Source organism: Lampris incognitus, chromosome 15 (genome assembly GCF_029633865.1).
Source record: "Lampris incognitus isolate fLamInc1 chromosome 15, fLamInc1.hap2, whole genome shotgun sequence".
NCBI classification, from domain to species: domain Eukaryota; kingdom Metazoa; phylum Chordata; class Actinopteri; order Lampriformes; family Lampridae; genus Lampris; species Lampris incognitus.
In genome coordinates this window covers 1,748,788-1,820,876 of record NC_079225.1, presented here as the reverse complement: position 1 = coordinate 1,820,876, position 72,089 = coordinate 1,748,788, and the positions used below count along the sequence as shown (strand labels likewise).

Sequence of the window (72,089 nt, the reverse complement as noted above, 5' to 3'; positions counted from 1 at the left end):
GTGAACCTGTAGGTCTCTCTGTAGGACTGATGTGTGTGAACCTGCAGGTCTCTCTGTGGGACTGATGTGTGTGAACCTGCAGGTCTCTGTGGGACTGATGTGTGTGAACCTGCAGGTCTCTGTGGGACTGATGTGTGTGAACCTGCAGGTCTCTGTGGGACTGATGTGTGTGAACCTGCAGGTCTCTGTGGGACTGATGTGTGTGAACCTGCAGGTCTCTGTGGGACTGATGTGTGTGAACCTGTAGGTCTCTCTGTGAGACTGGTGTGTGTGAACCTGCAGGTCTCTGTGGGACTGATGTGTGTGAACCCGTAGGTCTCTGTGGGACTGATGTGTGTGAGCCTGTAGGTCTCTCTGTAGGACTGATGTGTGTGAACCTGCAGGTCTCTCTGTGGGACTGATGTGCGTGAACCTGCAGGTCTCTCTGTGGGACTGGTGTGTGTGAACCTGCAGGTCTCTGTGTGGGACTGATGTTTGTGAACCTGCAGGTCTCTCTGTAGGGCTGATGTGTGTGAACCTGCAGGTCTCTGTGGGACTGATGTGTGTGAACCTGCAGGTCTCTCTGTAGGAAAGATGTGTGTGAACCTGCAGGTGTCTGTGTGGGACTGATGTGTGTGAACCTGCAGGTCTCTCTGTAGGACTGATGTGTGCGAACCTGCAGGTCTCTCTGTAGGAAAGATGTGTGTGAACCTGTAGGTCTCTGTGTGGGACTGATGTGTATGAACCTGCAGGTCTCTGTGGGACTGATGTGTGTGAACCTGCAGGTCTCTGTGGGACTGATGTGTGTGAACCTGCAGGTCTCTGTGGGACTGATGTGTGTGAACCTGTAGGTCTCTCTGTAGGACTGATGTGTGTGAACCTGCAGGTCTCTCTGTGGGACTGATGTGTGTGAACCTGCAGGTCTCTGTGGGACTGATGTGTGTGAACCTGCAGGTCTCTGTGGGACTGATGTGTGTGAACCTGCAGGTCTCTGTGGGACTGATGTGTGTGAACCTGCAGGTCTCTGTGGGACTGATGTGTGTGAACCTGCAGGTCTCTGTGGGACTGATGTGTGTGAACCTGTAGGTCTCTCTGTGAGACTGGTGTGTGTGAACCTGCAGGTCTCTGTGGGACTGATGTGTGTGAACCCGTAGGTCTCTGTGGGACTGATGTGTGTGAGCCTGTAGGTCTCTCTGTAGGACTGATGTGTGTGAACCTGCAGGTCTCTCTGTGGGACTGATGTGCGTGAACCTGCAGGTCTCTCTGTGGGACTGGTGTGTGTGAACCTGCAGGTCTCTGTGTGGGACTGATGTGTGTGAACGTGCAGGTCTCTCTGTGGGACTGATGTGCGTGAACCTGCAGGTCTCTCTGTGGGACTGGTGTGTGTGAACCTGCAGGTCTCTCTGTGGGACTGATGTGCGTGAACCTGCAGGTCTCTCTGTGGGACTGGTGTGCGTGAACCTGCAGGTCTCTCTGTAGGAAAGATGTGTGTGAACCTGCAGGTGTCTGTGTGGGACTGATGTGTGTGAACGTGCAGGTCTCTGTAGGACTGATGTGTGTGAACCTGCAGGTCTCTGTAGGACTGATGTATGTGAACCTGCAGGTCTCTGTGGGACTGATGTATGTGAACGTGCAGGTCTCTGTAGGACTGATGTGTGTGAACCTGCAGGTCTCTGTGGGACTGATGTGTTTGAACCTGCAGGTCTCTCTGTGGGACTGATGTGTTTGAACCTGCAGGTCTCTGTGGTACTGATGTATGTGAACGTGCAGGTCTCTGTAGGACTGATGTGTGTGAACCTGCAGGTCTCTCTGTGGGACTGATGTGTGTGAACCTGCAGGTCTCTGTGGTACTGATGGGTGTGAAACTGCAGGTCTCTCTGTGAGACTGGTGTGTGTGAACCTGCAGGTCTCTGTGGGACGGATGTGTGTGAACCTACAGGTCTCTCTGTGGGACTGATGTGTGTGAACCTGCAGGTCTCTCTGTAGGTCTGATATGTGTGAACCTGCAGGTCTCTGTGTGACTGATGTGTTTGAACCTGCAGGTCTCTGTGTGGGACTGATGTGTGTGAACCTGCAGGTCTCTGTAGGGCTGATGTTTTTGAACCTGCAGGTCTCTCTGTGGGACTGATGTGTGTGACCCTGCAGGTCTCTCTGTGGGACTGATGTGTGTGAACCTGCAGGTCTCTCAGTAGGACTGATGTGTGTGAACCTGCAGGTCTCTGTGGGACTGATGTGTGTGAACCTGCAGGTCTCTCTGTGGGACTGATGTGTGTGAACCTGCAGGTCTCTTTGGGACTGAAGTGTGTGAACCTGCAGGTCTCTTTGGGACTGATGTGTGTGAACCTGCAGGTCTCTTTGGGACTGATGTGTGTGAACCTGCAGGTCTCTCTGTAGGACTGATTTGTGGGAACCTGCAGGTCTCTCTTGTGGGACTGATGTGTGTGAACCTACAGGTCTCTCTGTGGGACTGATGTGTGTGAACCTGCAGGTCTCTTGTGGGACTGAAGTGTGTGAACCTGCCGGTGTCTGTAGGACTGATGTGTGCGAACCTGCAGGTCTCTGTAGGACTGAAGTGTGTGAACCTCCAGTCTCTGTAGGACTGAAGCGTGTGAACCTGCAGGTCTCTCTGGGACTGAAGTGTGTGAACCTGCAGGTCTCTCTGTGGGACTGATGTGTGTGAACCTGCAGGTCTCCGTGGGACTGATGTCTCTGTGGGACTGATGTGTGTTAACCTGCAGGTCTCTGTGGGACTGATGTGTGTGAACCTGCAAGTCTCTTTGGGACTGATGTGTGTGAACCTGCAGGTCTCTGTAGGACTTATGTGTGTGAACCTGCAGGTGTCTCTGTAGAACTGATGTGTGTGAACCAGCAGATCTCTCTGTGGGACTGATGTGTGTGAAATTGCAGGTCTCTCTGTAGGACTGATGTGTGTGAACCTGCAGGTATCCCTGTGGGACTGATGTGTGTGGACCTGCAGGTCTCTGTGGGACTATGTTTGTGAACCTGTAGGTCTCTGTAGCGCTGATGTGTGTGAACCTGCAGGTCTCTGTGGGACTGATGTGTGTGAACCTGCAGGTCTCTGTGGGACTGATGTTTGTGAAACTGCAGGTCTCTGTGGGACTGATGTGTGTGAACCTGTAGGTCTCTGTAGCGCTGATGTGTGTGAACCTGCAGGTCTCTGTGGGACTGATGTTTGTGAAACTGCAGGTCTCTGTGGGACTGATGTGTGTGAACCTGCAGGTTTCTGTAGGACTGATGTGTGTGAACCTGCAGGTCTCTCTGTGGGACTGATGTGTGTGAACCTGCAGGTCTTTGTGGGACTGATGTGTGTGAACCTGCAGGTCTCTGTGGGACTGATATGTGTGAACCTGCCGGTCTCTGTGGGACTGATGTGTGTGAACCAGCAGATCTCTCTGTGGGACTGATGTGTGTGAAATTGCAGGTCTCTGTGGGACTGATGTGTGTGAACCCGCAGGTCTCTCTGTGGGACTGATGTGTGTGAACCGGCAAGTCTCTGTGGGACTGACGTGTGTGAACCTGCAGATCTCTCTGTGGGACTTAAGTGTGGGAACCTGTAGGTCTCTGTGGGACTGATGTTTGTGAACCTGCAGTTCTCTCTGTGGGACTGATGTGCGTGAAGCTGCAGGTCTCTCAGTGGGACTGATATATGTGAACCTGAGGGTCCCTCTGCGGGACTGATGTGTGACCCTGCAGGTCTCTGTGGGACTGATGTGTGTGAACCTGCAGGTCTCTCTGTGGGATTGATGTGTGTGACACTGCAGGTCTCTGTGGGACTGATGAGTGTGACCCTGCAGGTCTCTGTAGGACTGATCTGTGTGAACCTGCAGTCTCTCTGTAGGACTGATGTGTGTGAACCTGCAGGTCTCTGTTGGACTGATGTGTGTGAACCTGCAGGTCTCTCTGTGGGACTGATGTGTGTGAACCTGCAGGTCTCTGTGGGACTGAAGTGTGTGAAACTGCAGGTCTCTGTGGGAGTGATGTGTGTGAACCTGCAGGTCTCTCTGTAGGACTGATTTGTGTGAACCTGCAGGTCTCTGTGTGACTGATGTGTGTGAACCTGCAGGTCTCTCTGTGGGACTGGTGTGTGTGAACCTGCACGTCCCCCTGTGGGACTTATGTGTGTGAACCTACAGGTCTCTGTGGGACTGATGTGTGTGAACCTGCAGGTCTCTCTGTGGGACTGACATGTGTGAACCTGTAGGTCTCTCTGTGGGACTGATGTGTGTGACCCTGCAGGTCTCTCTGCGGGACTGATGTGTGTGACCCTGCAGGTCTCTGTAGGACTGATGTGTGTGAACCTGCAGGTCTCTGTAGGACTTATGTGTGTGAACCTGCAGGTCTCTCTGTAGAACTGATGTGTGTTAACCAGCAGATCTCTCTGTGGGACTGATGTGTGTGAAATTGCAGGTCTCTCTGTAGGACTGATGTGTGTGAACCTGCAGGTCTCTGTAGGACTGATGTGTGTGAACCTGCAGGTCTCTCTGTAGGACTGATGTGTGTGAACCTGCAGGTTTCTGTAGGACTGATGTGTGTGAACCTGCAGGTCTCTCTGTGGGACTGATGTGTGTGAACCTGCAGGTCTTTGTGGGACTGATGTGTGTGAACCTGCAGGTCTCTGTGGGACTGATATGTGTGAACCTGCCGGTCTCTGTGGGACTGATGTGTGTGAACCAGCAGATCTCTCTGTGGGACTGATGTGTGTGAAATTGCAGGTCTCTGTGGGACTGATGTGTGTGAACCCGCAGGTCTCTCTGTGGGACTGATGTGTGTGAACCTGAAGGTCTCTGCGGGACTGAAGTCTTGAACCTGTAGGTCTCTCTGTGGGACTGATGTGTGTGACCCTGCAGGTCTCTGTGGGATTGATGTGTGTGACCCTGCAGGTCTCTGTAGGCCTGATGTGTGTGAACCTGCAGGTCTCTCTGTAGAACTGATGTGTGTGAACCAGCAGATCTCTCTGTGGGACTGATGTGTGTGAAATTGCAGGTCTCTCTGTAGGACTGATGTGTGTGAACCTGCAGGTCTATCTGTGGGACTGATGTGTGTGAACCTGCAGGTCTCTGTGGGACTGATGTGTGTGAACCTGCAGGTCTCTCTGTGGGACTGATGTGTGTGAACCTGCAAGTTTCTGTGGGACTGAAGTGTGTGAACCTGCAGGTCTCTGTGGGAGTGATGTGTGTGAACCTGCAGGTCTTCGTGGGACTGATGTGTGTGAACCTGCAGGTCTCTGTGGGACTGATATGTGTGAACCTGCCGGTCTCTGTGGGACTGATGTGTGTGAACCTGCAGGTCTCTCTGTGGGACTGATGTGTGTGAACCATCAGATCTCTCTGTGGGACTGATGTGTGTGAAATTGCAGGTCTCTGTGGGACTGATGTGTGTGAAATTGCAGGTGTCTGTGGGACTGATGTGTGTGAACCCCCAGGTCTCTTTGTGGGACTGATGTGTGTGAACCTGCAGGTCTCTTTGTGGGACTGATGTGTGTGAACCGGCAGGTCTCTGTGGGACTGACGTGTGTGAACCTGCAGATCTCTCTGTGGGACTTAAGTGTGTGAACCTGTAGATCTCTGTGGGACTGATGTTTGTGAACCTGCAGTTCTCTCTGTGGGACTGATGTGTGTGAACCTGTACATCTCTGTAGCGCTGATGTGTGTGAACCTGCAGGTCTCTCAGTGGGACTGATATGTGTGAACCTGCAGGTCTCTGTAGGACTGATGTGTGTGAACATGCAGGTCTCTCAGTGGGACTGATATGTGTGAACCTGCAGGTCTCTCTGCGGGACTGATGTGTGACCCTGCAGGTCTCTGTAGGACTGATATGTGTGAACCTGCAGGTCTCTCTGTGGGACTGATGTGTGTGACACTGTAGGTCTCTGTGGGACTGATGAGTGTGACCCTGCAGGTCTCTGTAGGACTGATCTGTGTGAACCTGCAGTCTCTCTGTAGGACTGATGTGTGTGAACCTGCAGGTCTCTGTGGGACTGATGTGTGTGAACCTGCAGGTCTCTCTGTGGGACTGATGTGTGTGAACCTACAGGTCTCTCTGTGGGACTGATGTGTGTGAAACTGCAGGTCTCTGTGGGAGTGATGTGTGTGAACCTGCAGGTCTCTGTGTGACTGATGTGTGTGAACCTGCAGGTCTCTCTGTGGGACTGGTGTGTGTGAACCTGAAGGTCTCTCTGTGGGACTGGTGTGTGTGAACCTGCAGGTCTCTCTGTGGGACTTATGTGTGTGAACCTACAGGTCTCTGTGGGACTGATGTGTGTGAATCTGCAGGTCTCTCTGTGGGACTTATGTGTGTGAACCTACAGGTCTCTGTGGGACTGATGTGTGTGAACCTGCAGGTCTCTCTGTGGGACTGACATGTGTGAACATGCGGATCTCTGTAGGACTGATGTGTGTGAACCTGCAGTTCTCTCGGTGGGACTGATGTTTGTGAACCTGCAGGTATCTCTTTAGGACCAATGTGTGTGAACCTGCAGGTATCTCTGTCGGACTGATGTGCGTGAAGCTGCAGGTCTCTGTAGGACTGATGTGTTTGAACCTGCAGAACTCTCTGTGGGACTGATGTGTGTGACCCTGCAGGTCTCTGTGGGACTTAAGTCTGTGAACCTGCAGGTGTCTCTGCAGAACTGATGTGTGTGAACCTGCAGGTCTCTCTGTGGGAATGATTTGTGTGAACCTGCAGGTCTCTCTGTGGGACTGATGTGTGTGAACCTGCAGGTCTCTCTGTGGGACTGATGTGTGTGAACCTGCAGGTCTCTCTGTGGGACTGATGTGTGTGAACCTGCAGGTCTCTGTGGGACTGATGTGTGTGAACCTACAGGTCTCTCTGTGGGACTGATGTGTGTGAACCTGAAGGTCTCTGTGGGACTGAAGTCTTGAACCTGCAGGTCTCTCTGCGGGACTGAAGTGTGTGAACCTGCAGGTCTCTCTGTGGGACAGATGTGTGAGAACCTGCAGGTCTCTGTAGGACTGATGTGTGTGAACCTGCAGGTTTCTCTGTGGGACTTATGTGTGTGAACGTGCAGGACTCTGTACGACTGATGTGTGTGAACCTGCAGGTCTCTCTGTAGGACTAATGTGTGTGAACTTGCAGGTCTCTCAGGTGGGGCTGAAGTGTGTGAACCCGCAGGTCTCACTGTGGGACTGATGTTTGTGACCCTACAGGTCTCTGTGGGAATGATGTGTGTGAACCTGCAGGTCTTTTAGGGACTGATGTGTGTGAACCTGCAGGTCGCTCTGTGGGACTGATGTTTGTGACCCTACAGGTCTCTGTGAGACTGATGTGTGTGAACCTGCAGGTCTCTGTAGGACTGATGTGTGTGAACCTGCAGGTCTCTCTGTGGGACTGATGTGTGTGAACCTACAGTTCTCTGTGAGACTGATGTGTGTGAACCTGCAGGTCTCTGTAGGACTGATGTGTGTGAACCTGCAGGTCTCTCTGTGGGACTGATGTGTGTGAACCTGCAGGTCTCTCTGTGGGACTGAAGTGTGTGTAGCTGCAGGTCTCTGTAGGACTGAAGTGTGTGAACCTGCAGGTCTCTGTAGGACTGATGTGTGTGAACCTTCAGGTCTCTGTGGGACTGATGTGTGTGAACCTGCAGGTCTCTCTGTGGGACTGATGTGTGTGACCCTGCAGGTCTCTCTGTGGGACTGATGTGTGTGACCCTGCAGGTCTCTGTAGAACTGATGTGTGTGAACCTGCAGGTCTCTGTAGGACTTATGTGTGTGAACCTGCAGGTGTCTCTGTAGAACTGATGTGTGTGAACCAGCAGATCTCTCTGTGGGACTGATGTGTGTGAAATTGCAGGTCTCTCTGTAGGACTGATGTGTGTGAACCTGCAGGTATCCCTGTGGGACTGATGTGTGTGGACCTGCAGGTCTCTGTGGGACTATGTTTGTGAACCTGTAGGTCTCTGTAGCGCTGATGTGTGTGAACCTGCAGGTCTCTGTGGGACTGATGTGTGTGAACCTGAAGGTCTCCGTGGGACTGATGTGTGTGAACCTACAGTTTTCTGTGAGACTGATGTGTGTGAACCTGCAGGTCTCTGTAGGACTGATGTGTGTGAACCTGCAGGTCTCTCTGTGGGACTGATGTGTGTGAACCTACAGTTCTCTGTGAGACTGATGTGTGTGAACCTGCAGGTCTCTGTAGGACTGATGTGTGTGAACCTGCAGGTCTCTCTGTGGGACTGATGTGTGTGAACCTGCAGGTCTCTCTGTGGGACTGAAGTGTGTGTAGCTGCAGGTCTCTGTAGGACTGAAGTGTGTGAACCTGCAGGTCTCTGTAGGACTGATGTGTGTGAACCTTCAGGTCTCTGTGGGACTGATGTGTGTGAACCTGCAGGTCTCTCTGTGGGACTGATGTGTGTGAACCTGCAGGTCTTTGTGGGACTGATGTGTGTGAACCTGCAGGTCTCTGTGGGACTGATATGTGTGAACCTGCCGGTCTCTGTGGGACTGATGTGTTTGAACCTGCATGTCTCTCTGTGGGACTGATGTTTGTGAACCTGCAGGTCTCTGTGGGACTGATGTGTGTGAACCTGCAGGTCTCTCTGTGGGACTGATGTGTGTGAACCTGCATGTCTCTCTGTGGGACTGATGTGTGAGAACCTGCAGGTCTCTCTGTGGGACTGATGTGTGTGAACCTACAGGTCTCTCTGTAGGACTGATGTGTGTGAACCTGAAGGTCTCTGCGGGACTGAAGTCTTGAACCTGCAGGTCTCTCTGTGGGACAGATGTGTGAGAACCTGCAGCTCTCTGTAGGACTGATATGTGTGAACCTGCAGGTTTCTCTGTGGGACTGATGTGTGTGAACCTGTAGGTCTCTGTGTGACTGAAGTGTGTGAACCAGCAGGTCTCTGTGGGACTGATGTGTGTGAACCTGCAGGTCTCTGTGGGACTGATGTGTGTGAACCGGCAGGTCTCTGCGGGACTGATGTGTGTGAAACTGCAGGTCTCTGTGGGACTGATGTGTGTGAACCTGCAGGTTTCTGTAGGACTGATGTGTGTGAACCTGCAGGTCTCTGTGGGACTGATGTGTGTGAACCTGCAGGTCTCTCTGTGGGACTGATGTGTGTGAACCTGCAGGTCTTTGTGGGACTGATGTGTGTGAACCTGCAGGTCTCTGTGGGACTGATATGTGTGAACCTGCCGGTCTCTGTGGGACTGATGTGTGTGAACCTGCAGGTCTCTCTGTGGGACTGATGTGTGTGAACCAGCAGATCTCTCTGTGGGACTGATGTGTGTGAAATTGCAGGTCTCTGTGGGACTGATGTGTGTGAACCTGCAGGTCTCTGTAGGATTGATATGTGTGAACCTGCCGGTCTCTGTGGGACTGATGTGTGTGAACCTGCAGGTCTCTCTGTGGGACTGATGTGTGTGAACCTGCCGGTCTCTCTGTGGGACTGATGTGTGTGAACCGGCAGGTGTCTGTGGGACTGATGTGTGTGAACCTGCCGGTCTCTCTGTGGGACTGATGTGTGTGAACCTGCAGGTCTCTGTGGGCCTGATGTGTGTGAACCTGCAGGTCTCTCTGTGGGACTGATGTGTGTGAACCTGCCGGTCTCTGTGGGACTGATGTGTGTGAACCTGCAGGTCTCTCTGTGGGACTGATGTGTGTGAACCGGCAGGTGTCTGTGGGACTGACGTGTGTGAACCTGCAGATCTCTCTGTGGGACTTAAGTGTGTGAACCTGCAGGTCTCTGTGGGACTGATGTGCGTGAAGCTGCAGGTCTCTGTAGGACTGATGTGTGTGAACCTGCAGGTCTCTCAGTGGGACTGATATGTGTGAACCTGAGGGTCTCTCTGCGGGACGGATGTGTGACCCTGCAGGTCTCTGTAGGACTGATGTGTGTGAACCTGCAGGTCTCTCTGTGGGATTGATGTGTGTGACACTGCAGGTCTCTGTGGGACTGAAGTGTGTGAAACTGCAGGTCTCTGTGGGACTGAAGTGTGTGAACCTGCAGGTCTCTCTGTAGGACTGATTTGTGTGAACCTGCAGGTCTCTGTGTGACTGATGTGTGTGAACCTGCAGGTCTCTCAGTGGGACTGGTGTGTGTGAACCTGCACGTCTCTCTGTGGGACTTATGTGTGTGAACCTACAGGTCTCTGTGGGACTGATGTGTGTGAACATGCGGATCTCTGTAGGACTGATGTGTGTGAACATGCAGGTCTCTCTGTGGGACTGATGTGTGTGACCCTGCAGGTCTCTGTGGGACTTAAGTGTGTGAACCTGCAAATGTCTCTGTAGGACTGATGTGTGTGAACCTGCAGGTCTCTCTGTGGGAATGATTTGTGTGAACCTGCATGTCTCTCTGTGGGACTGATGTGTGAGAACCTGCAGGTCTCTCTGTCAGACTGATGTGTGTGAAACTGCAGGTCTCTGTAGGACTGAACTGTGTGAACCTGCAGGTCTCTCTGTGGGACTGATGTGTGTGAACCTGTAGGTCTCTCTGTGGGACTGATGTGTGTGACCCTGCAGGTCTCTCTGTGGGACTGATGTGTGTGACCCTGCAGGTCTCTGTAGAACTGATGTGTGTGAACCTGCAGGTCTCTGTAGGACTTATGTGTGTGAACCTGCAGGTGTCTCTGTAGAACTGATGTGTGTGAACCAGCAGATCTCTCTGTGGGACTGATGTGTGTGAAATTGCAGGTCTCTCTGTAGGACTGATGTGTGTGAACCTGCAGGTATCCCTGTGGGACTGATGTGTGTGGACCTGCAGGTCTCTGTGGGACTATGTTTGTGAACCTGTAGGTCTCTGTAGCGCTGATGTCTGTGAACCTGCAGGTCTCTGTGGGACTGATGTGTGTGAACCTGCAGGTCTCTGTGGGACTGATGTTTGTGAAACTGCAGGTCTCTGTGGGACTGATGTGTGTGAACCTGTAGGTCTCTGTAGCGCTGATGTGTGTGAACCTGCAGGTCTCTGTGGGACTGATGTTTGTGAAACTGCAGGTCTCTGTGGGACTGATGTGTGTGAACCTGCAGGTTTCTGTAGGACTGATGTGTGTGAACCTGCAGGTCTCTCTGTGGGACTGATGTGTGTGAACCTGCAGGTCTTTGTGGGACTGATGTGTGTGAACCTGCAGGTCTCTGTGGGACTGATATGTGTGAACCTGCCGGTCTCTGTGGGACTGATGTGTGTGAACCAGCATATCTCTCTGTGGGACTGATGTGTGTGAAATTGCAGGTCTCTGTGGGACTGATGTGTGTGAACCCGCAGGTCTCTCTGTGGGACTGATGTGTGTGAACCGGCAAGTCTCTGTGGGACTGACGTGTGTGAACCTGCAGATCTCTCTGTGGGACTTAAGTGTGGGAACCTGTAGGTCTCTGTGGGACTGATGTTTGTGAACCTGCAGTTCTCTCTGTGGGACTGATGTGCGTGAAGCTGCAGGTCTCTCAGTGGGACTGATATGTGTGAACCTGAGGGTCCCTCTGCGGGACTGATGTGTGACCCTGCAGGTCTCTGTGGGACTGATGTGTGTGAACCTGCAGGTCTCTCTGTGGGATTGATGTGTGTGACACTGCAGGTCTCTGTGGGACTGATGAGTGTGACCCTGCAGGTCTCTGTAGGACTGATCTGTGTGAACCTGCAGTCTCTCTGTAGGACTGATGTGTGTGAACCTGCAGGTCTCTGTTGGACTGATGTGTGTGAACCTGCAGGTCTCTCTGTGGGACTGATGTGTGTGAACCTGCAGGTCTCTGTGGGACTGAAGTGTGTGAAACTGCAGGTCTCTGTGGGAGTGATGTGTGTGAACCTGCAGGTCTCTCTGTAGGACTGATTTGTGTGAACCTGCAGGTCTCTGTGTGACTGATGTGTGTGAACCTGCAGGTCTCTCTGTGGGACTGGTGTGTGTGAACCTGCACGTCCCCCTGTGGGACTTATGTGTGTGAACCTACAGGTCTCTGTGGGACTGATGTGTGTGAACCTGCAGGTCTCTCTGTGGGACTGACATGTGTGAACCTGTAGGTCTCTCTGTGGGACTGATGTGTGTGACCCTGCAGGTCTCTCTGCGGGACTGATGTGTGTGACCCTGCAGGTCTCTGTAGGACTGATGTGTGTGAACCTGCAGGTCTCTGTAGGACTTATGTGTGTGAACCTGCAGGTCTCTCTGTAGAACTGATGTGTGTTAACCAGCAGATCTCTCTGTGGGACTGATGTGTGTGAAATTGCAGGTCTCTCTGTAGGACTGATGTGTGTGAACCTGCAGGTCTCTGTAGGACTGATGTGTGTGAACCTGCAGGTCTCTCTGTAGGACTGATGTGTGTGAACCTGCAGGTTTCTGTAGGACTGATGTGTGTGAACCTGCAGGTCTCTCTGTGGGACTGATGTGTGTAAACCTGCAGGTCTTTGTGGGACTGATGTGTGTAAACCTGCAGGTCTCTGTGGGACTGATATGTGTGAACCTGCCGGTCTCTGTGGGACTGATGTGTGTGAACCAGCAGATCTCTCTGTGGGACTGATGTGTGTGAAATTGCAGGTCTCTGTGGGACTGATGTGTGTGAACCCGCAGGTCTCTCTGTGGGACTGATGTGTGTGAACCTGAAGGTCTCTGCGGGACTGAAGTCTTGAACCTGTAGGTCTCTCTGTGGGACTGATGTGTGTGACCCTGCAGGTCTCTGTGGGATTGATGTGTGTGACCCTGCAGGTCTCTGTAGGCCTGATGTGTGTGAACCTGCAGGTCTCTCTGTAGAACTGATGTGTGTGAACCAGCAGATCTCTCTGTGGGACTGATGTGTGTGAAATTGCAGGTCTCTCTGTAGGACTGATGTGTGTGAACCTGCAGGTCTATCTGTGGGACTGATGTGTGTGAAACTGCAGGTCTCTGTGGGACTGATGTGTGTGAACCTGCAGGTCTCTCTGTGGGACTGATGTGTGTGAACCTGCAAGTTTCTGTGGGACTGAAGTGTGTGAACCTGCAGGTCTCTGTGGGAGTGATGTGTGTGAACCTGCAGGTCTTCGTGGGACTGATGTGTGTGAACCTGCAGGTCTCTGTGGGACTGATATGTGTGAACCTGCCGGTCTCTGTGGGACTGATGTGTGTGAACCTGCAGGTCTCTCTGTGGGACTGATGTGTGTGAACCATCAGATCTCTCTGTGGGACTGATGTGTGTGAAATTGCAGGTCTCTGTGGGACTGATGTGTGTGAAATTGCAGGTGTCTGTGGGACTGATGTGTGTGAACCCCCAGGTCTCTTTGTGGGACTGATGTGTGTGAACCGGCAGGTCTCTGTGGGACTGACGTGTGTGAACCTGCAGATCTCTCTGTGGGACTTAAGTGTGTGAACCTGTAGATCTCTGTGGGACTGATGTTTGTGAACCTGCAGTTCTCTCTGTGGGACTGATGTGTGTGAACCTGCAGGTCTCTGTAGGACTGATGTGTGTGAACCTGCAGGTCTCTCAGTGGGACTGATATGTGTGAACCTGCAGGTCTCTCTGCGGGACTGATGTGTGACCCTGCAGGTCTCTGTAGGACTGATATGTGTGAACCTGCAGGTCTCTCTGTGGGACTGATGTGTGTGACACTGTAGGTCTCTGTGGGACTGATGAGTGTGACCCTGCAGGTCTCTGTAGGACTGATCTGTGTGAACCTGCAGTCTCTCTGTAGGACTGATGTGTGTGAACCTGCAGGTCTCTGTGGGACTGATGTGTGTGAACCTGCAGGTCTCTCTGTGGGACTGATGTGTGTGAACCTACAGGTCTCTCTGTGGGACTGATGTGTGTGAAACTGCAGGTCTCTGTGGGAGTGATGTGTGTGAACCTGCAGGTCTCTGTGTGACTGATGTGTGTGAACCTGCAGGTCTCTCTGTGGGACTGGTGTGTGTGAACCTGAAGGTCTCTCTGTGGGACTGGTGTGTGTGAACCTGCAGGTCTCTCTGTGGGACTTATGTGTGTGAACCTACAGGTCTCTGTGGGACTGATGTGTGTGAATTTGCAGGTCTCTCTGTGGGACTTATGTGTGTGAACCTACAGGTCTCTGTGGGACTGATGTGTGTGAACCTGCAGGTCTCTCTGTGGGACTGACATGTGTGAACATGCGGATCTCTGTAGGACTGATGTGTGTGAACCTGCAGTTCTCTCGGTGGGACTGATGTTTGTGAACCTGCAGGTATCTCTTTAGGACCAATGTGTGTGAACCTGCAGGTATCTCTGTCGGACTGATGTGCGTGAAGCTGCAGGTCTCTCTGTGGGAATGATTTGTGTGAACCTGCAGGTCTCTCTGTGGGACTGAAGTGTGTGAACCTGCAGGTCTCTGTAGGACGGATGTGTGTGAATCTGCAGGTCTCTCTGTAGGACTTATGTGTGTGAACCTGCAGGTCGCTCTGTGGGACTGAAGTGCGTGAACCTGCAGGTCTCTCTGTGGGACTGATGTGTGTGAACCCACAGGTCTCTCTGTGGGACTGATGTGTGTGAACCTGCAGGTCTCTCTGTGGGACTGATGTGTGTGAACCTGCAGGTCTCTGTGGGACTGATGTGTGTGAACCTACAGGTCTCTCTGTGGGACTGATGTGTGTGAACCTGAAGGTCTCTGTGGGACTGAAGTCTTGAACCTGCAGGTCTCTCTGCGGGACTGAAGTGTGTGAACCTGCAGGTCTCTCTGTGGGACAGATGTGTGAGAACCTGCAGGTCTCTGTAGGACTGATGTGTGTGAACCTGCAGGTTTCTCTGTGGGACTTATGTGTGTGAACGTGCAGGACTCTGTACGACTGATGTGTGTGAACCTGCAGGTCTCTCTGTAGGACTAATGTGTGTGAACTTGCAGGTCTCTCAGGTGGGGCTGAAGTGTGTGAACCCGCAGGTCTCACTGTGGGACTGATGTTTGTGACCCTACAGGTCTCTGTGGGAATGATGTGTGTGAACCTGCAGGTCTTTTAGGGACTGATGTGTGTGAACCTGCAGGTCGCTCTGTGGGACTGATGTTTGTGACCCTACAGGTCTCTGTGGAACTGAAGTGTGTGAACCTGAAGGTCTCTGTGGGACTGATGTGTGTGAACCTACAGTTCTCTGTGAGACTGATGTGTGTGAACCTGCAGGTCTCTGTAGGACTGATGTGTGTGAACCTGCAGGTCTCTCTGTGGGACTGATGTGTGTGAACCTACAGTTCTCTGTGAGACTGATGTGTGTGAACCTGCAGGTCTCTGTAGGACTGATGTGTGTGAACCTGCAGGTCTCTCTGTGGGACTGATGTGTGTGAACCTGCAGGTCTCTCTGTGGGACTGATGTGTGTGAACCTGCAGGTCAATGTAGGACTAATGTGTGTGAATCTGCAGGTCTCTCTGTAGGACTTGTGTGGGAACCTGTAGGTCTCTCTGTGGGACTGATGTGTGTGAACCTGCAGGTCTCTCTGTGGGACTGATGTGTGTGAACCTGCAGGTCTCTGTGGGACTTATGTGTGTGAACCTGCAGGTCTCTCTGTGTGACTGAAGTGTGTGAACCTACAGGTCTCTCTGTGGGACTGATGTGTGTGAACCTGCAGGTCTCTCTGTGGGACTTATGTGTGTGAACCTGCAGGTCTCTCTGTGGGACTGATGTGTGTGAACCTGCAGGTCTCTGTAGAACTGAAGTGTGTGAACCTGCAGGTCTCTCTGTGGGACTGATGTGTGTGAACCTGTAGGTCTCTGTAGCGCTGATGTGTGTGAACCTGCAGGTCTCTGTGGGACTGATGTTTGTGAAACTGCAGGTCTCTGTGGGACTGATGTGTGTGAACCTGCAGGTTTCTGTAGGACTGATGTGTGTGAACCTGCAGGTCTCTCTGTGGGACTGATGTGTGTGAACCTGCAGGTCTTTGTGGGACTGATGTGTGTGAACCTGCAGGTCTCTGTGGGACTGATATGTGTGAACCTGCCGGTCTCTGTGGGACTGATGTGTGTGAACCAGCAGATCTCTCTGTGGGACTGATGTGTGTGAAATTGCAGGTCTCTGTGGGACTGATGTGTGTGAACCCGCAGGTCTCTCTGTGGTACTGATGTGTGTGAACCGGCAAGTCTCTGTGGGACTGACGTGTGTGAACCTGCAGATCTCTCTGTGGGACTTAAGTGTGGGAACCTGTAGGTCTCTGTGGGACTGATGTTTGTGAACCTGCAGTTCTCTCTGTGGGACTGATGTGCGTGAAGCTGCAGGTCTCTCAGTGGGACTGATATGTGTGAACCTGAGGGTCCCTCTGCGGGACTGATGTGTGACCCTGCAGGTCTCTGTGGGACTGATGTGTGTGAACCTGCAGGTCTCTCTGTGGGATTGATGTGTGTGACACTGCAGGTCTCTGTGGGACTGATGAGTGTGACCCTGCAGGTCTCTGTAGGACTGATCTGTGTGAACCTGCAGTCTCTCTGTAGGACTGATGTGTGTGAACCTGCAGGTCTCTGTTGGACTGATGTGTGTGAACCTGCAGGTCTCTGTGGGATTGATGTGTGTGACCCTGCAGGTCTCTGTAGGCCTGATGTGTGTGAACCTGCAGGTCTCTCTGTAGAACTGATGTGTGTGAACCAGCAGATCTCTCTGTGGGACTGATGTGTGTGAAATTGCAGGTCTCTCTGTAGGACTGATGTGTGTGAACCTGCAGGTCTATCTGTGGGACTGATGTGTGTGAACCTGCAGGTCTCTGTGGGACTGATGTGTGTGAACCTGCAGGTCTCTCTGTGGGACTGATGTGTGTGAACCTGCAGGTTTCTGTGGGAATGAAGTGTGTGAACCTGCAGGTCTCTGTGGGAGTGATGTGTGTGAACCTGCAGGTCTTCGTGGGACTGATGTGTGTGAACCTGCAGGTCTCTGTGGGACTGATATGTGTGAACCTGCCGGTCTCTGTGGGACTGATGTGTGTGAACCTGCAGGTCTCTCTGTGGGACTGATGTGTGTGAACCATCAGATCTCTCTGTGGGACTGATGTGTGTGAAATTGCAGGTCTCTGTGGGACTGATGTGTGTGAAATTGCAGGTCTCTGTGGGACTGATGTGTGTGAACCCGCAGGTCTCTTTGTGGGACTGATGTGTGTGAACCTGCAGTCTCTCTGTGGGACTGGTGTGTGTGAACCTACAGGTCTCTGTGGGACTGATGTGTGTGAACCTGCAGTTCTCTCGGTGGGACTGATGTTTGTGAACCTAAAGGTCTCTCTGTAGGACCAATGTGTGTGAACCTGCAGGTCTCTCTGTGGGACAGATGTGTGTTAACCTGCAGGTCTCTCTGTGGGACTGATGTGCGTGAAGCTGCAGGTCTCTGTAGGACTGATGTGTGTGAACCTGCAGGTCTCTCTGTGGGATTGATGTGTTTGACCCTGCAGGTCTCTGTAGGACTAATGTGTGTGAACCTGCAGGTCTCTCTGTGGGACTGATGTGTGTGAACCGGCAGATCTCTCTGTGGGACTTAAGTGTGTGAACCTGCAGGAGTCTCTGTAGGACTGATCTTTGTGAACCTGCAGGTCTCTCTGTGGGAATGATTTGTGTGAACCTGCATGTCTCTCTGTGAGACTGATATGTGTGAAACTGCAGGTCTCTGTAAGACTGAAGTGTGTGAAACTGCAGGTCTCTCTGTGGGACTGATGTGTGTGAACCTGTAGGTCTCTCTGTGGGACTGATGTGTGTGACCCTGCAGGTCTCTCTGTAGAACTGATGTGTGTAAACCAGCAGATCTCTCTGTGGGACTGATGTGTGTGAAATTGCAGGTCTCTCTGTAGGACTGATGTGTGTGACCCCGCAGGTCTCTGTAGGACTGACGTGTGTGAACCTTCAGGTCTCTCTGTAGGACTGATGGGTGTGAACCTGCAGGTCTCTCTGTAGGACTGATTTGTGGGAAGCTGCAGGAATCTATGGGACTGATGTGTGTGAACCTGCCGGTCTCTCTGTAGGACTGATTTGTGGGAACCTGATGTCTGTGTTGGACTGAAGTCTTGAACCTGCAGGTCTCTCTGTGGGACTGATGTGTGTGAACCTGCACGTCTCCCTGTGGGACTGAAGTGTGTGTAGCTGCAGGTCTCTGTAGGACTGAAGTGTGTGAACCTGCAGGTCTCTGTAGGACTGATGTGTGTGAACCTGCAGGTCTTTGTGGGACTGATGTGTGTGAACCTGCAGGTCTCTGTGGGACTGATATGTGTGAACCTGCCGGTCTCTGTGGGACTGATGTGTTTGAACCTGCATGTCTCTCTGTGGGACTGATGTTTGTGAACCTGCAGGTCTCTGTGGGACTGATGTGTGTGAACCTGCAGGTCTCTCTGTGGGACTGATGTGTGTGAACCTGCATGTCTCTCTGTGGGATTGATGTGTGAGAACCTGCAGGTCTCTCTGTGGGACTGATGTGTGTGAACCTACAGGTCTCTCTGTAGGACTGATGTGTGTGAACCTGAAGGTCTCTGCGGGACTGAAGTCTTGAACCTGCAGGTCTCTCTGTGGGACAGATGTGTGAGAACCTGCAGCTCTCTGTAGGACTGATATGTGTGAACCTGCAGGTTTCTCTGTGGGACTGATGTGTGTGAACCAGCAGGTCTCTGTGGGACTGATGTGTGTGAACCTGCAGGTCTCTGTGGGACTGATGTGTGTGAACCGGCAGGTCTCTGCGGGACTGATGTGTGTGAAACTGCAGGTCTCTGTGGGACTGATGTGTGTGAACCTGCAGGTTTCTGTAGGACTGATGTGTGTGAACCTGCAGGTCTCTGTGGGACTGATGTGTGTGAACCTGCAGGTCTCTCTGTGGGACTGATGTGTGTGAACCTGCAGGTCTTTGTGGGACTGATGTGTGTGAACCTGCAGGTCTCTGTGGGACTGATATGTGTGAACCTGCCGGTCTCTGTGGGACTGATGTGTGTGAACCTGCAGGTCTCTCTGTGGGACTGATGTGTGTGAACCTGCAGGTCTCTGTAGGACTGATGTGTGTGAGCCTGCAGGTCTCTGTAGGACTGATATGTGTGAACCTGCAGGTCTCTCTGTGGGACTGATGTGTGTGAACCTGCAGGTATCCCTGTGGGACTGATATGTGTGAACCTGCAGGTCTCTCTGCGGGACTGAAGTGTGTGAACCTGCAGGTCTCTGTAGGACTGATGTGTGTGAACCTGCAGGTCTCTCTATAGGACTGATGGGTGTGAACCTGCAGGTCTCTCTGTAGGACTGATTTGTGGGAAGCTGCAGGAATCTATGGGACTGATGTGTGTGAACCTGCCGGTCTCTCTGTAGGACTGATTTGTTGGAACCTGATGTCTGTGTTGGACTGAAGTCTTGAACCTGCAGGTCTCTCTGTGGGACTGATGTGTGTGAACCTGCAGGTCTCTCTGTGGGACTGAAGTGTGTGTAGCTGCAGGTCTCTGTAGGACTGAAGTGTGTGAACCTGCAGGTCTCTGTAGGACTGATGTGTGTGAACCTTCAGGTCTCTGTGGGACTGATGTGTGTGAACCTGCAGGTCTCTCTGTGGGACTGATGTGTGTGAACCTGCAGGTCTTTGTGGGACTGATGTGTGTGAACCTGCAGGTCTCTATGGGACTGATATGTGTGAACCTGCCGGTCTCTGTGGGACTGATGTGTTTGAACCTGCATGTCTCTCTGTGGGACTGATGTTTGTGAACCTGCAGGTCTCTGTGGGACTGATGTGTGTGAACCTGCAGGTCTCTCTGTGGGACTGATGTGTGTGATCCTGCATGTCTCTCTGTGGGACTGATGTGTGAGAACCTGCAGGTCTCTCTGTGGGACTGATGTGTGTGAACCTACAGGTCTCTCTGTAGGACTGATGTGTGTGAACCTGAAGGTCTCTGCGGGACTGAAGTCTTGAACCTGCAGGTCTCTCTGTGGGACAGATGTGTGAGAACCTGCAGCTCTCTGTAGGACTGATATGTGTGAACCTGCAGGTTTCTCTGTGGGACTGATGTGTGTGAACCTGCAGGTCTCTGTGTGACTGAAGTGTGTGAACCAGCAGGTCTCTGTGGGACTGATGTGTGTGAACCTGCAGGTCTCTGTGGGACTGATGTGTGTGAACCAGCAGGTCTCTGCGGGACTGATGTGTGTGAAACTGCAGGTCTCTGTGGGACTGATGTGTGTGAACCTGCAGGTTTCTGTAGGACTGATGTGTGTGAACCTGCAGGTCTCTGTGGGACTGATGTGTGTGAACCTGCAGGTCTCTCTGTGGGACTGATGTGTGTGAACCTGCAGGTCTTTGTGGGACTGATGTGTGTGAACCTGCAGGTCTCTGTGGGACTGATATGTGTGAACCTGCCGGTCTCTGTGGGACTGATGTGTGTGAACCTGCAGGTCTCTCTGTGGGACTGATGTGTGTGAACCAGCAGATCTCTCTGTGGGACTGATGTGTGTGAAATTGCAGGTCTCTGTGGGACTGATGTGTATGAACCTGCAGGTCTCTGTAGGATTGATATGTGTGAACCTGCCGGTCTCTGTGGGACTGATGTGTGTGAACCTGCAGGTCTCTCTGTGGGACTGATGTGTGTGAACCTGCCGGTCTCTCTGTGGGACTGATGTGTGTGAACCGGCAGGTGTCTGTGGGACTGATGTGTGTGAACCTGCCGGTCTCTCTGTAGGACTGATGTGTGTGAACCTGCAGGTCTCTGTGGGACTGATGTGTGTGAACCTGCAGGTCTCTCTGTGGGACAGATGTGTGAGAACCTGCAGGTCTCTCTGTGGGACTTATGTGTGTGAACCTGCAGGTCTCTCTGTGGGACTGATGTGTGTGAACCTGCAGGTTTCTGTGGGACTGATGTGTTTGAACCTGCAGGTCTCTGTAGAACTGAAGTGTGTGAACCTGCAGATCTCTGTAGGACTGAAGTGTGTGAACCTGCAGGTCTCTCTGTAGGACTGAATTGTGTGAACCTGCAGGTCTCTGTGGGACTGAAGTGTGTGAACCTGCAGGTCTCTCTGTGGGACAGATGTGTGAGAACCTGCAGGTCTCTGTAGGACTGAAGTGTGTGGACCTGCAGGTCTCTCTGTGGGACTGATGTGTGTGAACATGCAGGTCTCTGTAGGACTGATGTGTGTGAACCTGCCGGTCTCTGTGGGACTGAAGTGTGTGAACCTGCTGGTCTCTCTGTGGGACTGATGTGTGTGAACCTGCAGGTCTCTCTGTTGGACTGATGTGTGCGGACCTGCAGGTTTCTGTGGGACTGATGTGTGTGAACCTGCAGGTCTCTGTAGGTCTGATGTGTGTGAACCTGCAGGTCTCTCTGTGGGACTGAAGTGTGTGAACCTGCAGGTCTCTGTGGGACTGATGCGTGTGAACCTGCAGGTTTCTGTGGGACTGATGTGTTTGAACCTGCAAGTCTCTGTAGAACTGAAGTGTGTGAACCTGCAGGTCTCTCTGTAGGACTGAATTGTGTGAACCTGCAGGTCTCTGTGGGAGTTAAGTGTGTGAACCAGCAGGTCCCTCTGTGGGACAGATGTGTGAGAACCTGCAGGTCTCTGTAGGACTGAAGTGTGTGAACCTGCAGGTCTCTGTAGGACTGATGTGTGTGAACCTGTAGGTCTCTCTGTGGGATTGATGTGTGTGACCCTGCAGGTCTCTGTAGGACTGATGTGTGTCAACCTGGAGGTCTCTCTGTGGGACTGAATTGTGTGAACCTGCAGGTCTCTGTGGGAGCTAAGTGTGTGAACCTGCAGGTCCCTCTGTGGGACAGATGTGTGAGAACCTGCAGGTCTCTGTAGGACTGAAGTGTGTGAACCTGCAGGTCTCTGTAGGACTGATGTGTGTGAACCTGTAGGTCTCTCTGTGGGATTGATGTGTGTGACCCTGCAGGTCTCTGTAGGACTGATGTGTGTCAACCTGGAGGTCTCTCTGTGGGACTGATGTGTGTGAACCTGCAGGTCTCTGTGGGACTGATGTGTGTGAACCTGCAGGTCTCTCTGTGGGACTGATGTGTGTGACCCTGCAAGTCTCTCTGTAGGACTGAATTGTGTGAACCTGTTGTCATGAGTGCTAAAACCAAGGAGGACGAGCAGCAATATGTTCCCTCATTCTTCTTGGCAGACCAAACACTAAATGTGGTGAACAAAATGAGATTTGTGGGTCACGTGATCAGGAATGATCTATGTGATGACGATGATGTGCAGCGCCAGTGTTGCAGACTGTATGCACAAGCCAATATGCTGGCACGCAAAGTTCAAATGTGTACAGATGATGTTAAAACTGCTCTTTTTGGGGCCTACTGTACTCCACTCTGTACTGCCCACTTGTGGCGCACTTATAGCAAAGCAACAATGAAAAAGCTGCAGGTAGCATATAATGATGCATTCAGAATCTTGCTCAAGCTTCCAAGATGGACAAGTGCAGGTCACGTGTTTGTGACTAGTAATGTTCCCACTTTTCACGTTGTGTTGAGGAATGTTATGTACACATGTATGTGTCGATTAATTGACTCTAAGAATGTAATTATAATGCTGTTAACTGAGCCTACACAAAGTGACACCAGGTCCTCCTCTTGTTTCTGGGACACTGGAACAAATGTCTGTATAGCTTTTAATCATGGTGGACTTGTGAGCTGCTGTTTTAGCTATATTTTTGTGTTCTTGTCTTGTGTTGTATTTCTTTGTTGTTGTCTTTAAAATGGACCTGTCTTTGTGTCTGAATAAAGTAAGACTTGATTGAATGATTGATATATATCAATATGTTCACTGATATGTGAAGAACAACCTGGGACTGTGACCCTTTGCCACCTTGAATGGTGCAGATATTTTGCCTGGCCCATGGACGACATGTGTGTGAAATATTTCGTGTGTGTGTGTATGTGTGTGTGTTTAACCTCCACAGATGCATCAAACAATCTTAAAACGAGGGCAGAAGCCAAAGTAGAAAGATGTGCAGTGTGTTGCAGAAGTGATCACTGCCCATTCTGCGACAAAGTAGAAAATCCAAATGAAATCCATTACCTTCAAAAGCATGTAAGTAAGCACAGCAGTCTGGCAGCTCAGCATGGAGGTATGTAGAGTCTTTGTGTGTTATGGTTCTTTATTGATGCAGGCCTGTTACATTATCATTTTAACCTGTGTCAGCTCAACACAATATTAAACAGACATAAACATTTCCTTTTTAATTGAACTAATTATGGCCCTGTGTTAAGCGTCTCACTTACTTATGCTCCCTCTTCTACAAAGCTGTTATTATTTAGGCCCTGGGTGCATGTAAGGCAGGCATATGAAACAAATAGTGTATTCATACGGCCTACCCATGAACTTTAACCCTAACCTGCACCCTAAACCTTCAAAATAAAATAAAATAAAAGATTGATATCTTTGTAAAACAAATCCTAACTCTGACCAGCAGAACACATCTTAAACACCTTGTGACTTATACATTATTAATAGGACTTTTATTGTTTTTTATCTTAATACTGAAAAGTTGACTTTATGGAGATGCAAGGTGCACAATGCCAAAGCTATGCAGGAGTGCTGTGTGCTCAGCCACTTGGATTATTTTAAACAAGACAGCTGATAAAACATTTTACATTTTACATTTAATCATCATCAAATGCAATCTGAAATGCAGACCCTCAGCACATCTTCACTGCTGCTACTGTCCCGCCACGGTACTGAGGAAGGTCCCACTCATTAAACATTCAATATTATGCAAAAAACATCCACCCACAACTCCAGCAGCACCCCCGTTTTCTCCTCCAGCACCCCCATTCTCTCCAGCACCCCCGTTTATTCCTCCAGCACCCCCATTCACTCCAGCACCCCTGTCTACTCCTCCAGCACCCCCGTCTTCTCCTCCAGCACCACCATTTACTCCTCCAGCACCCCTTTTTACTCCTCCAGCACCTCACTTTTTACTCCTCCAGCACCTCACTTTTCTCCTCCAGAACCCCCGTTTTTCCAGAACCACAGTTTTCTCCAGCATCCCAGTCTACTCCTCCAACATCACCACAGTTTACAGCAACCACATTTTCTTCATGTGCAACCCCAACTCCACTTCCAACACCAGTACCTCTATTCACCACCCCAGCAACATTCTCTCCATGCACTACCCTAACTCATCCATCGGAAAGCTTGCAGCAGCACCAGTAAGACTGCATGTGCGTCGGCAAGAAAGAGTGAAGTGCAGTCATTGTGGGCTCACAATAAACAGGAAGAACTTGTTGGTTCATATCAGGAAGAAGCACAAAAAAGGGTACAAGATGTCACAGAAAAACAACACTTCGCATGCCAGTGTGGTGACCCCAAAAATGGGATATTTGCAGTCGAAAAATCTTTTTTCAAGCCATGCACTCCTATCCATATTCCAAAAAAGAAAAACAAAACATGGGGTGCAAGCCATCAAGTCATTTGTGAAATGGAGGAATGCAATTCAAATACAGAATTTGCAGCAAGGACTGGAATTGTCCCATCTGAATGCAAACATTTAAAATCTCTACAATTCTGCCCCCAGTCTCAGACTACACCCGTGAATCTTCAAGAGGAGGTGCTGTCTGAAATGGTAGCTGCCAAGGTGTTTGCAGGGGACAGAAAGAGAACTTGTTTAAACAGACAAGAAGGAGCTAGCATTGCAGGCATTCCTCTTTCGGTTGAGGTGGCCATGGGGGGGGGGGGCTCCCTCGAAGAAATATGTTTCAGTATATGAGTCAAAAGTCTCATATTATAGCAGACTTGGTAGGGTAGTAGCTGCTTATGATTCCCAAAGGAAGACTTGGCTCTGCCCATATTCCAAACCAAGACAATCTGTCTCCATGAAATCATTGCCAAGTGGCATCTTTTTCAGACGGACAGGCACATTTTTACAACTGTGAGGGCCACAGAGAGTGATGCTGGGGGAGAGACTGACCGACCAAGAAGCACAAAAAAAGAGTAATGCACAAAAAGATGGAGAAGGACCAGCATACCCTCCCGATGATGCAGGTCTCAAGAGGATGGTCAACTACTTTGGTAAAAAATAAACCCATACCTGCCCTGCTACCACAAAATCTGACCAGCGGCTCCTGAGCAGCTGAAGACTTCCCAAGACACGTTGGACCCAAGGAAGCAACGTGCAAAGAGTGGGCAGGGAACACAGCCCTTAATGAGCCAGTGCTGATCACACCAAAGGCAAGATTGGTCACATATACTGGTGTTCTAGAAGGTGAGCTCAAAAGAAAGGTAATCTAGATAAACGTAACTCATGTTAAAAAAGTAACCCTACACTAAATGTTATCTGTGCTCTGTCAACTTGCCAAATCTAGTATGACTGACATTTTTAGATCTAATATGACTGACGTTTTTAGATCTAATATGACTGACACTTTTTTGTAGGCATTTCTACCTACTGCAGGACGTGCAGTAACTGTGGCCTGATGTCTCGATACCAGGAGTGGAGTGATGGTGTTCATAATTTGAATGATCACATTCTGTTAACATTACATATGTGCATTTTCCTTCGTACATCACTCCAGGTAAGAAGCGATCATTTTGGAAGGTATGCTTTAGTATTGTTGTCCTTTGAGGATGTCCCTTACTGAGTCTTCTACACTGTCCTAGACCCACCATGCTGCTAGCCGAGCCATTGAAGTGTTGGAGAAGACTGAACAGAAGATATTTCCCAGTAAGGACACAATACTTCATGCATACATGCACTCTGAAGCCCTCACAAAGCACGACTACATGTATTCCTGCATTAAGTGTGGATACCATCCAGCAGTCGTCATGATAGACCTTCACAAAAGGCAGTTTTCAACATGCCTGGTAAGTCCCTAAAGTCATGGAAGTGCATCCTATTCTAGAGATACTTTTTTTTCATTTTAGTTTCACAATGTTTTCTTAATACTTGATTTTACAATAAGTGATGTGGAGGACCCACCAGAGGACTTTGATGGAAATGTGGATATAGAGGACTTTTGGGAGACTGTGACTTCCAAGTTTGTGTGCAGAGGCTTATTACCAAGTGAGTAATGTTTACTACAGTATACAAAATAATATAGCATTTTTGGGACACATACTGTATATTCCCCCAAGATCATCCACTACTGCAACAGAATGACTTTCCTTCATGCTTGATAACACTATTATTTATTGTCAGTCAGCCGTCTCTGTTCAATATTTCTTTAGTCAACAGATGGCCTAGATGTACCACTGTGGGTCCACTGTGCTCATATATCAACCGTTCTAATATATTGATGCTCAATCAGTCCAAATTATTTGTCATGATTTTACACTCTGAAGGCAATAGAAAAAACCCCTTACGATAGGATTATAAGTTAATTTCAGGTGTATTTTACACATATTTGCCTTCATTAGAAAATACCCCATTTCTTTCATTATTGGGGGTAATACGATGCTACGATGTGACCAACTTACCTTGGCTTCTGAGAGCCACGTCATAGAGAACCAGTTTTGCAACATGCTGTTGGTTTTCCACATGGAGCTATTAGCCTCGAAGTCGACGGACTGCTAGAAGGCTTCTGGTGTGTCGGCTGCAGCAATCGCCCTCAGCATCTTCAGCAGGGCACCCTGGTCCTCAACGCCGTGTGCCTGTTTTCAGACCCACTCCACCCATGCCTTCTCCCGGTGGAAATCACACAGCACAGCCTGTGTGCCTTGTTAGGTTCAAAATATTGAGACATTAGGATCTTTGTTGATACATGCAATTAAAAGCATTTCAACAGCCAATTACACTTTACAGACTGTTTCAGCATGTACGTATGTGAAGAGTCATTTCTGTCTCCCGAATAACCTTTATTTATGAGGGGCTAACATAATCAAGGTGGTGCAATAGGAAGGTCATAGTTGCCTACCTTCAAAGGTTGATTCCACAGCTTCGATTTCCACCTCGCTATAGTCCACCAAGAAGTGAGCTGGAGACCAATTTGTGTTCCACTCCTTAAAAACGCTCAGAGCCTCCTTGACTGATTCAGTCCGCTCATGCTGTACAACAAAGACACCCGCTACCACATAGCACACATTTGTGCGTACACACAAAAAAACCCAATGGCAATGCATAGCGTGTGGTGCGGTATGTTGCATCAAGTAAACAGATGTCTTTGCCATACAGCTGCAGGATCTTCTGCTGCCACTCGGACTGATAACAGAATAGAAGGTCCTCTGATTCGCTATTAAGCCGAAGATGGATGCTGTCTTTTGGGCCCTTCAGCTTGTCGCTTTCTACCAGCTCCTGTTTATTACATGTACGTATATTAAAACAGTAGAGATATGCATGTGTTTCCATTGTATATTATCGAATGTTTGATTTAAATGAACATTTCACTCACTTGCAAATTGACTTGATCAATTTTGGACTGTCGCCCCTTGTCTCTGGCCTTTGACATCACATTTTGTATGTCTTTGTCTAAGGGATGAAATCTCCTCCTTGTGAGTGGTGGTGGGCTGGCTCCCCTAAACAAGTCAGTGTTGACATACTGTGCAATGTGTCGACGCATCTCACTGCTCCTCTTGACCCCTTGCTTGGTGAGTTCTGAGATGCGCTGCTCCACCCTGCTGTCAATAGGCTCACGGATAGAGGGAGCCTTCAGGAAAGTACAGAGTACAAAGTGATTAGCGCCTTAATGATAGGGACTTCAGGAAACAACATTCCCTTTAGCTAATTAATTTACATGTCGACACTAAATGTATCAATATAACATAAGGGTTATTTTAGTAGTGTAAAAATAAGTATGATAAGATTCAGCCTTAAGGCTAATTTATTCATCCTATCACAGCTGTGCAAAACTTATGAAGGCATCTGCAACCTTACAAAAATCAGCAGGTACACGACACCCGTCGCCGACCCTCTAAAAGTGTCGGCTTGACGTCAAAACTGTCGAATTTGCATCATTTTTATCCAGCTGCGCGTCGCACTACACTTTGAAACATAAATTAGGCTTTAGTCCCATCTCTCTTAAGCACAGGTTTAATTTATCACCAGTCACTGCAGAATCATTCCTGAGGTGTAGACTATCTAGTCTACATAAACATTACCTAACATTCTTACTGTGTTCTACTGTGTTTATTACCATACCTCTCCCTCGACTGGGTGTCCCACATGTGCACCGGCTGTGGGTGTCTTCACAAAGAATACATTTTCCCAGACAATGGGGTCCCTTTTCAGAGCTTCTCTAAGCCTCACTGCAGCCGCCTTTCTCGCTCTCAGACTCTCCCTGTTCTCATTCAACGAACAGCAAAGTAGATTTGTACAACAACACAGGTAAACAGAGTTGTTCGTGTTCTTTGAAGCATTAATCAATTTCTTCATGTTCTCATTGTTTATAAACAGTCTATCTATAAGTTACATTTTGTACTGAAACCCCCCCCAAAAAACGGTTAAATAAAAAGGTTAGTTAATCTAACCTGAATGCTGGAAAACGGCCAATACCGGTGAGGTGCACCCCAGCTGGGCATCCAACCTTCTTTGTATCTTGCAGGAGATACCTCCCTTTGCGAAAACTATGATCTTGAGTCTGCAACGAATAATACATGTTGGACATAATTCTACATGAAACCGGTGCTTATTTTTAGTGTGTTGACTAATATGGACAATAGTGCATTAAACAAGTCTGAGAATCCAAGACAGAAGTGACAACTTACTGTTTCCTTTGATTTCGCCTCAGCATAGTGCCTCGTTTCTTTGGCTCCCACATCCTTGCCCTGATGGCCCACCATCGTTTTGTACCCAACAAATACGAAGGGAACTCCACTGAAGGGGACTGATGGGGCCTTATCTTTCGACCGCTCCCAGTAAACTTGTTGGATCCCAATTGATGGCTGCCATTCTGTATCAAAAGGTCAACAGGTAAACACAATCTAGGCTACATGGTTACTTGTTATCTAACGTTACTAGCTATGTTGTAGGACATTAAATACGTTCCCGTTACCCCAAGTTATGCAGAGCAGAACCTGTTGTTCAACGACAGCGCAGTGAAAGCCTCTGTAGCGCCGCATTATGTAATAACGCCGCATTATGTAATAATGTAATACATTTTCACATCATTATGTAATAACGCCACATTTCGTAATAACTTGCCGCATTTTGTAATAAAATTCTTGAATGGAATATGTAATAAAGTTTGCCGCATTTTGTAATAAGTTGTTACATATTGCACCGGTTATTACAAAATGCGGATGTTACAGTTTTGTATGAAGAAAATGTAATAATTTGGTGCATTATGTAATAAACCACCAAAATTTATGTCTTAATTTGAAAAAAACATAACGTCAGAACAACATTGATTTTAAGCATTCTAGCATGACTCAACTAAGAATTAATTTTACAAACTAGTAAGATGTTTCATTAGTCAAAACTTATTCAAATATAACTGTTTATTATAATCATAGAGAATGTGTTTGAATGTTCAGAGACAAAAACTGCACTACATGCGTGTTACAGACACAAACATTATCAGTGTACTGAAATGTCAGGAGACATACACACATCTGCATTATGTTAAACAAATATTATGTGATTAGAAAGCAGACAAAAGATAAAAACAAATATGAAACAGAAAAAATAATGCAGTTTAATTAATTTAATAAACCATCAAAATTATTGTCCTTCATCTGCATTCATAATATGTATAACAATTAGGAAAAATTAAAATTCTCTAACTGGACTAGCATTATACATTATTTTTTGGTTTGGTTCACAACATAGTGGTGATAGCATGTGTGCGTGTACTAAAGCCAGCCACCAGGGGGAGATCCAAACACTTTGGCTTCAGTTTTGCCATGCCCTCTGACCACTTAAGATGGAAAATATTTGAAAGGCAACACGATGAAAGGTATGAACAAATATCAGATTTCAGATTCAGAGAATCTCTCAGAAATGTATGTTGATTGATTTGCAACTAATATGAAATGCTAACAGATTAAAGCCCAAACTTTTAAGTTTGTAACCATGATCTGATTAGCAATGGTAAGCTAAACTAGCAGATGCTAGATTGGTTTTAGAAAGTTTCTGAAATGACAGATTAATTTCGGGGACCAATAACAGCAATTCAGATTCAGAGAATCTCTCAGAAATGTATGTTGATTGATTTGCAACTAATATGAAATGCTAACAGATTAAAGCCCAAACTTTTAAGTTAGTAACCATGATCTGATTAGCAATGATAAGCTAAACTAGCAGATGCTAGATTGGTTTTAGAAAGTTTCTGAAATTACAGATTAATTTCGGGGACCAATAACAGCAATCTACTGTAAGTTACCGCTATAACATAATACAACAACGTGATATATTCAATTAAACAAAATATTTTTTGACAGCTCTACAGTTCAGCATAATTGTGGCCTGTACCCTTTGGGTTTTCTGCATGGGATATGGACAACAACAATCAATGACTAAAGATGTCTATGAAGTCATTGTGAAGAAATTAAAGGGAGAGTTCAATGTTCCTGTCAATGCACGTACAAGAGTGCAACAAAGTGCTCTGGTGAGGCTGTGGAGAAATAGGAATCTCTACTCTCTGAGCGAGGATGGAGAGACCTTGCTATGTGCCGGGAAGCCAGTAGCTATGAAGTCTGCAGTTGGTGGCATTGTAAAAAAAGGTCTGGATGACACAAAGGGATCAGGTGCGAGGAAGCTGAATAAGCGACTAAATGAGCAACACTCTGGCATTAGTGAAAGAAAGGTTCAAAAAACACTGGACTGCTCCAGACGCTACCAACTCCACAAGGCTAGATTTGGAAATAAACCCATTCCGAGGCCCATCAGGGCCAAAGAAGTACAGGATCGGCATCAGATTGACCTCCTTGATATGGGAAAGTGGAAGATCAAGCATGGCCATTTCACATATCGATACATCCTCACTGTGATTGATGTCTTTAGTCGATACACATGGCTTAAACCATTAAAAAGTAAAGACAGCTCAGAGATTGCAAGACACCTTTATGATATCTACACTGAACATGGCCCACCTCAAGTTTTGCAGCATGATCAAGGCAGAGAGTTTAAAGGAGCTGTGCGAAGGCTGATGGAATCAATGCAAGTGAGAATAATTGAGAGTTCACCGTAACATCCCCAAAGCCAAGGAAAGGTAGAGAGGACCCACAGAGTGCTGAGGGAAAAGATCATGTATGACCTTGTGAATTGTCAGAGGAAAGGGGTTAACTGGGTTAAACATTAAACATGAAGACCCAAAGGAAGTTTTAAGTTGGATGTCTCCATTTCAAGTATACTATGGGAGAAAAAGTAACACGGTGATGCATCCCCTGGCAGGTTCTCCATCCAGTGTCATTGGTAAACAATCCACGAATGATCCACAAAGTAATTTACCCTCCCTGAAACAGCGGCTCAGATTTGAGGAAAAACGAAGAAGACAACGACAAATGGCAAAGAAAGCCACTGAGCATTACAGTAAACGGATGATCCGGCATGCATCTAAACAAAATCCTCCATCTGTTTATCATGTCAGTGAAGCTGTTTTGGTGAGAGTGAAAGATGGTGCCCATCGAGTTTCAAAACGGTATCGCGTGTTGCCTGGTAGGATCATGAAACGTAACATAAAGCTTTCAAAATACAAAGTTCAGTTCAAGATTCCTGGTGATGCTAAAGTGCAAGAAAAATGGTTCTTTGTTTCTGATGTGACCAGTACAACACGGCAACGAGAAAAAAAGCGCTCTAAATCTTCGAAGTCAGTTCTAACTTTGCATCCACTTTTGATGACATACACACATGAAGACAGACTGAGGGACTATAACTCCTTAGACGTGAGTGTACGGTTTGACCCAGCACCCGATGGAAATTGCCAGTTTAGTGCCATAGCTGATCAGCTTGCTTCATTAGGAATATTCAGATCAGCAGCAACCCTAAGGGATGAAATAGTTCAAGATCTCAGGTCTAATCCATTTACCGTAAATGGAACACCTTTGTCTCACTATGTTGATGGAAATGACTTGGATGTATACTTGGATAGCATGTCACAATTTGGGACCTACGGAGATCACATCACACTACAAAGGGCAGCTGAGATTTTCAGTGTCCAATTTCTCATTATCTCCACACTGGGAACTGATGCCTCTTCTATTATATCTCAGTCTAACACATACTCAGAAAGCTTGCCATTGCTGGTCCTTGGACATATTGCAGAGGAGCATGGAGTGTCTTCATTCATTGAGAATATTGTGGAAGCTGAGAGGGAAAGGACATGTCAAAGATATGAGAATGGATCAAACCAAGAAGATGATGAACCAGATGTTCTCCATGATGATGCCCTGAATGAATGCCATGATGCTACGTTTGTTGAAAACCATCACCATTTCACGGATGAACCAGATGACTGTGCTCTGGATGAACACCATCATGATCCCCTGGATATACCCCATGATGATGCCCTTCTTTATGATGATGGAAATTGTGACATGCCCAACCTGCCGACAGAATTGCTGGCATATGTTATTCAGTTGACACTACATGCTGACATGTCAATGCTCGGTGTATTCAACAGGGTTTCTAAACTTTTGCAAGACCTTGCATCACGATTTCTTCCTCAAATCTACATCAGGGAATATTTAGCTGAAAGCCTTCAGTTGGAACATGACAGTGTCATTAGTATTATGAAGCTATATAAATCAGCTGGATGTGGGAGTGGTCCCTCAGTGAGATTAAAGGAGCTATTTGGAAAAAATAGCAAGTGGATGAGGGCCTGGGTCTTGTTGAGGCACACAAGCTGTGGACATTTCAAAATCAAGGACATTTTTTGGGAAACATAGTATGGCAAGGAAGGAAGGAAGGAAGGAGAGATATGATGTAAATAGTGAATGAATAAAGGAAAGAATGATAGGAGGAACCTCCAAATGTGACAGATCACATTTAACCTTGAACAGTATGTGTCTGTTGTACCTAGTTCAATAATTTTCTGACTGTTTATCTTTAATCTTACTAAGTGATGGTTGTTTTAAGAGAAGTTTATGTTGGAGGAAAAGGTATTTCTACTGTTGCTACTAGAGAAGATGTTTTTTTTCAAGTCGTAAGTAAATTTCATGTATATTGGAAATATTGCAAATCTTTTTGTTAATCGGCAAGTGTGGCTAGCCTTCTTTTTTTATTTTAATAACATGATTAGAAATATCTCATTTTGATTTGAAAGATTGTTTAGGCTGTTTTTAGTCAGTTTATACTATTGTTAACCACTATAGAAAAGGACATCTATGTTGCATTAACACAAATGGAACTGGAATACAGTTTTTCTATTCCATATTTGTTCCTGACTTTTGTCTGCTTTCTAATCGCATAATATTTGTTTAACATAATGCAGATGTGTGTATGTCTCCTGACATTTCAGTGCACTGACAATGTTTGTGTCTGTAACACGCATGTAGTGCAGTTTTTGTCTCTGAACATTCAAACACATTCTCTATGATTATAATAAACAATTATATTCGAATAAGTTTTGACTAATGAAACATCTTACTAGAAAAATTCATTCTTAGTTGAGTCATGCTAGAATGCTTAAAGTCAATGTTGTTCTGACGTTATGTTTTTTTCAAATCAAGACATACATTTTGGTGGTTTATGACACAATGCACCAAATTATTACATTTTCTTCATAAAAAAGTGTAACATCCGCATTTTGTTATAACCGGTGCAATATGTAACAACTTATTGCAAAATGCGGCAAACTTTATTACATATTGCGTTCAAGAATTTTATTACAAAATGCGGCAAGTTATTACGAAATGTGGCGTTATTACATAATGATGTGAAAATTTATTACGTTATTACATAATGCGGCGTTATTACGTAATGCGGCGCCACAGCCCCTTTCCACCTGGCCAAAACACCCGCGTACACCCGGCTTTTTGGCCAGTGGCAAACGGTACAATGGGCATCCAGTCCGGGTGAAATGACTGCAATAAACACGGGTTTTATCGGCTTCAGCTCCGCTCGGCATTGATGTTAGCAGGACACCCGGGTAGACCCGCTCATTCCCGCCCCTTATCCGGCGCGTTCGTGAATAACTCGTTTTCAGGGCAGCTTTCCATGGCGTTAATTAGCAGCATTTAGATGCAGTCACTTTGACAAGCAAATCTGTTGGTTCTGCCGAAGTACTGCTTGGCCAGGCAGTCACAGACATTCGCGTTGGTGTTGCTGCGATCAGCCAAACAAAGCAAACAGAAAGGCGGAGGCCTACTCGGCTAGTGGCCGTGTGAAAGCTGCCATTCGGCAAGTTTTAACGGCTTCTCGGCCGTTTAAAACAACCCGGCTTTACCCGCTAATTTAAGTGGAAAAGGGGGTAGGATAAAGATAGCCTAACATACCTTTGTCTTTACATAATGCATCCACACATTTTACGATGAACCTCGTTTTTGTTTCCTCTTGAAATGCTTTTAAAAAGGAACCGCTTTCGTCCATTAGGGCCATTATTACTAGCTAGCTTAGTTTACTAGCTAGCTACCGGTGTGCTGTCGCTAGGTAACGGACCAATCGTTAACCACCATCTCGACGCATGCTCAGTTGACCGTCCTCTGCATCGATGGGAACTAGCCTCTACCTCAGTAAGTGGCAACTGCATCCGGGTATTTGAGAGAAGCTGTTATAACCAGTTAGTCGTAATAGTTCATATCATGTCCACCAAGCAGCTCAGCGAAGCGCTTTAATGTGTTTTAGCTCAGGTTTAAATCACCATTAGGGCAACGTGGCGCGCGCCCACATTGTTGGCGGGTGGGGGGATTCGCAATACAACGCGGAAGCAAACGCACAACGTGTCGTACCGTAATGGCTGCATGCAAGAACATCCGGGGATTTAGACCAAGCTAGCTTCCGGAAACACGGGGCCGTGCCTATAGTCCCCGGGTCCTATATTTCGAAAAAAAGGGTCCCATATTCCCCGTTTTCCCCTAAAAAGGTCCTATAATCCCGGTTGCAATAGACACCGGGGAACATAGAACCCTCTTTTGGAAAAAGGGTCCTATATTCCCCGCTGTTTCCAGGGGAACATAGGACCTTTTTCCAAATAAAGGGTCCTATATTCCCCGCTGTTGCCAATCGAGGAACAAACCGGGGAACTTAGAACCCTTTTTGCAAATTATTTCCTTAACGGGTCCAAAATAATAAAAACTGGGGTCATGGCTGAGTTGTAGGCTACGACAATCTATTCCTCCGCTGATTAAATTAGGCCGTATTACCATTGTTGGCTGTTGTATATCGCAGGCCACCTTGAGTGCGTATCCAAATTCGGCCTAGAGGAGGCTGTAATTTGCTTTATTATTATTTCTTGCCAATATTTACTGCAGTAGGCCTAGTTAGTTGGCTCTCCGGCTAAGCATGGACAGTCGGCAATCAACGCAAGTTTGTCTTGCAGTAGGCCCGCCTACCAGTATAACCAGTAGCCATTTCCACCTTCGCTCAAAGTTCAATTTGCACAGCACTGGACACTTCAGCCACTTTCTTGTTACTTTGCAGTTCGTTTTCCATATTAAATCACTTGGCAGACTTTCTTTCAAAAAGACTTTAATGATGAACTTTTTAGGCAGAGAACTTAGACCAGGACTTGGAATTTAGGACCAGCACAAAGTATCCATCAACGGGGGCCGCCTACCTTACACAATAGGCTAATTGCCTAATAATAATAATAATATGTGCTTCTCAAAAAACTAAAGGCTTGTGGAGGTGCGAAACCAAAAACATGAATCAAAGACGAACATCAAAGGATGTAAGGTAACACTCACCAAATGGTAAAAAAATAACAGAGGCAGTCCTCTGTTTCACCATTTTATTGTTTGGCATCAGTCATTAAGGTTTCTGAAGAAGACCACCCGGCCAAGTTAATGACTGATGCCAAACAATGAAATGGTAAAATAGAGAATTGTGTCTTTTTTTTTTCATTTGATGAGTGCTACCTTACATCCTTTGATGTTCTTCTTTAATGATAATAATAATAATAATAATAGTAATAATATCAATAATAATAATAATAACAACAGCCTAATAATAATAATAATAATGATAATAATAATAATAATAGCCTAATTATAAAAGAGGCCTGATAACAAATAACAATTACAGGCATAATACTATCAATAGTAACACTGATAATAGGCTATTAATAACAAAATGCTTCTAGTAAAAGCTTGGCTGAAAAAGGGTTGGTCTATGGCAGAAGCCCCCCAGAAAAGGCATGGTCTAAAACAAAAATCTCCAAGGCCTAACTAGCCTAACGTTAAGGCTTTTTTCTTCTTCAAAAAAGCAAAATGAGTAGTCCTAGTCCATTAGGCTACTCAACAAAGAGGGGCTAAAACCCTGGATTTGACGTTGCCGACGCTGCAGGACCCTTTGCGCATTATAGATCCTTCTGATTGGGACTGTTGGCTCCCTCGCAACTTCTGCAATCACCCCCTGTCGGACGGTGCATCATTTCTCCGTCAGGGGGATGCACGTGTTCCCCAACATCGTGCACAATAATGTTAGCATCCACGTCCTCCACTTCAAATCTATTTGTGATCAGTGGCACTCTACAGTTCCACCTCCAGCACCTCCATCTAATGGTGTCTTGATTGGTGCGGTGCTTCTGATATCTGAAGTTCTCATGTACCAACACTTTGCCGCCTCGATCACCATCCATAACTATCGCCATTGTTTGTCTTCTTGTAGGCTAGTAAGCACATGACAGTGAGTCCACGAGTTATCACCGATAACAACCGATTGTTGCAAACTGTTGCAAGTTGGCGGGCGGTTTAGACATTGCTGAATTTTGATCATGTGGTTTAGAACGCCAGGAAACTTGCGTGCAGATGACCACACATCCACGACAAGTTTTAAATATTTCCAAACTCGAAATCATGTGTGCCTTTGGCTATTTATAAATTATTTTTCGAGCAATATGTGTTTTGTGATTCAGCTTTAGCGTTGTTGATTAGCCTTTCATTCATATTTTGTCAAAAAGGCGTATTCATTAGCCTAGGCCTATGTCCCGTTATTTCTGTAGCATACAGCATCTTAGAATCTTAAGAGACCAGGCAGATATTGTTATGATTTTATTGTTATTACCATGCTATATTAGCCTACTTTATAATTATAAATATTTCAATTATCCAATTTTTAGCATTTCTAATATAAGGCTATATTGTTATTATTATCATCATCATCATCATCATCATTATTATTAGGCTATTATCATTATTATTATTATTATTATTATCATTATAATTATGATGCTTAAAGGGCCTTACTGAGCAGATGGTTTCTATCTAATATCTGTCAGATGCTTTCCCCAATAAGCTGGTGTGGTTATGATGGGAACGACGGCTTTCTAGGGAACATAGAAGAAGTGGGTCAGAATTGGCCTATTGTCGGTATCAGCCAGCTTACGCAGGAGTCTATCCCTGGTACAATGCGCTAGACCTCTGGGAGATGGACTGCTGAGGACGGAACACAACATCTATACTCAGCTCCCGGCACTTCTCGCACAATGTGCTACTCATACGCTGAGTTGGCGGCACCCGGGATCGAACTCACGACCTTGCGATCCATAGGCGAGAGCTCTACCGACTGAGCTATGCCCGGGTACAATTGCCCAAGGAGCACAGGCTTACTATATTTACATTCAGACACAGACGAGCCAGCTCACCTACTCGGCGAGGCGCATTTTCCTCGATAAGTGACACATTTCACGCATAAATATCAGAGAACTGCCGGGGTGGGTTATGCGCCCAAATATAGGCTATAGCCTAATAAGTTGAAATTGGTTTAGTGTCGAAAGTTTCCACATACTTTAGCCAACCTGGACTTTGTGAGTTCGTTTTTGTGATATAAAAATAGAAATCGTATGATTCATTGTCTTCTTAATAATCTGCCCTAAATAATGCATTATTGAAAATGCACTTTTTGCGCCAAACAGCGTCAAGCCTGCTGACCGGGGAACATAGGACCTTTCTTTATAAAAAGGGTCCTATGTTCCCCTAGGGCACCCGGGGAACATAGGACCCTTTTTATAAAGAAAGGTCCCATGTTTCCCTGCACATGCAAAACGGGGAACATAGGACCCTTTTGGGGAAAAGTGGGGAATATAGGGCCCTCTGTATACAAAAAGGTCCGATATTCCCCGGTCTCATACAAAGCGGGGAACATAGGACCCGGGGACTATAGGACCCGGGGACTATAGGGAGGACCCCGGAAACACCAGGGTTGCCAACGTTGGCCAAATGTTTAGTGTGAGGTTTTCTGGCGTGCTCCGGAACTGGTGACGGGGTTCAGTGGTCCTACGTTGTTCTCCACATCACAATGAACACATGTGTATATGACAGACGTGTCAAAAGAGCAGCTAAATAGACGTTATAAGCCGTAATAGACCCGGACGTGCAGCAACACCCAGCAGAGTACACCAAGTGGCGAGCTCTCTCTCTCTCTCTCTCTCTCTCTCTCTCTCTCTCTCTCTCTCTCTCTCTCTCTCTCTCTCTCTCTCTCTCTCTCTCTGTCTTTCTGTCTCTCTCTCTCTCTCTCTCTCTCTCTCTCTCTCTCTCTCTCTCTCTCTCTCTCTCTCTCTCTCTGTGTCTCTCTGTCTCTGTCTCTCTCTCTCTCTCTCTCTGTCTCTCTCTCTCTCTCTCTCTCTCTCTCTCTCTCTCTCTCTCTCTCTCTCTCTCTCTCTCTCTCTCTCTCTCTCTGTGTCTCTCTCTCTCTGTCTCTCTCTCTCTCTCTCTCTCTCTCTCTCTCTCTCTCTCTCTCTCTCTCTCTCTCGCAGCAGACGATAAATACACGTTATGTTACACCCTGCAATGCACGCTGAGCTGGCTCTAACCAAAAAGAGAAGGAAACGGACAAAACTGTTAGTTTAAGGACATTTTGTGCCGCTAGTTTTGACATTAACTAGCCAGTCCTGTCCATTCTACATGGTGGCTTGATAGGCAAACGACAGAGCAGCTAAATTAGCTGGCTATTGTTGCTAGCTTGCAGGCACATCAGAAGTCAGAAGCAGTTTGTTGTCATCTCAGTCATGCACTTTCTCAGTCATGCACATCAGAAGTCAGAAGCAGTTTGTTGTCATCTCAGTCATGCACTTTCATACACAAAAGAGACGACATGTCCTTTCTCCCAGCCCACAGCAGTGCAACACAAAAGACACAAAACACATCCAAAAGAAAACGACACCAGCAAAAACATACAACAACGGGGAGAACAATGCAAAATAAATGAATAACCCACACTAACAGCCAGCAACACAGTGCATCAGTAAACTGCAGCACAGTCCAAAATGTCCCTGTCCAGAGAGCGAACGCCAGCCAGCATGAGTGTCGGGACCGCCGGTCCTGCATGGTCTAGCAGCTAGCCCAGCCTGCCCCACTCCACGTCCAGTCACACCGCCCTCGGTGCTTCCTCCTCCGGGCGCAGCTCCAGGCGGCAGCGGCCGTGGCCCCTGGGCCCACCGGACACGGCCTGGACTGCTATATGTATAAGGTATGATACAACTGTGAAATGTCTAAATAATGGCAGTAAATCATTCCACCAAAAAAGGGCTAAACAACATGATGTCAGGCCAGGGTGGAATGAATATGGAGCTGAACTGCATGTAGAGGCCAAAGAAGCTTCTAGAAACTGGGTCTCATCAGGAAGAGCCAGGCGTGGGCCAGAGTGTGAACACAAGAAACAGGCTAACGCTAGACTTCAATATGCTGTACGTTTTATTAAAAGAAATGAGCAGGCCATGAGGGCAAACTCCATGGCCACAAAGCCTCAGCAGAATAATGTCTATGACTTCTGGAAGGAAGTTGAGGTATTAATAATAGTGAGATGCCCTACCATCCAGCATTGATGGGATTACTGGCCTGGAAATATTGCTGAACTGTGGAGAAAACACTATGGTGACATTTTTATTTGTGTAAAGAGTGATGGATTTAATGTTGGTGACGTCTCTAACAATGATGATGTGGTTATTAGACCTGATGAAGTGTGCTACGCCATTGAGAAATTGTCAGTGAACAAAGCATGTGGCCTTGACCAAATAACAGCAGGACATCTGAAGCATGCTAGCCACAGAATCTCAGTGTTACTGGCTGTGTGTTTTTCTGATTGTTAATGCAGGGCATCCTACCTGACTCTATGTTGTCTGTCTTACTAGTGCCAGTAATCACAGACAAAACTGGTAAAATATCCAGCATAGAACATTACAGGCCAGTTGCTCTGGCTAGCATACTTTCCAAAGTATTGGAACCAATTCTCTTGGATAGGCTTCAAGAATACATATCAACTACTGGCAATCAGTTTGGCTTTAAAAATAAACACGGCACAGATTTGTGCATATATGCACTGCAGGAAGTTGTTAGTAAATATAGAAGACACAACACTACACTATGTATGTGTTTTTTGATGCATCAAAAGCTTTTGACCGAGTTAATCATGGTAAATTATTTGTTAAACTACAAGAGTGAGGGGTCCCCTCTTATTTGATCAGGACCTTGCATTTTTGGTATTCATATCAAACCATGCAAGTCAGATGGGGTAAGAGTATATCTGCCCCCTTCCCAGTGACCATTGGGGTCTGACAAGGTGGAATATTGTCGCCTGTTCTCTTCAGTGTGTATATGGATGATCTCTCCAAAAAGTTAAGAGTGTAAGACTGGCACTATGGTGGGGTAGTCTTATTAATCATCTGATGTGTGCTGATGACTTAGTCCTCCTGTGTGCTTATAGTGCTGGCCTACAGCAACTGCTCAGAGTCTGCTCAAGTTATGCTGTGCAGCAGGACATCACATTTAACTCCAAAAAGAGTGTTGTCATGAGTGCTAAAACCAAGGAGGACGAGCAGCAATATGTTCCCTCATTCTTCTTGGCAGACCAAGCACTAAATGTGGTGAAGAAAATGAGATTTGTGGGTCACGTGATCAGGAATGATCTATGTGATGACGATGATGTGCAGCGCCAGTGTTGCAGACTGTATGCACAAGCCAATATGCTGGCACGCAAAGTTCAAATGTGTACAGATGATGTTAAAACTCCTCTTTTTGGGGCTTACTGTACTCCACTCTGTACTGCCCACTTGTGGCGCACTTATAGCAAAGCAACAATGAAAAAGCTGCAGGTAGCATATAATGATGCATTCAGAATCTTGCTCAAGCTTCCAAGATGGACAAGTGCAGGTCACGTGTTTGTGACTAGTAATGTTCCCACTTTTCATGTTGTGTTGAGGAATGTTATGTACACATGTATGTGTCGATTAATTGACTCTAAGAATGTAATTATAATGCTGTTAACTGAGCCTACACAAAGTGACACCAGGTCCTCCTCTTGTTTCTGGGACACTGGAACAAATGTCTGTATAGCTTTTAATCATGGTGGACTTGTGAGCTGCTGTTTTAGCTATATTTTTGTGTTCTTGTCTTGTGTTGTATTTCTTTGTTGTTGTCTTTAAAATGGACCTGTCTTTGTGTCTGAATAAAGTAAGACTTGATTGAATGATTGATATATATCAATATGTTCACTGATATGTGAAGAACAACCTGGGACTGTGACCCTTTGCCACCTTGAATGGTGCAGATATTTTGCCTGGCCCATGGACGACATGTGTGTGAAATATTTCGTGTGTGTGTGTATGTGTGTGTGTGTTTAACCTCCACAGATGCATCAAACAATCTTAAAACGAGGGCAGAAGCCAAAGTAGAAAGATGTGCAGTGTGTTGCAGAAGTGATCACTGCCCATTCTGCGACAAAGTAGAAAATCCAAATGAAATCCATCACCTTCAAAAGCATGTAAGTAAGCACAGCAGTCTGGCAGCTCAGCATGAAGGTATGTAGAGTCTTTGTGTGTTATGGTTCTTTATTGATGCAGGCCTGTTACATTATCATTTTAACCTGTGTCAGCTCAACACAATATTAAACAGACATAAACATTTCCTTTTTAATTGAACTAATTATGGCCCTGTGTTAAGCGTCTCACTTACGTATGCTCCCTCTTCTACAAAGCTGTTATTATTTAGGCCCTGGGTGCATGTAAGGCAGGCATATGTCCCGCCACGGTACTGAGGAAGGTCCCACTCATTAAACATTCAACATTATGCAAAAAACATCCACCCACAACTCCAGCAGCACCCCCGTTTTCTCCTCCAGCACCCCCATTCACTCCAGCACCCCCGTTTATTCCTCCAGCACCCCCATTCACTCCAGCACCCCTGTCTACTCCTCCAGCACCCCCATTCACTCCAGCACCCCCGTTTACTCCTCCAGCACCCCCATTCACTCCAGCACCCCCGTTTACTCCTCCAGCACCCCCGTTCACTCCAGCACTCCCGTTTACTCCTCCAGCACCCCTGTTTACTCCTTCAGCACCCGTGTCTACTCCTCCAGCACCCCCGTCTTCTCCTCCAGCACCACCATTTACTCCTCCAGCACCCCTATTTACTCCTCCAGCACCTCACTTTTTACTCCTCCAGCACCTCACTTTTCTCCTCCAGAACACCCGTTTCTCCAGAACCACAGTTTTCTCCAGCATCCCAGTCTACTCCTCCAACATCACCACAGTTTACAGCAACCACATTTTCTTCATGTGCAACCCCAACTCCACTTCCAACACCAGTACCTCTATTCACCACCCCAGCAACATTCTCTCCATGCACTACCCTAACTCATCCATCGGAAAGCTTGCAGCAGCACCAGTAAGACTGCATGTGCGTCGGCAAGAAAGAGTGAAGTGCAGTCATTGTGGGCTCACAATAAACAGGAAGAACTTGTTGGTTCATATCAGGAAGAAGCACAAAAAAGGGTACAAGATGTCACAGAAAAACAACACCTCGCATGCCAGTGTGGTGACCCCAAAAATGGGATATTTGCAGTCGAAAAATCTTTTTTCAAGCCATGCACTCCTATCCATATTCCAAAAAAGAAAAACAAAACATGGGGTGCAAGCCATCAAGTCATTTGTGAAATGGAGGAATGCAATTCAAATACAGAATTTGCAGCAAGGACTGGAATTGTCCCATCTGAATGCAAACATTTAAAATCTCTACAATTCTGCCCCCAGTCTCAGACTACACCCATGAATCTTCAAGAGGAGGTGCTGTCTGAAATGGTAGCTGCCAAGGTGTTTGCGGGGGACAGAAAGAGAACTTGTTTAAACAGACAAGAAGGAGCTAGCATTGCAGGCATTCCTCTTTCGGTTGAGGTGGCCATGGGGGGGGGGGGGGGCTCCCTCGAAGAAATATGTTTCAGTGTATGAGTCAAAAGTCTCATATTATAGCAGACTTGGTAGGGTAGTAGCTGCTTATGATTCCCAAAGGAAGACTTGGCTCTGCCCATATTCCAAACCAAGACAATCTGTCTCCATGAAATCATTGCCAAGTGGCATCTTTTTCAGACGGACAGGCACATTTTTACAACTGTGAGGGCCACAGAGAGTGATGCTGGGGGAGAGACTGACCGACCAAGAAGCACAAAAAAAGAGTAATGCACAAAAAGATGGAGAAGGACCAGCATACCCTCCCGATGATGCAGGTCTCAAGAGGATGGTCAACTACTTTGGTAAAAAATAAACCCATACCTGCCCTGCTACCACAAAATCTGACCAGCGGCTCCTGAGCAGCTGAAGACTTCCCAAGACACGTTGGACCCAAGGAAGCAACGTGCAAAGAGTGGGCAGGGAACACAGCCCTTAATGAGCCAGTGCTGATCACACCAAAGGCAAGATTGGTCACATATACTGGTGTTCTAGAAGGTGAGCTCAAAAGAAAGGTAATCTAGATAAACGTAACTCATATTAAAAAAGTGACCCTACACTAAATGTTATCTGTGCTCTGTCAACTTGCCAAATCTAGTATGACTGACGTTTTTAGATCTAATATGACTGACACTTTTTTGTAGGCATTTCTACCTACTGCAGGACCTGCAGTAACTGTGGCCTGATGTCTCGATACCAGGAGTGGAGTGATGGTGTTCATAATTTGAATGATCACATTCTGTTAACATTACATATGTAGCACACTTGACAAGAATGACACTTACAAGGGCTGGTGTTTTTGTTGTTTTACTCCATCTGTCAAATAGACATTACAGAGGACACGTTTTCAGAGCACGGCTGACTATACGAACGGCAACACTCATCTGACGACTCTACCCGAATGCCCCAGAGTGCACCGCGGGAGCCAGCACTACGTCACACAGGCTAGAAGCAATTAACCTGCAGCGCCCTCCTGTGGCGAGAACCGGCTATCACAACAACACAGCAGACAATTCTCCTCTTTACTAGTAGTGAGTGGTCAATGAAGGTAAGTATATAAAATAAAAAATAGATGGGGGGCTACTAAATCCCAAGTACCCCACACTCTCCCCTCAAAAAGATAATGGCGTCCCGACATAACAAATCTACCAGTCCACATTGCATAACTTTTCATTGAAAAGATAGGTTATTACTAAGCAGGAGTCAATCTGGATACTGTACTGTAATCAGTCATAACATATAACACACATCTCCTATTAATGGTATATGTTTGCTGTAAATAATGTGCACTTGAATCCACTGCTTCGTCCGTCTTGAGGCCGGGGAGCTATAGTATCTGACTAAAAGCAAATAACTTTGTAATAGTAATATCCCTGGTGGTAACAGGTGTGTTCTAAAACACCAATGCTACAGTAACTCTATGTCTGGTGATCACAGGACAACTAAAATCACATAGCTATAACAATTGTAACATGTCAAAAGTTTTTTTTTTGGTTTTTAAAAAAAAAAAAAAATTTTTTTTCATTTATTTATTTATACTGACTTGTCTGATTTGCTTAACTACCAGACACACTAGGCTGCCCTAGTCTGTGATAAGTAAACACTGGTGTAGGTTTTCTATTTCTCAAAGGGTATTCCTTTTCTCTGGCAGGCTGCACAGCTTCCCCTGGAGGAGGCTGCAAGGCATCTTCTGGTGGAGGCTGCAAGGCATCTTCCGGGCTCTTGTCGTCATCGGGCTCATCCTCTTCTTCAGCTCCAGATGTCTCGCCATTCTCTGACACTGTCCCATTGTCCTCTATTGTTGCAGGCTGCTCCGCAAAATCCTCTTCATCTTGACCGTCTCTTTCCTCCGGATAGAACTCCAAGGCGTCTGGGCTCAGCTGACTCTGGATCCGCTCACTGGCTCTGACTGTTGGTCGTCCCACGATGCATCTCCAGTTATCCTCATCATCTGAGTCACTGTCCTGTTCCTGGTTCCACTGCATTTGTCTGTCTGTCTTCTTTCTCTCCCGTCTAGGTTTCACAGGTAAGTCCTCTTCTCTTGGCTCCACCGGCAGGAAGTCGCATGGCAGAAGAAGGTTCCTATGCATGATTCTGGTTCGTCCTTTTCCGTTCTCCGGCTTCAGCTCATACACAGGGCTGTCGGCGTGCTTCCTCTGTGTTACTACATGCACCTGGTCCTCCCAGAATGGTCTTAATTTCCCCGGTCCTCCTTTCTCGTTCAGGTTGCGGATGAGAACCCTGCATCCGGGATACAGCTCTGTCCCGTGGGCCTTTTTGTCGTATGGTGTTTTGTTTTTTGGCCCCCTCCTTCCGTGCTGTCTCTGATGCTAGGCGATAGGCGTCATTCATGCGGGCCTTCCACTTCTCTGCATATTCTTGATGGGATAGTGCCTGGTCCTTTGCTCTAAGGCCAAACATCAGGTCAATGGGAAGTCTTGGATTTCTGCCGAACAACAGATAGTAAGGTGCAAATCCGGTCGCTTCATTTCGGGTGCAGTTGTATGCATGTATCACCTTTGGGAGTGACGCTTTCCAATCCGTTTTCGCAACCGCTGGCAGGTTTCTCAGCATCGCCAGAACCGTTCTGTTGAAACGCTCGACCTGACCATTTCCTTGCGGGTGATACGGTGTTGTGTGAGAACCCCTGACTCCACTGTACTCCTGCAGCTTGGCGAAGAGCTTATTGTCAAACTCCTTCCCTTGGTCATGGTGCAGCGTCGCCGGGAAACCAAATCTCAGCACAAAGTCCCCGAATACCTTCTCTGCGGCGGTCTTGGCAGCTTTGTTTCTGCATGCATAGGCTTGAACAAAACGGGTAAAGTGGTCCATAACCACCAGTATATACTCGTACCCTCCCTTACACTTCTCTAAGTGTAAGAAGTCAATGGAGACCATCTCAAATGGGTGTGTGGTCACGATGTTGGTGAGAGGGGCTCTGGTTGGTTTGTTGGGGCGCTTGGTCTTCAGGCAGCTACACACCTGTGTGATGTAATGTTCCACATCTTTCTGCATGTGAGGCCAATAGAAACGGTCCCTCAACAGGTGCAACACCCCCTCCACGCCTAGATGGCCCAGGTCTCTGTGGTTCTTTATACACCAGCTCATGGAACTTTTTCGGCAGGACTAGCTGAGTTCGGGTAGCTGTTTTCCGGCGCAGGATGCCATCATCATCAAGGCACAGCCGATGCTTCTCTCTCATGAGTGTCGCAACACCCCTGCTCGCACACTGTGTTTTTCCCCGAGGCCACTGATTGGAGGTTATGTACTTCAGCACCTCACCAATGACAGCATCCTCCCTCTGGGCGTCTCTCACCGTCTGACTGGGTATCTCTGCCACAGGTGATGTATGTTCCTTCTCAAACTCGGCTAGTGCTGTGGCTATGGTTACCGGACACATCCAAGGCTCAGCTCTCTCCAGCTGTACTGACAGCGCCTGGGTCACACTGTTCATGACCTCGGGGTGTACTTCTTGTGAACAGGTCTGCATGTACTGCTCCATCGGCATGCGTGAGAGGCCATCTGCGTCCCCATTGGCTCGTCCAGGCCGGTACTTGATAGAGAACTGGAAATCGGCTAACTCTGCTACCCACCTGTGGGTGGTCGCATTCAGTTTGGCTGTCGTGAGCACATAGGTGAGGGGATTATTGTCTGTGTAGACAGTGAATGATGGAGCGTGGTAGAGGTAATCTCTAAATCTCTCACATATGGCCCATTTCATCGCGAGGAACTCCAACTTCCCTGAGTGGAGATGGTAGTTCTTCTCAGGAGTTGTCAGTGTCCTAGACCCGTACGCGATGACTGCCAGCCCACCCTGTGACTGTCTTTGATACAATACTGCCCCGAGGCCCTCTCGTGACGCGTCGCAGTGAAGGATAAAGGGCTGTTCAAAGTCTGGGTAGCCCAACACTGGTGGCTGGATGAGGAATTCAATCAACTGACAGAGGACCTGTTGGTGTTTCAGCTGTCCACTTAACTGGGTGGGAGGAGGGCAGATGGTCTCGGGAGCCCTTCCTCCCCTTGTCCTTTCTCTTTTGTTTGAGCTTCCCCGCTGCTGTCTTCTCTGGGGTGAGGAGGTCATAGAGAGGCCTTGCGATTCGGGAGAAGTTAGGTATGTAGGGCCGGTAATACGAGATGAATCCCAGCATCTTCCTGAGCTCTCCGATGGTCGTAGGTTCTCTCTCCTTCAGTGCCTGGACCGGGGCCACATCAGCGGGGTCCATTGTGTATCCATCCTTGGTCACAAGCCTTCCCAGGGACCTTACTTGGTTTTTGAAGAGTTCACATTTTCTTGCCGTCAGCTTGATTCCATGGCTTCTGTAGCGGTGCAGTACTCTTCTCAGGTGCTGGAGGTGTTCGTCGAATGTGGTTGAGTGGACCAGGTTGTCATCTAAATACGACTGACAAATGTCGTCCCTCAGCCCAATCAAACATTCCTCCATGGACCTCTGGAACTCTGCTGGTGCTGAGGACAGTCCGAAGGGAATTCTCACCCATTCATATAATCCCCACGGGGTGATGAATGCAGTCAGTGGGCGGCTGGACTCCTCAAGAAACCCCTGGTGATATGCCTTCCCCTGATCCAAGACAGAAAACCAGGCACTCCCCTTCAGGCTGTCGAGCATATCCTGGATGCGTGGTATTGGATGGCGGTCTGGGATGGACCTCTTGTTCAACTCACGGTAGTCACAGCAGAGGCGGAGGCTCCCATCCTTTTTCCGCACACACACGATTGGGCTTGAGTAGGGTGATTTTGACTTAGTTATCCAGCCTCTGTTCAGTAAATCCTCGAGGTATTCCTTCACTTCTTTATGAAGAGGCTTTGGGACTGATGTGTATGTCCGCTTCACCGGTGTGGTGTCACTCAGGCGGATCTTGAGCTGGAGTGATGGAATAGTCCCCACATCATGGTCATCGCGTGCGAACACACTACTCTCCTCCCGCAGTAGCTCTCTCACCTGCAGTTGTTGTTCAGGTGTCAGGTGGTTCAGAGGGACAGGCGGGTCCCATAGATCTTCCTCCTGGTGTTCCGTCTTGACATCACCTGGCCCTTTCAGCTTTGTTGTGTCTCTAATCACAGGTCTTCGTTCTGTACCTGTTGTGGAGGTCCCTGGGATGACTGGGTTCACTGTACTAGTCCCATCCACATCCAACGGCTTCACGGCGGCAGGGTAGATGGCTCTAGTTCTTTGGGTCTGCCCCAGGGGAGTCCGTGGCGGCAGTGTGATGTCATGAGCTGTGACGTTAGTCACTGGGACAGCGATGCGTGACCAGGTTCCCTTCTGTAAACATACAATGTTTTCATCCACCTTCAGGCCCTCTGGCCACTTTGGGTTCACATTAGGCTCAAAGAGGACGTTCTGGTCTGCTTGGAGGGGCCCTGCTCTAACACCACACTTAACAGTCTTTGTCTGGCCCGCCGCAATAGTCATGCTTTCTCGGCCCACTTTAACCATCCCCTCACCTTCCATATCATCTCGGCTCTTTATCAGCTTCACGAGGACTTCAGCCTTCTTGTAGTCAACCGCGAACGCAATGCTTAGTGCCTTTGTGATTACACTTGATGGCTGTCCAGCTCCAGACTCTAACAGGTGTTCAATTACATTGTAACCGATGATCGGTTCTTCTGCGGTGCCCTGGTGTGTGGTTACTAGTATTGGCACAGTGAGTTCCATTGGTGGGGTCTGAGTGGTGCTATTCGGTGCTAACTAGACAGTCACTTCCACCCATCCAGAGAAAGGAATGGTTGTCTGGTTTGCTGCTTTACCAGTAAGGGTGCCAGGGCCAAGGATCTCTTCTGTGCTTCTCACCTTGGTGTGTGGGAGATGTTTTCTCCTCCATTCTTCACTGATTAGGCAGACCTGCGACCCGGTATCCCACAATGCCTGTGTGGCTACACCATCAATGTAACAGTTTATCATGTATTTCTTTCCAATTAGGTTCAGCAGCTGTGACTGGCGTTTTGAGGAGATATGACTCACTGTGGGTGCTTGCTGTTCCCGCCCTGCCTCGTCTCGCTGTCGGGCAGACACTCTGGCTTCTAGTAGCTGAATACTGTCGTCGATGAGCTTGCTGGTGACAGTACAGCTAGATGTGTCCACCTGCTCCGATTTTTCAGGCCTCTGAGCTCTACACCCTCTTGAAAGATGGCCACTCTGTCCGCATTTGAAACAGTGGTTGCACTGGTCGCCCCTTTCACTGTCTTGACAGGCTTTGCATCCACGCTTCCTCACAGGCTGCTGCTGACGAGAAGGTCTTTGGCCCGAGGAGTGGTTCATGGCTTTTCTCATCTGTTCCATTTCTCCTTTCAGCTGTTGGATTATCTCGTAGAACGCAGACTCCTTTTGGTTCCCTGCCTGTGTCTTAAGGGCTTTCACACTCGCGGATGTTGATGGCGACGACTCCTGACCCCCGACCACTGCAGCTTCCGCTCCTAGATACTGATGTGCCTCAGCTCGCACTTCCCGCACTCTGGTTTCCTTACTGTGGGAGCTCTTCTTGAATTTCCGCTGTCTCTCTGACTCGAAACTTGCGGCCTCTATCATCTTAACAATGAGAACATCATCAGTAGTTGCTTGATCATCGAGATAGCTCTTGAGCTGATATTTTACCTGGTCATTCACTAGCCCAGTTCCCACAGCTCTTAGGAACTTCTTCTGTATCAGTTCAGGGCTGTATTGTTCATCAGAGCCAGGCTCTCTCGCTGCTGCTAAGAGTCTCTCTTTACATGCTATGGCTCGGAACAGGAAGTTCTGTGGTGACTCCTGACTGTCCTGTGTGATGTTGATTAGTCGGTGATATAGGTCCACAGAGCTATCCTCTTTGAAATGGCCTTTCAGAATGGTCCTCAGCTGAGGGAGGGTGAGTTCAGTTTTGATCTCTAACAAGTCACGGAGAGTCAGCCCAGGGCTGATGGCTCGGATTACAGCCTCTATTATCTCCAACTCGCTGTGGCCTTTTCTCACCCCCATATCAATCTGATGCGTAAGATTTATATAAGACAACTTGTCTATCTGCCCCCGTTCTCCTATTTGGCCATTTATCTTAAAGTCTCTGCGTATGGTCACTTCAGGGGGTTGGATTACTGACGGGATTGGGTTTGAAGGTTGACTAGGTCTACTGGGTTCTTTAAGACTTAGTTTTTCACTGAGGCGTGATATCTCTTCCTCAAGCGCTTTTGTGGATGCAGTAAAGCTGGACTGTAAGGCCTGATATTGTTCATGTAAGCTTGCCAATTCAGCAGCATCCTTGTTAGTACTGTCTGCACCTGCACCAGTATGTGACTCCGCCCCTCTCTGCTTCATTTCACTAGAGAGGTCCACTAGTCTGGACAGAAACTGACGTGCTACCTCTTCATCCTCCTTCTCAATTGCTTCATCCACAGTTTCACTAATAAGTCTGATCAGCGCATGCCTCTTTGTCTGGTTTTCAGTGGGGACTTTAGCAATAACACACACCTCTTTTAACTGGTCCAGCCCTAACTGCAGGAGGGTCTCACTCAGCCTGTCTTGCAGTTGCTCAAGCTCCAGTTCCATTGTTGGTCACGTGTTCTCACTCCGCTCCCCACTTCTTCTCCTGACAATGGTGGCAATGGCGCTGATCCCGGGTTTCGGCACCAATATTTGTAGCACACTTGATAAGAATGACACTTACAAGGGCTGGTGTTTTTGTTGTTTTACTCCATCTGTCAAATAGACATTACAGAGGACACGTTTTCAGAGCACGGCTCACTATACGAACGGCAACACTCATCTGACGACTCTACCCGAATGCCCCAGAGTGCACCGCGGGAGCCAGCACTACGTCACACAGGCTAGAAGCAATTAACCTGCAGTGCCCTCCTGTGGCGAGAACCGGCTATCACAACAACACAGCAGACAATTCTCCTCTTTACTAGTAGTGAGTGGTCAATGAAGGTAAGTATATAAAATAAAAAATAGATGGGAGGCTACTAAATCCCAAGTACCCCACACATATGTGCATTTTCCTTCGTACATCACTCCAGGTAAGAAGCGATCATTTTGGAAGGTATGCTTTAGTATTGTTGTCCTTTGAGGATGTCCCTTACTGAGTCTTCTACACTGTCCTAGACCCACCATGCTGCTAGCCGAGCCATTGAAGTGTTGGAGAAGACTGAACAGAAGATATTTCCCAGTAAGGACACAATACTTCATGCATACATGCACTCTGAAGCCCTCACAAAGCACGACTACATGTATTCCTGCATTAAGTGTGGATACCATCCAGCAGTCGTCATGATGGACCTTCACAAAAGGCAGTTTTCAATATGCCTGGTAAGTCCCTAAAGTCATGGAAGTGCATCCTATTCTAGAGATACTTTTTTTTCATTTTAATTTCACAATGTTTTCTTAATACTTGATTTTACAATAAGTGATGTGGAGGACCCACCAGAGGACTTTGATGGAAATGTGGATATAGAGGACTTTTGGGAGACTGTGACTTCCAAGTTTGTGTGCAGAGGCTTATTACCAAGTGAGTAATTTTTACTCCAAGTATACAAAATAATATAGCATTTTTGGGACACATACTGTGTATTCCCCCAAGACCATCCACTACTGCAACAGAATGACTTTCCTTCATGCTTGATAACACTATTATTTATTGTCAGTCAGCCGTCTCTGTCCAGTATTTCTTTAGTCAACAGATGGCCTAGATGTACCACTGTGGGTCCACTGTGCTCATATATCAACCGTTCTAATATATTGATGCTCAGTCAGTCCAAATTATTTGTCATGATTTTACACTCCGAAGGCAATAGAAAGAACCCCTTTGTGGTTTCTCCCTCATACCACAGCTGGGCCCCTTGGATTGGTCCAAAGACCGGGAAAGATGCCACCGTTTTAAACATGGAATATGCAAAGCTCCATGGACCAAGGCAGTCCTGAGAAGTGGCTGATCTGGCTTTAACCGAGGAGAGGCTTGAAGACGTCCTGACTAACCTCAGGGTAGCAGCTAGTTAAAGTAATTAATCATTAAGAATCTTGTAAATTTAGCAAGATATTGTTGTGTGATTATTGATTTCCTTTTGCGTTGAAATAATAGGTGGACATGGTTCGACAGTTGTGCGAGCAATATGGCCTTGACTCAAAAGGCTCAAAGATGGACCTTGTCTTAAGACTTCGGGGAGAAATGAAGAACAGATCCTCTTATGATAAGGTGTTTCAGGAGGTCTGGGGAGCCTCTGGTAAGATAAGTTATTATTAGTCTTTCTAAACATAAGTCTTTAACATACCAGTGTCATCTGGTTAATATAAAGAGATACATTTATTTATTTAACCTTTATTTAATGAGGCAAATCAGTTAAGAACATTCATATTTGCAGCGGAGGCCTGAGCTAAAACAGGGATAAAACAGACCCTCTGCCAGAAGAACACTAATGATGTCATAGCGATACTGTAAGCAGTTTAATAGCAACATAACCACTATGCCACAGGACTAAGTCAAACTCCATGTATAATGCACTATCGTACTAATTAATCGGTGTCGGTTATTTTCCATTACTGTCACACGTCAGTACTCTCATCACCTCACAGTAGTTTTCTTTAGGTGGGTGGACAGTAGTCCCGTGCCCCTGTGCAGTCGTCTGCTCAATCAAATCGAATTTAGGAGCAGAAAGTCCCAGGGACTCTGCTGATATCCTTCTATCCTGCAAACACGTCCCAAACATTTCAATATATGACTTTGCAAGAGGTTAAGCAACCCATACCAACTTGAGGGAGCCACGAAGTTGCCATTCCAACCATATGAGGGCGCCTTCTTGAAGCAATGCCAAAAAACGTCCACTTGGCTGTGGAGGGCAAGCTCAAAGTGAACTTACCTTGGCTCAAGACCAAAAAGACGAACACTGAGCAGAACAGCCACCCACTCACAGGACCATCAGATCACTATGCCCTGTACGACATCTTCCATGGAAGGAATACCAAGGATGCCAGAGATGCTCTTCCAGAAATGGACCTTGTCCCTCACCTGGCTGGCTGGGTAAACAGCCAATGTGCAGAACAACTACTTTCTGAATTAAAGAAAAATAACTACTGCATGAACACAACAGTCCATCTGCATGCATCTTCATGAGGCACAACATACTGCATCATTACAACACTACATGCAGTAAGAAAACACAAGCCAGTGTACAAAACATGGTGGGTACAGCTGTCCGGCTACAGTTGGACTGTAATGGGCAGGTAACACTGGGTAATTTACTTCTCTACCCTCATTCACATTTATTTTCTTTCAATGGTTGATCTTCTCGCGGTCATAAAGATGTCTCAAGTGATTTAAAGTTCTTTACTTCAGGCACAGCGGCCCACTGACTCAGAGGAAATGTCACAGACCGGTGAGGGAGGGGGATGCAAGTAGAAAAGGATGATGCATAGAAGTTTCATGACATGTCAGTAATGTTTGAGGTCATTTCTAGGAGCTTGTTTTGCACTAGTTCTTTCCTTTTAATTTTTAAACACTGGAATAATCTTCTCCTGTGTGTCCATACACTACTTTGGACACTGTGCAGTAACGTATAACATCCGGGACAATGGTTCAAATCACAACATCCTTTGTCTTAAGTTGATGTACATGGGTGGAGTTCTGAGGCAGCAAACGGTAAGAGATAATCAGTTAGTGAAGCCAGTAAAAAGAGTCATTGTAATACTAATATGATTCCTTCTTTTCACACTCCTGATCCCGTGTCTGAGCTGACCCCGGGTTTGACAACAGACCTTCCAAATGTGGGAGAGAACAGGATGCTTTGGGCTGTTGATCTTCTCCCAGCGCAGCAGAATCTGGTGACTTATAAACGTTGCAAACATTTTCATAAATGATGTTGATTGAATACTGTTAATTTAGCTAGTATTTAAATACATTTTTTCGTTGCTTTATCCAGCTGGCTTATGTCTTGATAAAGAGAATGGTCCAAATGAAGAGATTCTACAACTGAGCTCAACCCAAGCATTAAAGAGACGTGGCTTTTGGTTGTTGGGTTTGGATGAGTTTGAGGCGACGCTAATGAACCACATCTCATGCTGATTATACTGAATTAAATGTTATGTGTTTTTATTATGAGAATACATCAGTTTTCATTTATATTCTTTTCTTAACAGCTTGCCAATGAATGTTTCAACCTCATAACTCAAACGGCAGCGTTAGAGGTCAGTTTGGTTGTTTTTGTTGGTATATTTGGTCGTATGTGTAGTAATTATGCAAGATTTATAGTGACACAAACGGCACCATCTTGTTTATTTCTCTTCAGGGCAAAGATGGCTTGGCTGTAAACAGCTTTGTGGCGGTGACCTGGTTGCCACCATTGTACGGCACTCCCCTGGAGGCTTTACCTGTTGGTATCCTTTAAAATTCATGGCACGTACGATGATGTGTTAACTAGTTTACTGTTTACTGCAGGTTGTTCCATCACCTTTTTTATCCCATCTCACAGGACGATGCCTCAGCCAAGGACGTCATCTTTCTCCCTTCCTGGGAATCGGGCCACTGGATTTCATGTGTAAGTTACCTGTCTCATATCTTATGTACTGTATGTAGATGTAATGTGTAGGATCAAGGACTCGGTGATACACTAATGTGAGTTAGCTAGTAGTTCGTGAGGTTAAGCTACATTGCTGTATATGTTAACTGTTTCTTTGTATCCTTTTTCCACAGCTGCTTTGTACTTGTGCTGGTTATGTTCATAATAACAAAAGTGTGCATTGTGATCTCTGAATCGGACAAGTTCACATTGTTAATTCAGTTCAATCCAGTTTATTTGTGTATTGCTTTTCATCACGGACGTGATCACAAAGACACTTGACAGGGTTCAAAGCTTTAATGTCGTGTTCTTCACAGATTCTCAAGCCAAAGTCTAGGGAGTTGCTTTGTCTAGGCTCCCTAAACCCTTTAGATTTTGGACAACACAGCTACATTGACATTTTCAGGTTTAAATTTCAGGAAAATATATACTGTTCTTCATCCGTACTAACAATATGCAACTGTTTGGAGTTCATACTAACACTTCTGTTTGTTCATACTTAATCCTCGGAGGACTGGAGTTTGACACCCATGCTATGGTAGTTCAGTTTAAGACCATACTTTTTTGTTTCTTGTGTTGCTAAATGTGTCATTTGGCATACATAATTATTCTTCATAGAAGTAGCAGCAGTAGTAATAGTAGTCAGATTCAGCAGTGAAACCCAACCACTGATTGTAACACGAGGGGGTGGTTCTGTTTTAAACACCAACCCTTTCTTTTTTTAACTTGCCATACTTATGCCTGCTCAAGAAAAGATGCACAATACTGAACTGTGTTGTATTGTTAGTTGGTCGCTAACAGCCACACTGTGCTCCTATGACAGGAACTTGGCGAATCATATGTCTCATGGCCAGTGGACCACATCTGTCTTGGGAGACTGTGAGGTGAAGCTTTTTAATTTCTTTACGTGTAAAAACAAAATGTTTTCCACCAGTAAAGTAAAGTATAATCATAGAATGTATATTGTCTTATTCCACTTATAAGTTACAGAATGCACCACTGCAGCTGGGAGGCATTGACTGTGGGGTATTCATGTTGATGGTAAGTGATCTTATAATTGCTGTAACACTACCTCTGTGTGTTACACACTACACACTTCATTTGTAAGCTGCATTTTTTAATACAACATAAGAGTTTTGATTGTTTTTCAGACGCCCTCTATGTGGCCCTGGGAATGCCATTTGATTTCACTGATGTGAGTTTGTGTACAAACCCCAATTCCAATGAAGTTGGGACGTTGTGTAAAACGGGAATAAAAACAGAATACAATGATTTGCAAATCCTTTTCGACCTGTATTCAATTGAATACACTACAAAGACAAGATATTTAATGTTCAAACTGGTAAACTTTATTGTTTTTTGCAAATATTCACTCATTTTGAATTTGATGCCTGCAACACGTTCCAAAGAAGCTGGGACAGGGGCAACAAAAGACTGGAAAGTTGAGGAATGCTCAAAAAACACCTGTCTGGAACATTCCACAGGTGAACAGGTCACCTGGAAACAGGTGCGTGTCATGATTGGGTATAAAAAGAGCATCCCCGAAAGGCTCAGTCGTTCACAAGCAAGGATGGGGCGAGGTTCACCACTTTGTGAACAACTGCGTGAGCAAATAGTCCAACAGTTTAAGAACAACGTTTCTCAACGTACAATTACAAGGAATTTAGGGATTTCATCATCTCCAGTCCATAATATCATCACAACATGCAGAGAATCCGGAGAAATCTCTGCACGTAAGCGGCAAGGCCGAAAACCAACACTGAATGCCCGTGACCTTCGACCCCTCAGGCAGCACTGCATTAAAAACCGACATCATTCTGTAAAGGATATTACCACGTGGGCTCAGGAGCACTTTGGAAAACCATCGTCAGTTAACACAGTTCGTTGCTACATCTACAAGTGCAAGTTAAAACTCTACCATGCAAAGCCAAAGCCAGATATCAACACCATCCAGAAACGCCGCCGGCTTCTCTGGGCCCGAGCTCATCTGAGATGGACTGACGCAAAGTGGACAAGTGTGCTGTGGTCTGACGAGTCCACATTTCACATTGTTTTTGGAAATCATGGACGTCGTGTCCTCCGGGCTACAGAGGAAAAGGGTCACCCAGATTGTTATCAGCGCAGAGTTCAAAAGCCAGCATCTGTGGTGGTATGGGGGTGTGTTAGTGCCCATGGCATCATGGGTAACTTGCACATCTGTGAAGGCACCACTAATACTGAAAGGTCCATACCGGTTTTGGAGCAACATATGCTGCCATCCAAGCGACGTCTTTTTCAGGGACGTCCCTGCTTATTTCAGCAAGACAATGCCAAGCCACATCCTGCACGTGTTACACCAGCGTGGCTTCGTAGTAAAAGAGTGCAGGTACTGGACTGGCCTGCCTGCAGTCCAGACCTGTCTCCCATTGAAAATGTGTGGTCCATTATGAAGCGCAAGATACGACAACGGAGACCCTGGACTGTTGAGCCACCGAAGTCGTACATCAAGCAAGAAGGGGAAAGAATTCTGCCTACAAAGCATCAACAATTAGTGTCCTCAGTTCCCAAATGCTTATTGAGTGTTGTTAAAAGGAAAGGTGGTGTAACACAGTGGTGAACATGCCCCTGTCCCAGCTTCTTTGGAGCATGTTGCAGGCATCAAATTCAAAATGAGTGAATATTTGCAAAAAAACAATAAAGTTTATCAGTTTGAACATTAAATATCTTGTCTTTGTAGTGTATTCAACTGAATATAGGTGGAAAAGGATTTGCAAATCATTGTATTCTGTTTTTATTTACATTTTACACAACGTCCCAACTTTATTGGAATTGGGGTTTGTACATTTATAATAATTTCTAGAGAAAATGGACAGTGAGAATACTTTTTTTTCACAATTAACATTTTACAAATCTCCAACTATCATATTGTATCAGTTTGACATGCCTGAAATACGGCGGTGGTGGTGCCTGCAGCTGCTGGAGTCATTTCCTCTGGGAAGTTACGCTATATGGACAAAAGTATTGGGACACCTGGCCATTACACCTACAGAAGCTTTTATGCGATCCCATTCTAAACCCATAGTCATTAACATGGAGTTGGTCCCCCTTTGCAGCTATAACAGCTTCCACTTTTCTGGGAAGGCTTTCCACAAGATTTTGTAGTTTGTTTGTGGGAATTTTTGTCTATTCATCCAAAAGAGCATTTGTGAGGTCAGGCACTGATGTTGGACGAGAAGACCTGGCTCACAATCTCCGTTCTACTTCATCCCAAAGGTGTTCGATGGGGTTGAGGTCAGCACTCTGTGCGGGCCAGTCAAGTTCTTCCACACCAAACTCACCCAACCGTGTCTTAATGGACCTTGCTTTGTACACGGGGGCACAGTCATGCTGGAACAGTAAAGGGCCCTCCCCAAACTGTTCCCACAAAGTTGGAAGCATAGAATTGTCCAAAATGTCTTGGTATGCTGAAGCATTAAGATTTCCTTTCACTGGAACTAAGGGGCCTAGCCCAACCCCTGAAAAACAACCCCATACCATTATACCTCCTCCACCAAACTTTACAGTTGTCACAATGCAGTCAGGCAGGTAACATTCTCCTGGCATCCGCCAAACCCAGACTCGTCCATCAGACTGCCAGACAGAGAAGTGTGATTTGTCACTCCACAGAACACGTTTCCACTGCTCCAGAGTCCAGTGGCGGCGTGCTTTACACCACTCCATCCGACGCTTGGCATTGTGCTTGGTGATGTAAGGCTTGCATGCAGCTGCTCGGCCATGGAAATCCATTCCATGAAGCTCCTGGTGCACAGTTTTTGTGCTGATATTAATGTCAGAGGAAGGTTGGAACTCTGCAGTTATTGAGTCAACAGAGCGTTGGCGACTTTTACGCACTATGTGCCTCAGCACTCGGTGACCTCGCTGTGTGACTTTACGTGGTCTGCCACTTCATGGCTGAGTTGCTGTTGTTCCTAAACGCTTCCACTTTTCAATAATACCACTTACAGTTGAACGTGGAATATCTAGCAGGGAAGAAATTTCACCAACTGACTTATTGCAAAGGTGGCATCCTATGACAGTACCACGCTTGAATTCACTGAGCTCTTCAGAACCACCCATTCTTTCACAAATGTGTGTAAATGCAGACTGCATGGCCAGCTGCTTGATTTTATACACCTGTGGCAATGGATCTGAATGAAACACCTGAATTCAGTGATTAAGAGGTGTGTCCCAGTATGTTTGTCCATATAGTGTATGATCGATATACATGCTAGTGATGAGTGACTGATTGTACAATGTAAAACATCGTTGTTGGGGTATAATTATACTGCAAGGGTGTGCAACTAGTATTTAACAAACCAGCTAAGATTCTTAATGGCTTTACAGTGTTTTATACCTGCTGCAAAGTTATATTGCTGTATACTCCAATTAGCAATTGATTGCAATTTTCAAAGTAGCATCTGTCATAACAACAATTCATCATTTAGGGGTTTCCAATATGGATTATGTACATTTCCATTATGCAAGTGATTTGCAATGTATGTCAAGTAACACACACTGGAAAGATATGACATTGTAATTCTAGTTCACTTTTGCTTTTAGTCGAGTACTGCAGAGAATCCAGACAGAACCACTCCCCATGGAGGAAGACACCCCACCACAGAGCCTCGAAGTATGTACAGGGAACATTTAAGTACTACTTATATGGTTGTTTACTCATTTACTTGATCTGTTTCATATATATGTTTACCTGTCAGTAATAACATTATCATTGATTTGAATTATCGTCCATTTCTCAAACAGGATGCAGTGGTGATGGAAAACATTTTGTGCCATTTTTTGAGGGGCCCCACGAAAGTGCGTGTGGAGGAGGTGCCCTTGTCGCCCCCTGGTAAAGATCAACTGCTACAACAGGTCTACCACGAGCCATAATGGTGAGTCCATGTTCCCGCGCCAGCTGGAATAAAACACACAGTGGTTGGTTCTCAGGTCCCATATGGTCTAGCGGTTAGGATTCCTGGTTTTCACCCAGGCGGCCCGGGTTCGATTCCCGGTATGGGAATATATTATACGGTATCACGTGTTCTCCTAAACGTTAATCAAACCGTATAATCCAACCCTGAGTTTATGAAATAGAAAACAATCTAGATGTGTTCATTACTGTTAGCGATAAACTCATATCGGCAGGATAAACACCAATTTAACTTTGTGTGCAGTTTTACACAATGTCCAGTGTTGGTCAGTTATGTGTAAAGATGACCAGCGAGCTTTGCTGGAACCAAACATGTCAGTGGGTCTTAAAGTGACGGACCAGATGCCTCAGTAACGACTGCTCCATCTTTTTCTAACAGTCTGCACACACACCGACACACGTCCTGCTTTTTGGGACTGGCGCTGGTCAGTATGAAGTCCGTGGTTTGGTCAAAGTGAGTCGTCACCATCACCTGACTGACCCGCTGTGATCGTATAGTGGTCAGTACTCTGCGTTGTGGCCGCAGCAACCCTGGTTCGAATCCGGGTCACAGCAGCGGATGTGAAGCTTTTGACTCTGTGAAGGAGGTCATTTTAATGTCCTCCTGGGAAAATATTTGCGAAGCCCCTTAACACTAGCACGACCGGGATTTCACTCCTACCTAAAACCACCATAATAATAATAATAATAATTATTATTATTATTGTTAATATGATGATGATGATGATTATTATTATCATGATTATTATTATTATTAGGGTGCCTCCTGGGCGCCTTCCTTTAGAGGTTTTCTGAGCATGTCCAACTGGGAGGAGACCCCGGGGTAGACTCAGAACTCGCTGGAGGGACTACGTGTCCAGTCTGGGGGGACTACATGTCCAATCTGGAGGGACTACATGTCCAATCTGGAGGGACTACATGTCCAATCTGGAGGGACTACATGTCCAACAGCTCCTGATGTGTGATAAGAAAGGAGAAGAAGAAAGCAGGAGGTGAGGAAGAGGTGTGGGTGAGGAAAAGACTGATCTCACATGGAGCCAGCGGTCCATGAGGGTGTCCTCTTCATCCTCACATGGGATGAGGATGCAGTCTGGGACCTGTGGCAGATGAGTCTGCAGCTTCCTGCAGACATTGTGGACTTCCTCTGTAGCAGCTGCAAGACTGCGTCCTGCAGCCTTTGTGTCCTGAACCTGAGAACAGCCCACACACAGGCACAGACCAAGAGAAAGTACACATGTACACAGTGAAACAGTCCAACACATTAGTCCAGCTCACCACAAGCAGCGCACAACTATACAACTGTACGTCATCACAGACTAAAGGCATATTGTGATGTTTCAAATACACAATGAGATGAACTGTCATGACGTCACATGCAAATGAAGAGATGCTTGTCACAGCTGTACACATCCTGCTCTTCTCTCCAACCCACATCACAGCAACACACATTGTCATTACTTGTGATGTACTTCTAATATTTATCAAAATTTAGCGCTGTATAAATGTAGTCCATTATTATTATTAAACATGTTAGCATTATTGTATTGTTTTTTTCTTAAATATATTTAATGCCAAGCATGCTATGCCTGTAACAAGTGCTGACAGCGGTCTCAAAGCATCCAGATGATACTTCATGTACTTGATAGTGTCTATTAGGACACAGTAGAAATGTATTTCCCTTCAAGCTGACCAAGCTTTGAGAAGCATTAGTTTCAGCTCAATAGGACACCTTGCCCCCCTACCCCCCCAAAAACCCCCCAAACTTTCTTTATTTACAACAATGAGGTACAGTTACAATTGTCATTCAAAAACAGTAAACCATGGCGGTCTATTCCGTTGCCTAGCGACACGGGGATCACAGGTTCGAATCCCCGTGTTACCTACGGCTTGGTCGGGCGTCCCTACAGACACAATTGGCCGTGACTGCGGGTGAGAAGCCAGATGTGGGTATGTGTCCTGGTGGCTGCACTAGCGCCTCCCCTGGCCGGTCAGGGCGCCTGTTCAGGGGGAGGGGGAAACAGCGTGGTCCTCCCACGCGCTACGTCCCCCTGGTGAAACTCCTCACTGTCAGGTGAAAAGAAGCGGCTGGCAACTCCACATGTATTGGAGGAGGCATGTGGTAGTCTGCAGCCCTCCCCGGATCAGCAGAGGGGGTGGAGCAGAGACCGGGACGGCTCGGAAGAGTGGGGTAATTGGTCGGATACAATTGGAGAGAAAAGGGGGGGGGGCAAAAAAATAAAATAGTAAACCAATAAAAAGCAAATTTGTACAAGCCAGACGACTCCAAAGTCCATTCATTGTGAGTCTTTTTAGAGCTCAAGTAAAGTGTACTTCCTTTTTAATACTGAAGGTCTTTGTAGCTTTTTTGTTCTTCACATTTTCTATTTTTCCCCCTCAAGGTTCAAGATTAACTTTATTGTCCCACAAAGTGGAAAGGTTGGCTTGGGCTTTCACCCATAATGCATAAGCTGGAGCTGCACCTGGGGAGAAAGCTGGTCTGGTTGGTGTGCAACCTGCTCACTGGTGAGCTTCCCCTGTGCCGTCTCATTGTTGACCTTGATGGCTCTACTCTGTCAGACAACAAATTATCCGGGCCAAAAGGAAAGCTCCTTGATTCTGCTGCAGACTTGGATATCAATCCAAACTTCACCTGATCTGTGTTGGCCCTCCACTGATCAAGCTTCCTGACAAGGTCATTCAAGATCGCTCAACTGATCAACACTATGGCTATGAAATGTCTGTGCAGCCAGGGACGGAGTGCTTCCTGCAAGGCTGCAAGGCTCTGTTGGAGACTGGAACAGTAAACCACAGCTGCTGGTTCACCAAAGTGAACAGACTTGGTTCTGGGTGTCAAAGCATGGACTTAAAAGGAAGAACCTGAAGAATCTGTAATTCATTGTGGAATTCACCACTGGAGGGTATTATCCATGTTGGTTCAACGTGAAGGTGAAACACTCCGGGATCGAAGGGCCTAGCCACATCCTGTTTCAGCTGGACTGCCTCAAGTCCCAGAGGAAGGAGGTGCTGGACCTTGTGATGCTGACTGTGAGAAGATCTGCTTGGTATGCCCACAGTGAAGCCATCTTCCAAGCACCGCTGTGCTCTGAGGATCAGAAGGAGAGGATTGAGGGGGGGAGAATCCTGTCCATCAGGGGAGAGGGGGACCCAGACACTCAGCTGGGGGACTCCTCTGTCAGGACCCGAAGGACACCTGACATCAAATGTGATGCTTCCAGCATTGGTGACTTGATCAGCTGGTCAGAAGGTGTGTCAGAGCCACCTCTCACCTGCTCCCTAAGCACCTGGGAGGTGAAGAACTTCACCAACACCCCATGGAGGTGCTCAACTGGTCTTGTCACACACAAAGCACTGAGAGGGTTGTTAAAATGGTGACTGAGGCAGAAAAAGAGGGATGGAAGGATCCGGGCTCAGGAGACCAGCAGGAGGCTGATGTCCAAGAATGACTCAAAGTAGGACTTGTGCAACCTGGCAAAGTTCTAGAAGTCAGGAGATTGATCTCTGTAACGGTATCCAGTGATATATGTGCAGTTCACCTGTTAATAAATACATACATTTGATTTGGCTTTGTCAATATAAAGGATTTCCCTTATATCTTTTAATATCTTGTAAAGGGGTTGAAAGGACAAATTGGCAAATTAGAAATACAAAATGATGTAGGTTAAAGTTATCCTATCCAAAACATAAACTCTTCTTTGAATCCCCCATTAAAAAATCAGAATTTTGGAGCTTTGAAGAAGACAGTAACTGGGATGGGTCAGTAACTACCCGAGTGGTTTCCTTTTTTTTCTTCCCCCAAGCTCAAAGAGGTTGTGTAAAAGCTAAAGCAATATAGTGCGTCACTAACAAGAAATATTTTAAAGACACACACACATGCACACACACACACACTCAAGTTTCTCTCCAAACTGGCACTCATAGAGGCCCACATGAACGCTGTGGTAGTGTCCTGCTACTGGTCTTCATAGAAAACTGCAGCCATGGCAAGGCCGACCTTAGCCACCTTCTTGTCCTTGGCCTCAGGCTCCATACTGGTGCGGGCCAGACCCATCCAGTATGTTTCTGTGCAGGCCTGGTAGTCCGTTAGCGTCTCCCCATCCTGCACTGGCGGGAACTCATCATCATCTTCCTCATCATAATCCTCACTTCCCTCTTCAGACCTCTTCATCCTAGCCCTCATCGCCTCCTTTTCCCTCGTCCTCTTCCTCCACATTGTCCTCTGACTCTGACTCTTCCAGCCACTCCTGTGTTTCTTCTGCCTCCATGGGTGCATCCTCCCCTGCCGTCTCATCCTCCTCTGATTCTTGCTCACCACCTCCTCCATCCACTCTCTGTCATCACCTTCCCTTGCACCGTTCTCCTGTGCTCCCACCTCTTCTCCTCCGCTTCCTTCTCCTTCTCTCTGCCTCTCCTCTTCTCTCTCCGTGTCTCTCTCGCATAGTGTCGCCTCCTGCTGCATTTAAAGCAAGTAAACTCAGGACACTCTCTAAACATGTGCCCAGGTTTAGTGCAGAGTCTGCACACACCAACTTGTGTGTGGTGAAAGACTCCACCATATTCTGCACCTCTGAGAGTCTCACATTGTGTGGAGTAGGGGAGTGAGCGGACCAGGTCGTTGAAACGTACTTTTAAGAATCTCGTTCCGTCAGCTATTTCTGTACCAGGCCACATGCCTGGTGTAGTTGGCGATAACGCCCCCCCCCCATTCTTCCAGCTTTGCCAGCATCTTCCAGTCTTCCAGATAGACAGGCAGGTTGGAGTCTGCAGGTTTTCTCTGGCCATGTGGAGGCTTGTTCACTAATGGTACGCTCTGCTCTCTGCAAAGTAGAGTTCAGCTCAGCCCCAACAGTCTGGAACCTCTTCACAAGTTCTCACAGATCATCACACTGACCCAGCCCACATGCAACGCACAAACAGGGATCAAACACACACATCCATACACACAAGAAGACACACACAGAAGAGAAAACTGGCTAAAACACTATGCACAGATAGTGCAGACACTATAATAAACCACCAGGCCTGAGGAACGAATCAAAGAAAGGAGTCCTGAAAACCTTCCAATGCCCCTCTCCATTCTACCTCTTTGCTCTCACAAGTCCACACACACAAACACACACACACTGTGCTCTCCTTTTACCTTTCTGGAGGAGCTTTTTGTGTCTCTTCCCAGAGATCCTCTATTGTTCTGATGTGGCTGTCTTATGAGATGCTGGGTTGGCAGTATGCATTACACAATAATAATAATAATAATAATCACCATCATCATCATTACATGTATAATATGTAATTATTATTATTATTATTATTATTATTATTATTATTATTGGTCAAGCCAATAATAATAATAACTGGTGTAAGTGTAGCTGGTCAATAAATGATTCTGTTACATCTTTACCCTTCTGTGCTGGACAATGTCCGAGTATGAAGTACTACTACTACTGCTATTACTACTACCACTACTACTACTACACATACTACTAGTATGAAGTACTTATTGTTAAAATTACACAATGCCTGACCTGTCCAATTTGGCCTCTTTCTCCTTTATCATTATGTAACCCTGTTGAAATGTATTCATTATTATAAGATATCATTTTGAATAAATCATTTCATAGTTTAATAAATATAATTTACGGTTAAAATGTTAAGATTCATTGACCAGCAAGGAAGGTATGATTTTGCTCAATGAGAGAAATGCATATTGGGTAATGTTCACGTTTTACTGAATACAGCATCTAAAAATGTGAAATATTTGTTGTGTAATAATATATGTGAAAATGCTTTAAAAATGCCTGTAAGAATAGGAAGAAAGAGGTACACAAATGTTTTGTGAATTTAGTTTATTTCTGAAACTCTGGTGAATGAGCCAATCACATTGGAGGTCAAAGGGCGAGGGAGGGAGTTGAGAGAGAGCGACGAACGAGTAAGACGCGAGAAGCGTGTTGTCTGCTGAAAAGGAAACCACGAAATGTTATGTTAATGTGGACACCATTTTTAGTGAAAGTGTTCAACCAGGACTCTTATACTAAACTTTAATGGTGATATTTCTGTCCGTTTTGAGGGAACTACTCAGTACAAGAAGACAGAAAGAAGTTTAAGTTAGCTGCTGACTTAGTGGCGAGTGCTTTTGCATGGACTTCGCTAACAACCAGCTAGCGACCAGCGACCTCGACTAGTAAAGCCTGTGTGGAACTGCGAAACGGACGACGAACAAAGACCCCGACGGAGCCGGATAGCGTTGCCGAGTGGTGGACTTTGCCGAGATCGTCAGCCGCGTGAGTCTTCTCGTCATCGTGAATCTGCTTGTCATATCTCCTCCTGCTGCCGCCGCCGCCTTGGACCTTGTGTATTTGAGGCTACATTCCATTGAGTAAAGGTACCGTTATTTTGTTTTTTGCCTGCGTGGTGAAGCAGCCATTTTGTTTTTTGCCTGCGTGGTGAAGCAGCCATTTTGTTTTTGCCTGCGTGTGAAGCAGCCATTTTGTTTTTGCCTGCGTGTGAAGCAGCCATTTTGTTTTTGCCTGCGTGGTGAAGCAGCCATTTTGTTTTTTTCCTGCGTGTTAAGCAGCCATTTTGTTTTTTGCCTGCGTGATGAAGCAGCCATTTTGTTTTTGCCTGCGTGTGAAGCAGCCATTTTGTTTAAGGCTACAACGTTCACAAGCTACACTCAGGCCTGCATCATTTGAACTGGGTAGGTGAAAGTAGGCTAGGTTATTGCCGGCTATTTTTTTCTTGGGCCCTTATGTTTTCAATGTGTATGTGTTTGCATTTGACTGGGAGATTTCAAAAGATATTTGAAAACGAAGCATTTACACACTGAACAATATTTTCTAAGTAAATATTTTAAACATAACACAGTGGTGGTGAATGACTACTTTTGTATTTTAAGTGAATTAAGAAAAAGAGTATTTTCTGTTTAAAAGTGGAAGTGTTTATGGGTTACAAGTAATTCTAGACATTTTAATTTAATTCTGAAGTGTACGAATTAATGCTTAAATAGTGATTTTGAATGAAAGAGTATTGCATATAGCCTAATAAGTAGTCATTACAAACATACAAGTTAAACACTGATATGTTTATTAGTGAAACCCCACTTATTAGATTAGATGTTTTAAAGAACACAGGATAGCCACCTCTCACTATAGGCAAACCCGCTAGAGAGGCGCTACAATTACCATTCTCCCCCTCCCCTCTCTGTCTCTGTCTCTCTCTCTCTCTGTCTCTCTGTGTGTGTGTGTGTGTGTGTGTGTGTGTGTGTGTCTCTCTCTCTGTCCCCCCCCCCTCTCTTTCCCCCTCTCTCTCTCTCTCTCTGTCTCTCTCTCTCTCTGTCTGTCTCTCTGTCTCTCTCTCTCTCTCTCTCTCTCTCACACACACACACACACACACACACACACACACACACTGTATGTGGTTGTGTGATCCTTGTCTTTGTCTCCAGGTTGTGAGGATTTGCTGCAGAAGTGTCTGTCAAAGTGTCCTGTAGAACGACCCACCTTGGAGGAGCTGCAGCGCCACCCCTGGCTAAACTGATGCAGCGCTGCTCACCTGTGTGTCACGACCTGGTCCTGATCGGGTCAGGTGTTATAAAGTCCATATAAAAACATGTTACTGAAATCAGTCGTGACACTAAAAGAATCATTTGTGTTGATGGAGGCTGATGGAGTAACATCTTAATATAACTGCTAGTCACTGAGATGCTTCTTCACATGTACACAACACCGCTACTGACTCTGTCTTGACACCAGCTCAGCACACAATGACTGATGGGGGGGGACAACACAACACCTGCAGGTGTTGCCGTCCTGTATTTTCAGAACCAATCAGATGGCGCCACCTAGCGGTTGATCTCTTCCATGCACTGTGTTTCAGAATGTGGTGGTCAACATGTGGTGGCAGCAAATGAGACTAATACTAATAACTTCCACGTGACTGACTTGATTTGTGCTTTCACCTTTTAAACTTGGCTCAGGTGGATCTGTTAGTCCCGTTGTCATGGCTACACCTCCGTCAGGATTACTTCACCCTTCTTTTCTGGTGGTGGGGCCACGTGTGGTCCGCTGGCCCCCACACTGGCACCTCATACCCAGTTTTGACACCTTCAGCTCTGAGTCCACACTTCAGTCTTCTGTAAACCCTTGTCAACAATGTCCAGCCAGTCTTCTAGATGAGGATGCAGAGGACACAGAGGAGATGGTCATAGATGCTGGTGAAGCACCACCCACCTACTACACCTTACTACGGCACTACACCCACACAGGAAGTGGAGCATCTACTACACCTTACTACTGCACTACACCCACACAGGAAGTGGAGCATCTACTACACCTTACTACTGCACTACACCCACACAGGAAGTGGAGCATCTACTACACCTTACTACTGCACTACACCCACACAGGAAGTGCAGCATCTACTACACCTTACTACTGCACTACACCCACACAGGAAGTGCAGCAACTACTATACCTTACTACTGCACTACACCCACACAGGAAGTGGAGCATCTACTACACCTTACTACTGCACTACACCCACACAGGAAGTGCAGCATCTACTACACCTTACTGCTGCACTACACCCACACAGGAAGTGGAGCTGGCGACCATTACAGCAACAATTTATTATTTGTCATTTCCCTTCATGCACTTGTGTACATGAAATTAAATAAAATGCTGTTTCCCCAAACACACAACAGTACGACACAAAGACAACAACACACCCAACCACTACAAGAACACACATACCCACACTAACACACATACCCACACTAACACATATCCCCACACTAACACACGTATCCACACTAACACACATACCCACACTAACACACATACCCACACTAACACACATACCCAAACTAACACATATCCAAACTAACACACATATCCACACTAACACACATACCCAAACTAACACACATACCCACACTAAAACATATATCCACACAAACACACATATCCACACTAACACATATATATCCACACAAACACACATATCCACACAAAAACATATATCCACACTAACACACATACCCACACTAACATATATATCCACACTAACACACATATCCACACTAACACATATATCCACACTAACACACATACCCACACTAACACACACACACACACACACACTAACACACATACCTACACTAACACACCTACCCACACTAACATATATCCACACTAACACATATATCCACACTTACACACAAACCTAAACTAACACACATATCCACATTAACACGCATATCCTATCTAAACAACATCACTGTCCAAGGGAACGAACACCAGCCAGGATGACTGTTGGAACTGCCGGTCTGCATGGGCTAGCAGTTAGCTTAGCCCGCCCCGCTTCCATGTCCTGTCAGACCGTCCTTGGTGTTTCCTCCTTGGGTGCAGCTCCAGGCAGGGACATGGTCCACAGCCCACCGGACAAAGCAGACCAAGTTCTCCCAGCCTACCTGGCACCAGCTCTCCCAGCCAGACACCCTCGACACACAACCCCACACTCCTCACGACGACATCAAAAACACCACAGTCAACACCAGGCAAGGCCATCACCAGACCGTGGACAAAGACACTGCATGGACGGTACTGGGTGAGGCCGCTGCATCTTCCCACACGGGAAGCGACATACAGCAAACTGACCTTTGAAACCAAGTGCACGCCCAATGACAATCAAGGCTGTTTTTCCTTAACAAGCCCACAAGACTTAATGTCAACTAGTCAGTCCTCAGTAGATGTTACACCTGCTTTACTGAGTCAGCAGTGACCTTCAGTTCAACAGTTTGGCATGGCTCTCTTAGTAAGGTGAAGCTAAAGAGGGGGATATTGCAGTTCAGAAACAAGACCATGTCTTCTAAAATTGGTGTCAATGCGTTAAAACTTAGAAACATCAATAGAGCAACTTCAACCCAGAACCCTTGAGAGTAAGAATATTCATAGAATAAGTGAGAAATAGATTCAATTTCTGTTTTGTAGAAATAACACCCTGAATATCTTCTTTAAATCTATACAAGAATTTAGTGTAAGGGTAGTATCTACATAATACCTTCGTGTGAACTTCTTTTATTTCGTTTGGAAAGAGGAAGTTATTAAGGTCTGACCAAACTTTCTCTTCTAAGATTTCTGGAGAACTTAGTTTCCATAATAGAGTCGATTTGGGAAAATAACGCTGATCTGAGGTCAGTATTTCTCTGATATGGTGATTATTACATGTAGGATCTGATAGATCTTTCCCACCGATTAAGAGCTTGGGAATTTCTCCACTCAAAGGGCCATCTATTAATGCACTTTTGATGAGAAACAGGAACTTTGGTGATATACTTTTTATAACATCGTTATGTGCTTTTCAAGAAATATTCATATCCTTGATACTACTACCATTACTACTACTACTACTTTTGGGTGCTCCGGTTAGGAGTCATCACAGCCGATCATCCGTTTCCATCTCTTCCTGTCCTCTGTATCTTCCTTTGTCACACCAGCCACCTGCATGTCTTCCCTCACCACATCCATAAACCTCCTCTTTGGCCTTCCTCTTCTCCTCTTCCCTGGCAGCTCCATATTCAGCATCCTTCTCCCAATATACCCAGCATCTCTCCTCCACACATGTCCAAACCATCTCAATCTTGTCTCTCTTGCTTTGTCTCCAAACCGTCCAACCTGAGCTGTCCCTCTAATGTACTCATTCCTAATCCTGTCCTTCTTCATCACTCCCAGTGAAAATCTTATCATCTTCAACTCTGCCACCTCCTGCTCCACCTCCTGTCTTTTCATCAGTGCCACTGTCTCCAAACCATATAACATAGCTTGTCTCACAACCATCTTGTAATCCTTCCCTTTAACTCTTGTTGATACCCTTCTGTCACAAATCACTACAGTCACTCTTCTCCACCCACTCCAACCTGCCTGCACTCTCCTCTTCACCTCTCTTCTGCACTCTCCATTACTTTGGACAGTTGACCCCAAGTATTTAAACTCAACCACCTTCTTCACCTCTACTGCTTGCATCCTCACCATTCCACTGTCCTCCCTCTCATTCACTCGCTCGCTGATCATCACCTCTCCTCTTAACCTAGCTTCTATTACTCTTTCCCATATCTTCATGCTGTGGCTGATCAACTTTATACCTCTGTAGTTGCTACAGTTCTGCACATCGCCCTTGTTCTTGAAAATCGGTACCCGTATGCTTCTTCTCCACTCCTCAGGCATCCTCTCACTTTCCAAGATTGTGTTAAACAATCTACTTAAAAACCCCACTGCCATCTCTCCTAAACATCTCCATGCCTCCACAGGTATGTCATCTGGACCAATGGCTTCTCCACTCTTCATCCTCTTCAAAGTTCCACGTTCGAGCCACTCACTCACGCCACAGTGTTCACCAAGCTAGACCTGCGCAGCGCGTACCACCTGCTGCACATCTGGGAAGGAGATGAATGGAAGACAGCCTTCAACACCCACCTAGGGCATTTCGAGTACCTCGTTATGCCCTTCGGCCTCACCAACGCCCCGGCCGTCTTCCAGGCGTTGGTCAACGACGTGCTGCAGGACATGCTGAACACGTTCGCGGTGGTGTACCTGGATGACATTCTCGTGTTCTCCAGGACTGAGGAGGAACACCACCAGCATGTCCGCCTGGTCCTCCAACGACTGCTGGAGAACAGGCTCTTCGTGAAGGCTGAGAAGTGTGTGTTCCACTCCGCCTCCGTGGAGTTCCTTGGCCACATCGTGGAGAAGGGGCTCGTCCGCACCGACCCCAGGAAGACCCGAGCGGTGGAGGAGTGGGCACGGCCCACCAACAGGACGCAACTCCAGCGCTTCCTGGGGTTTGCAAACTTCTACTGGCGCTCATCAGGGGGTTCAGCCGTGTGGCCGACCCCCTCACCGCACTCACCTCCACCCTCCGCCCCTTCTCCTGGACCTTGGAGGCAGAGGCCGCCTTCTCGGCCCTGAAGAGGCTGTTCACAACAGCTCCGGTGCTCGCCCACCCGGACCCGTCCAGGCAGTTCATTGTGGAGGTGGACGCATCGGACACGGGCATCGGAGCCGTCCTCTCCCAGCGGTCGGAGGAGGACCAGAAGATCCACCCGTGCGCCTTCTTCTCCCGGCATTTCAGTCCTGCAGAGAAGAACTATGACATCGGCAACAGGGAGTTGCTGGCTGTCCACGCCACCCTAGAGGAGTGGAGACACTGGCTGGAGGGAGCAGGGCAGGCGTTCATCCTATGGTCCGATCACAAGAACCTGACCTACGTGCGGACGGCTAAGAGGCTCAACCCCAGGCAGGCGCGCTGGGCTCTCTTCTTCAGCCGGTTCGACTTCACCCTCACCTACCGCCCGGGCACCAAGAACGTCAGGGCAGACGCCCTCTCCCGTCTGTTTCCCGAGGGGTCCCCTGACGCCCCAGACACCATCCTTCCCCCGGCCCGGGTGGTGGGTGTCATCACCTGGGCCATCGAATCGGTGGTGAAAAGGGCCCAGGCAATGGACCCCAGCCATTTTGCCTGCCACCCCGGTGTCCACCGAATGGCGGCCTTCATCCGCGGGGGTTTCTGGTGGCCCACCATGGAGGCAGACA

General features: G+C 46.9%; 2 non-coding genes and 1 pseudogene across 2 annotated transcripts; all 3 read left to right on the top strand.

Moving 5' to 3' along the window:
- The first annotated feature begins 41,851 nt into the window (after positions 1 to 41,851).
- On the top strand, positions 41,852 to 59,447 carry LOC130125470 (uncharacterized; annotated as a pseudogene).
- A 58-nt stretch (positions 59,448 to 59,505) lies between these two features.
- trnae-uuc (transfer RNA glutamic acid (anticodon UUC)) lies at positions 59,506 to 59,577 on the top strand. Its single transcript has one exon. It is a non-coding gene; the product is annotated as a tRNA-Glu (tRNA).
- Positions 59,578 to 59,970: 393 nt separating this feature from the next.
- trnah-gug (transfer RNA histidin (anticodon GUG)) lies at positions 59,971 to 60,042 on the top strand. The gene has a single exon. It is a non-coding gene; the product is annotated as a tRNA-His (tRNA).
- Positions 60,043 to 72,089: the final 12,047 nt, after the last annotated feature.